At 40.9% G+C, this 67,587-nt stretch overlaps 2 protein-coding genes across 3 annotated transcripts; one reads left to right on the top strand and one right to left on the bottom strand.

Annotated features, from left to right (window-relative positions):
- Positions 1–264: 264 nt before the first annotated feature.
- Pin4 (peptidylprolyl cis/trans isomerase, NIMA-interacting 4) lies at positions 265–11,848 on the top strand. Of its 2 annotated transcripts, none has more exons than XM_047537163.1 (4): positions 265–387; positions 4,583–4,656; positions 10,839–10,958; positions 11,673–11,848. In XM_047537163.1, the coding sequence occupies exons 1-4, from the start codon at positions 351–353 to the stop codon at positions 11,829–11,831; spliced, it is 390 nt and encodes a 129-aa protein (XP_047393119.1). In that variant the 5' UTR covers positions 265–350; the 3' UTR covers positions 11,832–11,848. The 2 variants fall into 2 exon arrangements, with proteins under 2 accessions (XP_047393119.1, XP_047393118.1); XM_047537162.1 differs by lacking the exon at positions 265–387 and adding an exon at positions 4,361–4,425.
- Positions 11,849–18,275: 6,427 nt separating this feature from the next.
- Positions 18,276–46,700, bottom strand: Ercc6l (ERCC excision repair 6 like, spindle assembly checkpoint helicase). Its single transcript, XM_047537161.1, has 2 exons — positions 46,528–46,700; positions 18,276–22,273 (listed from the first exon to the last, which is right to left on the bottom strand). Exons 1-2 carry the CDS (start codon positions 46,593–46,595, stop codon positions 18,628–18,630), a joined length of 3,714 nt encoding a protein of 1,237 aa, XP_047393117.1. The 5' UTR covers positions 46,596–46,700; the 3' UTR covers positions 18,276–18,627.
- Positions 46,701–67,587: the final 20,887 nt, after the last annotated feature.

The raw sequence follows: 67,587 nt of genomic DNA on the forward strand, positions 1-67,587 counted from the left end.
CACTGCGCACGCGCAGAGGAAGTGGGCGGGGATGCGGGGGAGTTGGTGCAAATAAGGACATGTTGAAGAAGTAACAAAAAACGCAGAGGCGGGCTTTCCCGCCCCAACCCCACCTTTGTCTCCGCCCCCTCAACCCGGCACCCAGCTTCTTATTGGTCAAAAATCTTTAGCCCTATTGGTCCAAGAGTTAAAGGACTGGGTCTGCCCCAAGCTATGCCTGCTTCCGGAACCGCGATACAAAGGCTCGGCTACGGTGCCGCTTTCAGGCATTGTTTAGGACATACCCATGGGGCCTGAAGGGGCTTTTACGGATACCACAGCAGTTGAGAGTTCAACGGCAAATTTCGAAGATGCCGCCCAAAGGAAAAAGTGGAAAAGGGGGGAAAGGTAGATCATTCAAAATAACCAGGGAGAATGGGGACGGGTGAGGAGAGGGGAATGAACGGACAGGCGATTCTCAGGGTCCTCGACGAAGGCAGCAAGTGGCCAGTGGCCCCACAGAGCTGCCATAGATTATCTCAGGAGCTCCTCCGGCGAGGCTTAGAAAGGATAAGTGGACGAAGGGCTATTGAACTTAGGTAAACACTTTGGAGTACATTTCAGGGTTGGTCCTAGTGGGTAGTAGAAGCTGGTAGGAATGGTTCCTCAGAAGCAATGACTTGGGGTTGCTATTTCAAGGTATTATTAGAGCTGTAAAGTGTAATCTCATCAGAAGACAGCAATTAAAGGAAACCTATATGGATGGTCCTTAAGGCTCCCTTTAATGCTTAGAGAATGACGTGCCCACCGTGAAGGAAGGACTCATTCTTCACTTGAACACATGTGTAAGGCACAGTGCGAGGATATAAAAATAAGGTACACATCGCTACTCTTACTCCAAAAGCAGTGGGGAAGATAGAAGTATAGTAACCATAATATACTGTAATAAATGTGGCATTTAGAGGTATGTATCAGATATTTTGGAAACTAACAGGGAACGGAAGACTCCCTGGAGTTGAGTTTGGCAGGCCAAGATGGGCAATAGATAGGTCAAAGCATTCTTGACAGCGAGTCCAGCAGGAATAGCAGAGGTGAGAAACAGCTTGGTTTGTGCAATGTAGTGTTCCTGGAGCAGAAAATCAAGACAGAATGGCAAGTGGTGAGAATGAAGACAGAAACAAAAACCAAATCATGGAGAGTGCTGTGTTAAGTTAAGAAGGTGGGTTAAGGGTCAGGAAGACGCGTAAGGAGACTGTTCTGGTAGTCCTGCTGAGAGATGGTGGTGGCCTGAGGGAAATCAGAGGGAAAGATAAATGGAATACGGTAAAATGATATCCCAGAGGCCCAAGAGACTAGAGTATGATCTGTCAAGCACACAGAGTCACCAGATGAGAAGAGGACTGAAAACAATACTATTTTAGACTTAAGGGTGACTTTAAGAAAGAGTGGTTTCATTGGAATGAGAAAGGCAGAAGCCAGATCATAGTGACTAGAAGACTGACAGGGAATTGATTAGTTGGAGACGATCAGTGTGGACTTCTCTCAAAAATTTTAATTGAAAAAGCATAGAAATGGGATGGGAGATAGAGGAGGATAAAAAATTAGGAGACAGTTTTATTTTGTTTGTTTCATCAGAAGAGGGATAATGTGAGTGAGGCTAAGGTGAAGGATCCAGTAGGGTGAAAGTTCAAAGTACAGAAAAGTGAAATTTCAGAGAAAATGGAGCCTAGGACTGAGGTGGAGCAGCTGATGTTTAAATAGAAGTGGCACTGCAGGCTTGAGCCCATATAGAAAGAGACAGTTTTGTTGTAAGAATTGGAGCCAGTAAGGGGAAAGGCGTGAAGTTAGATTATGCTTTCAATTTCTTAATAAAGTGGAAAGCTAGAGTGTTTTTTTTTTTTTTTAAGACTGATGGGGGGTGGGGTGCAGGGATTCGGTGTGGTTCTTGAAGAGAGTTGTAAAGGAATGTGGTATTGGGAGTGGAAATGAAACATAAGTAAAAGGATTGCCCTCAGGGCTGGGAGCCCGGCAGATTGAAAGTCATGAATTGGTAAAAGACAATCTACACATTCAAATTTTACCTAGTGCCTTCCAGCTGGCACAATGTAAGATCAAAAAGAACCAGGGGTAGCCTTGAGCCACAGTCCAAGTTTTGTTGGGCAATTTTAATAGTAGGATAGCAGCAGGGTGCAGTGGCATGTCCTGTAATCCTAGGTATTTGGGAGACTGAGACAGGAAGAACACGAGTTCAAGGCCAGCCTCAGCAACTTAGTGAGACCCTGTCTCAAATTTTAAAAATATAAAGGGTCAGGGATTGTAACTCAGTTGTAGAGCACACCTGGGTTCTATCCCCAATAAGAATAAATAAGAGGAGGATAGCAACACAAGGGGAATAAGGGTGCCACTGGGAATGCAGTTCAGATGATCAAGCATGGGGTCCAGCCTGGGAAGGGGAGGAGAAGTCTGATAGTCTAGGGTAATTTAGCAAGATAAGGGAACTCGGTGGGAGCAGCGGGGTGGTGGTATTCTACAAAGTCAAGCAGCTAGTGATAGAATCAGGTATGAGAAAGCTTGGACAATCAGGAGGTTGTAAACAGAGACTGAACCACTAGTTGTGAGTGGCACAATTTTGTTATGTGCCCCTGGGACAGGTGACCTGATTAGAGAGCATGTGCATTCAGGAGGAAGATAGGTTGTTGAATGAAATTCCTCAATTTAGATGGTGAAATCACCCAAGATGATGGCAGGAATGAGAATGGAGAGGAAGCCAGAGTTGAGGCCAGAGTCCTCAGTAAATGAAAGGGAGTGAGTTGGCAGTCAGAAGATATAGCTTCCAGGAGAGGAGACAATGGGATAACTGGAAGGTATCAGCATTCAGGAGTGAATACAGCTGGATATAGTAGCACATGCCTGTAATCCCAGTGACTCCAGAGGCTGAGGCAAGAGGATAGAAAGTTCAAAGCCAACCTTAGCAACCTAACAGGACCCTATCTCAAAAAATAAAAAGGGCAGGGGATGTAGCTCAGTGGTTAAGCACCCCGGGGTTCAATCCCTGGTACCAAAAGAAAAAAAGAGGTGAAGACATAGCAACTTAAGAGTTTGGCTTAATAAAACTCTTACTAATAACATTTTCTTAGACTTTTGGTGGTCAGTATTTTGGTTTTTAGTTAGTAATAATAATTATTATTGTTATTACTATTATTATTATTTTGTACTAGGGATTGAACTTAGGGGCACTTGACCACTGAGCCACATGCCTAGTCATATCTTATATTTTATATAGAGACAGGGTCTCCCTGAGTTGCTTAGGGCCTCGCTAAGTTGCTGAGGCTGTTGCTGGGGCTCTCTTTGAACTCGCCATCCTCCTGCCTCAGCCTCTCGAGCTGCTGGGGTTACAGGTGTGTGCCACCATGCCCAACTGGTTTTCAGTTTAATTAAACATTTACTAAACACCTATAGTGTGCCAGGCACTGTGCTGGGTATTGGAGATACAGGTTGTGTGTCCCTTGTCCAAAATGTTTGTGACCAGAAGTGTTTTTTATTTCGGAGTTTTGTGGATTTTGGAATGTTTACATAGACTTAATCTGAAAATATGAAACTTGAAGTGTCCCAAAATCTGAAATTTTGTGTTAGTGTTCACAAAGTTTCAGATTTCAGGGGATTCTGGATTTTTGGATTAGGGATGCCCAAAGATCCCCATGTCCTGATTTTAAGCCCCCTCTCCTAGGTGGCCCATCTGAGAGTGCTCCTACCTTAAATTGACCTCATCTGTACAATTTCCTACACATGCTGTTTCCCCCATCCTGGATGGTTCCTGTCTTCTTTCTTCAGCTCCTGCTCATCCAGGAAGCCTTCCCTGCCTGAATAAAATGTCCCTCTGTGCTTCCACAACCTTCTGGCCATAACTGCCTTTCTGCCTGCTGCATTCTCCTGAAATGATCTGTCTTCCTCCCTAGAATGTGAATTCCTATGGATTGTTCATCTATGTACCCCTCAGTACCTGGAAATTAGTAATTTCTTAGGAAATGTTTATTAACTGAACACTTAATCCAGCTATAGTTATTAGGAACATCAGCCTCTCACAGTAAAATATAAGGTGTTGCCAGTGGTTATTAATCTAAATATCAGTGACTTTTTGTAGGAAGGCATCAATAGGCAATGTAATAGACTATGGGAATTTAGATATGAATATATATTTAGTCAAATATATTTAAAATATATTATTGGAAATTTTTTCTTATTGGAATTGTGAGTGCTCAACATATAGTTGCAGTACTTATTAGAAGTCTTACAAGAGTTTAGGGATTTGCCCTTAGAAGGCAGGATTGGAAATTGGGTCCAGAAAATCGAGTTCTGAAACTTTTGTTCATCCATTAGCACATTCATTCATGTATCCATTCTGCATGTGGTGCCTATGTAGGGCACGAATTTTCTGTTTTAAGAAAGGTGAGTCACATATTTCATTTAGCTTGATGTAGTAAAGTTTCTGGCAGAGTTCCCTTTTTAGTTTCTTGCTATGATAGAAGTATCAACTTGTGTTGTATGTTGGAGCTTTCTGTGAATACCAAGGTGCAGTTTAAAAGAGTACCTGTCATCTCTAAAGGTGGAGCAGCCTCTGGGTGTGACACTGCTGACAAGAAGGCTCAGGGACCCAAAGGTGGTGGTAATGCAGTAAAGGTGAGTTAATTCACTAGTTCCTTTTCTCCATGTTAAATATAAGTCACACACATACACACACACATACACAATATGCTTAACTCATTCTTAGAGGCTAACCTAATGTTGACATAAAACCAAGGTGACACAATTAGAAAATAAAGACCAGTCTTGCTTATAAAAAAAAAAATTCCTTTTAAATATTTTCTCAAATGCTTTCTCAGACATCTAGAATTTCTTCATGCTTTTATTTTTTATTTATTCATTTTTTGTGATACTGTGATTTGAACCAAGGAGTGCTCCACCACTGAGCTACATCCCCTGCCCTTTTTAAAACTTTTATTTTGGAATAGGATCTTGCTAAGTTACCCAGGATGCTTTCAAACTTGTGATCCTCACATGTGAGCATTTGTGATCTTCCCGTGTCAGCCTCCTGTGTTACTGGGATTGCAGGTGTGCATCACTACTCAGACTTCTTCATACTTTAGTATGGTTCCTTAAAACATTGTTAGATCTTCTCAGTGAGAGAAGGCAAAAGGTACAGGTATTATTTCTCACAACTGCATGTCAATCTACAATTATCTTAAAAAGCCCAATTAAAAAAAAACTCAACCTAAATCTACTTTCCTACCAAATTATATGTCACTCCTTTCCATATACCTCATATATAGCCACACTGGACTTAATTTTTCTAGAGAGGACAGGATGCCTCTTTAAAGCCATCAGTGGAGAGTCTCTTGGGTTATGTGCTTATAAAAGTCAGCATTTGAGGTGAAAATTGCATATAGTCAAAATTACCCTAGAGCATTCCTTATTGAAGTTCATATAGTCTGTAACATTTTGGGATTGACTTTTTTCACTCAGCATAATTTTCTGGAAATTTCATTCAAGAAAAGAAATATTCTCTGAAACTGAGAGCTTAGATAAGAGCCAAAAGGCACCTCTGCTGAATAAACAAGCAATGGTGCAGGTGTCATTAGAAAGCTCCCCCACTGCAGAGCTATAAGCCAGGGCCTTCACCATAAAAATGGGTGGGAGACAATCAGCAAATATTACGTCAAGTACTTAACCTAGTCCCAGAAGAGTGTCTGCCATGAGAAAATTTAATCTGGAAAGAGAACTATACTACTGCAATGTAACAAGGCAATTCCCATGTTTAAGTTAGGGTTTGGGAGTCTTAATTTGATTCATTCATTCATTCAGCAAGGAGATAGACAATTGCTTTTTTGCTGTTGTCTTCCATTCTTGTATGGACATCCAGTCATGAAAAGTGGGATCCTGGTGTTCCAAAATAAGTTTTCATAAAACATGGACCCTAAATACAACCCAGGTACTTCATCTGATGTTCAGCGGAAGAAGTGGTCACTTTCTCGACCCAGGTGTTGGGCTAATGAGAGTTGATGTGTTAGTCTCTAGAATAACATCTTCATAAAGGATATTCTAGGGTAATTTTGGTGCTATGCAATTTTCATCTCAAATGGAACTTTTACGACCCCCTAACCAAAGAAGTATTGCTAGTGGATTTAAAGAAAAACCCTACCCTCTGTAGAGAAATTAATTCCAGTATGACTATACACAAGGTATATGGAAAGGAGTGGCATGTAATTTGGTAGTAAAGTAGATTCAGGCTAAGTTTTTTATTCTTCTTTTTAAGATAATTGTAGATTCACATGCACTTGTGAGAAATAATACCTTTACCCTCTTTTCCACAGTAGTAACATCTTACAAAACTAGAGTCCAATAGCACAGCCAGGACATTGACATTGATACATTCAAAACAAAGAACATTATCATCACCCAAGAACCTCAAAGTGTGAACATTGATAACTAATCCATTTCCTTCCTGCCCTTTCCTCTACCCACTTCTTAACTCCTGGCAACAACTAATCTGTTTTCCACTTGTGTGACTTTATAATTTTCAAGAGTGTTAAATGTAACTTTTTGGGCTCTAGAGATTTCATTCAAGCTGTTGTGTGTATCAATAGTGTGTTCCTTTGTGTTGCTGATGATGTTGAAGTGTTGCTGCTGCTGATGGTATGTTTAACCACTAATCTGTTAAAGGGCAGCTGAATTGTTTCCAGCATTTTCAAAGGCCTCAGCAGGGAAGATATCCTGGGACCCTCTAGATTTTAGTCTCTGCTCCTTCCACATCCTCTGATTGCTTCACCCCTGTGTCCACACCCTACCCTGTGTCAGTACAAGCTCTACAGATTCTAAGACCTACCTGCTGACCACAGATTCCTTCTTTCCCTTTCCTTTTTTGTTCTTCTCCCAAATTCCAGGCCCTCAGACCCACTCTGCTCTCCACATGTTCTCTCAGATTTCATGTTTCTTCTGTCCTCTCTATTTCTTGTGAACTGGAAATTGAATCTAAGGGCTCAATCCATGGACTGAGGAGCACTAACTCTTTTCCTTTTGGTCATCTCACTGCATCCACCTCCAAATTACCCAGCTCAGGATTAATCCAGTGATCTACTTTCTTGGTACTTAAACCCAGAACTGCTGGGTCCTCCTGGAGGGTCCCATAGGGGATTGAGGATTGGGACCACTAGTACCTGGCATCTAACCTTAGTTAGGCCCCCAGTGCTGCTCAGTCTTTTACCACTCACTCCAAGCTGTCCACCATCCTGCTCCAGCCAGTCAGCAGATAACTTTTATCCAGTGCTTCCCAACCCTCGGTGTGCATCAAATTCACCTGAAGAGCCTAGGGGCTTACCCCAGACTGACTACATCCTAATCTCTGGAGTGGAGCCTGGACCTGAATATCTTTCTTAGATGCACTCAAGGTGATTTGAATATGCTACCAGAGTTGAGAAATGCTGCTATACTCTCATGGGGTTGGTGTGAGGATTTAATGAGATAATTTAAGTAAAGCACTTAGCACAGTGTGTGGCAAATATTAAGTACCTGATAACTTTTAAGTAGTTTTATTAGTTTCACAATAACATTTTAATAATTATTATTGGGTAATTAATTGAATTTGTTTTAATTATTAAATTGAATAATTTATCAGTTATTTAATGATATTTTAATGTTTTCATAAGGAATCAAGAACTCCTTGGCTTTTAGCCCCCATCAACAAAGTTATCTTCACCCAAACCTCACCCTTTTTCCTTTAAAACTAATTTTTCTTTCTTTCTTTTTTTTTTCTTTTTTTTGAACCACGGGCACTTCACCAATGAGCCAAATTCCCAGTCCTTTTTATTTCATTTTATTTTTTTGATACAGGGTCTTGCTGAGTTGCTCAGGCTGGCTTTGAACTTGCAATCCTCCTGCTTCAGCCTCCTGAGCTACTGGGGTTACAGGCGTGTGCCATTGTGCCTGGCTAAAGCTAATTTTTCACATGGTGTTTTGAAGACCAAGTCTTGCTCCTTCATTTATCTCTACCTTCCTGTCTATGTTCTGTCTCCACCCTTTCACTCTTTACTGGATCCTTCCCTTCATTCTGAAAATATGCTCAGGAATCTTTAAAATATTTACATATTCAACCTTTTTCCTCTAACTAGAGCCCTTTCTTCTTTGTGAGCTAAATTAGTTATGAGTGCCCAACATGATAATTACCTTCCCACTTCATATTGCCACCTCAGTCAATCTGTGGTGGCCTGTCTTTTGCACTTCTGAAACTTCTTTTGCTAAGGACATTGATCAGTCATTCCTCTGTGTGTGTGTGTCTGTGCGTGTTGCTAGAATTCAAACCCAGGGCCCCATGCATGTAGACAAGCACTCTACCACTGAGCTCCATCACCTGTTCCATCCATTGCTAAATTTATCGTACTTCTTACCTAATCCTTCTGCAGCACTTAACACTGTTGATCATTTCCTCCTTGAAACTTCTTCCTGTGTTGTATTTTGTTGTTTTTGTTTTGCAGTGCTAGGGATAGAACCCATGGGCTTGGGTATGCTGGGCAAGTACTACCATTGAGCTACACCCTCATCTCTTTTTTTTCCCTTACTTGGTTTCTAACATACTTTTCTCTCCTACCTACTTGGCCTTTCCTTTTTGGGGGGGATGCTGGGGATCGAACTCAGGGGCATTCAACCACTGAACCACATCCCCAGCCCTATTTTGTATTTTATTTAGACACAGGGTCTCACTGAGTTGCTTAGCTCCTCACTGTTGCTGAGGCTAGCTTTGAACTCAAGATCCTCCTGCCTCAGCTCCCCAAGGTGCTGGGATTACAAGCATGTGCCACTATGCCTGGTTGCCCTTTCCTTTTCATTATGCTTTTTGTGCTTTCTTTGCTTGTTGCATAGATATTGATATTCTCCAAGGTTGTCTTCAGCTTTATTCTCTTCTCTTCTCATCCTGTATAACCTCCTTAGGTAATCTCACAAGCACACACAACTTCAGCCACCTTATCCATGCTCATTGCTCCTGAACTCTGTGGTTTGGCTCTCTTCCAAGATGCAGTTATAGAATTGCAGTCGGTCATCACACTTACAAACCCTGTGGGTCTTAAAAACTCACTATGTCACACTGTCCAAACCAGAGTATTTGTTCCCTTATAAAATGGTGGGCAGTGTCCCCTGTCTGTGATCATGAGTGCTATGTGCACTACTACAACTAGTTAAATCAGAAGGTTGCTTCATTTAAATGTGGAAGCAAAAAGAGAGGTGCTATTATGTAGGTGCTGTTGTAGCCAGGTCAATTTGAGGTCTGTTGAACCATTTTTGTCCCCCAACAGGCTGTCTCTTCAGATTGTTTACCCTGTCTCCCTTGGGTAATGCTGAACACGTTCTATAGAAGTTTGCCTTTCCAAGCCCTGCTTTTCAACACATTTGTTCCTTTGCTGTGTTCAGCTCCACTAGTCAGAAACTTATTCCAGTGGGACAGGATACTCTTCATCACCCCAATATCTGTAGTTAACCCTAAAGACACTCTTAGCTTGCTTGTCTGTAAATTAAGAGGGAGAGTTCTTTCACCTGTACCCCAGTTTATCACCTCCAGTGTGAAACAAATGATTATGGGTTTTTTTTGTGGGGGGTTTTTTGTTTGCTTTTAGTTTTTTTTTGTTTGGTTTGGTTTGGTTTTTTCGTGGTACTGGAGATTGAACCCAGAGGTGTTGTGCAACTGAGCTACATCCCCATCCCTTTTTAAAAAATTTTTTGAGATGGGTCTCACCAAATTGTGGAGGCTGGCCTCAAAGTTACAATGCTCCTGCCTCAGTCTCCTGAGTCACTGAAATTATAGGCATTGAACCACCATACCCAGTAAAACAAAAAACTGATTTTTTGAAAAATGGGAAATTCTCCAAAATAGATACAATGACAAAATATTTTAGGAATATAGAGTTTTTTTTTAAACCATTGCTTTATGCAAACACAGGTCACATTGAATGTTTCTATACTGTTGAGGTTTGTTTTTTACAGTACTATGGATTGAACCCAGGGCCTCATGCATTCTAGACAAGCACTATATCACTGAGCTACATCTCCCACTCTGTGTTGAGTATTCTTTGTGGTGGGGGCAGAGTATTGGGGTTTGAATCCAGGGATTCCCTACCACTGATTTATATCCAGAGCCCTATTTATTTTGAGACAGGGTCTTGGTAAATTGCCCAGGCTTGCCTTGAACTTGTGATCCTCCTGCTTCAACCTGAGTAGCTGGGAGTACAGTCATGCACCACCATGCCCCACATGAATATTCTTAATATTCAACACATGACACTTTGAATTCAGAGTGTTGAATTGTGGGGTGGCTGTTACACATTAGGCCCCTTTGGGTAGGAACTATTTCCTGGTGAGCTTTTTTATAGCCTCCCCACTCTGATGAAATAATAGCATTTATTGAATGCTAGCTACATTATTGCAATCTACACAACCCAAGGAGAACACATAAGTCTTGTTATTATCTCAGCTCACAAATGGGGGGAAACATTTGGAGATTTAAAGACATGCCCAAGGTCATACAACAGAGTTGGGATTGGATGCCAGGACCAAAGCTGCCAACCATTATGTTTCTTCTTTTTGTTACCACTGAGATACATGGTGAAAGAAGGGAGATGCCCATTTTCCATCCAAAATCAGAGTTCTGAGGTAGTGTTGTAATGTATTTGTGGCAGTCAGCCATCTGGGCAGACTTGCAGGATTTTCATTTTCCACAAACTGTTTTTAACTGATGAGATGAATCCAAATGTAACTGTTATACTAAGAGGAATCCTTTGAGTCTCCAAGTATTACAAAGACATGCTTTTTCTTTGTAGGTTAGACACATTCTATGTGAAAAACATGGCAAAATCATGGAAGCAATGGAAAAGTTAAAGTCTGGAATGAGATTCAATGAAGTGGCCACACAATATAGTGAAGATAAAGCCAGGCAAGGGGTATGTTGCTCTTATTTAAAATTTTCTGACCTCCACAGAGTAAACACAAAAGTAAGGATTATTTCTTAATTTCTTCTATTACTTTTATTCAGATCTTGGTTTAAAGATCTTAAACACAAAAAAGACCAATATGAGGACCTGTGGTTGTAGCTTAGCTATAGAGCATGGGCTTAGCATGTACAGAAAACCTGGGTTTGATGCCCAGCACTACCAAATAAAAGAAGATGTTCAGATGTCCAACATGTGAACAGTTGAATAATAGTCACCTATGTCTAAACCTGGCATGACCAAACAGCTAACTTTAAAGCCCAGCAATACTATGCGTGCTTACGTGTTCAGTCTAGATTTAGACTTCTACCTATTTGTCCTCATTGAACTCACTCCTACATAACCTAGATGACTAAACCTAGTAGGGGGGATGGGAATGGGAAAGGCAGTAGAATGAATGGGACATAACTTTCCTGTGTTCATATATGAATACACAAGTGTAACTGTGCATCATGTACAACCACAAAAATGGGAAGTTATATTCCATGTATGTATGATATGTCAAAATACATTCTACTGTCATGTATAACTAAAAAGAACAAGTTAAAAGGTAAAAAAATAAACCTAGTAATCATACTGTTCATGTTGGAAAGCTCTTTCAAGCTACTGTAGAACTGTTTCCTTCTCATGACCATTTGATATCATGTGTCTTTTGGGTTTTTTTAGGGTGACTTGGGCTGGATGACCAGAGGGTCCATGGTTGGACCATTTCAAGAAGCAGCATTTGCATTGCCTGTAAGTGGGATGGATAAACCTGTGTTTACTGATCCACCAGTTAAGACAAAATTTGGATATCATATTATTATGGTTGAAGGGAGAAAATAAAATCATATGAAAAAGTCTTATAAATTTTATTTCTTTAAAAGGTAATGAATAATCCTTGTATTTTATGAACTGTCAGTGTGAGTTTGTACAGACAAAATAGGGTTGATATAGATTAGTATATACTACAGTCAGTATTCATTCAATAATTCTCAGAAGATAAGTCAAGTGGAATCCTTTTAATCTGTATTTATATTCCTCCCAGAATGACTTTACCTCTCAGTGTATCCTGTAAATTTATTCACAAATCATCATTAGGAGAGCCAAATCTCAGGTCACACTATTCATGCAACTGAAAACATTGGGCATCAAATGGATGAATTCATATATGAGGATCATACAGGAAGTTCCTGGGCAACACTCCTTTACTAGTGAACTCTGATCCACCAGGACAGGTATTATCAGCTCCATTGTCTTAACAGAGAACAGGGCATATTATAGCCATTCAACATTAACACTTTAATTTTTTTCTATTTTATTTATTAACAACATACACATTGCTAGTATGACTTTGAACGTTGTCCACTGTCTCTTAGCCTTCATCCAGTCAATGGAACATAATTTCTCCAAACCTTTCTTTTTAAATAAATATCTATTTGCATGGAAAAGGCACTTATTTCTTCCATGGGTTATTTTCACTAGACTAAGCCATTCACTGAGTGCTAGCTAATGGGACAAATATCAGCATGAAAACAGCATTCCCTCAACCTCAGAGTGTGGGTTACATTCTGACTCTCCTTTCTAGGACCAATATTCTATGTATCCATATTTTTAAAATTAAAAATGCTACATTTGAGCTGGGCATGGTGGTGCACGCCTGTAATCCCAGTGGCTTGGGAGGTTGAGACTAGAGGATCGTAAATTCAAGGACAGCCTTAGCAACTTAGGGATGCTCTAACCAACTTAGTGCGACCCTGTCTCAAAAAAAAAGGGCTGGAGATGTAGCTCATTGGGAAAGTGCCTCCGGGTTGAATCTCCAGAACCACCCCCATAAATAAATAAATAAAATGCCATATTTGTGTCATACAAAAAAGCATAAAAATAACATAAAGTACTTCAAAAATAAAACCTCACACAACCATGTGCTTCTTTTTTGTTTTGTCTTTTCAGTACTGGGGATTGAACTCAGTTGCTTTGAGATAGGGTCTAAGTTGCTGGAGCTGGCCTAGACCTTGCCATCCTCCTGCCTTAACCTCTCCAGTAGCTGGAATTATAAGCATGGAACACCATGCCTAGCTACACTGTGATTTTTTTTTTCTTTATTTTTTATTTTTTTCTTCAAATTATTTTTTTCTTTTTTTACCACTATGATTTTTTGGGGTAGGGATGGTGCTGGTGATTGAACCCAGGGCCTTGTGCATGCAAGGCAAGCACTCTACCAACTAAGCTATATCCCCAGTCCTACAACTATGTGATGCTTAACAGTGATTCTTTTTTCTTTCTTTTTTTGCAGTACTGGGTATTGCACATGCTCAGTGCGTGCTTGGTAAGCACTTTGCCACTGAGCTACATCTCCCACACCAAGAATATAATTCTTTTTTTTTTTTGCACTACTGGGACTGTTTGAACCTAGCACTGAACCTCTGAACTGCACTGCAAGCCCATTTTATTTTTTATTTTATTTTCAGACTGTGTCACTAAGTTCCTGAGGCTAGCCTTGAACTTGTGATCCTCCTGCTTCAATTTCCCAAGTTGCTGGGATTACAGGCATTTACTACCATGCCCAGCATCAACAGCATTTAACACTGCATTCTCTCCCTCACTTATACCTGATGTTATCCCTACATTGCACCAACTTATATAGAATGGCAATTTAATCTAGAGACTGAAGTTTCCCATTTTAAAAGTTTCTGAGCATCCCAGCAGCTTTATGCATACATGAAATTTTCCCCAGTGAATACCAGTATGATAGAGATGTTCAAATAGTAGGCAAAGAAATTACTTGAATATATAGCTTCAAATAAGAGAAACTATCTTAAAAACAACATAAAGCAAAGTTTGGTGGTGCATGCCTGTAATCCCAGCTACTTGAGAGGTTGAGGCAGGAGTCACAAGTTGGAGGCCAGCCCTAGCAACTTATTACAACCCTGCCTCAAAATAAAAAATAAAAAGAACTGGGGGTGTAGCTCCATGATAGAGCACCCCTGGGTTTAATCCCTAGTACCAAAAAATAAAGGACTGGGAATGTGGCTTCATGGTAAAGCACCCCTGGGTTCAATTCCTAGTATGCAGAAAAAAAATGGGAATGTAGCTCAGTGGTAGAATGCTTGTCTAGCATGCTGATCGCCAGCACTGCCAAAAATAAATCTGAGCATGGTAGGTCACACCTGTAATTCCAGCTGCTCAGGAGGCTGAGGCAGGAGGAACACAGATTCAAGGCCAGCCAGGGCAAATTAGCAAGAACCTGTCCTAAAATTTGAAAAGGCTGAGGATGTAGTTCATTTGTAGAGTTTGCCTATCATGTGCAAGGCGGCTCTGGGTTTCATTCCCAGCACTAAAATAAGTTTAAAATATTAGAGATATATATATGTATATATATAGTTATAAATGTATATATGTACACCATAATACACACACACACACACTGCTTTTGCTTGTACATAGACTGTCTCTGGGAATGGCAGTCCTGAACTGGGAGTTGAGAGGGTAAGAGGGTTTTGCCCTTATAGCCTTAGATCATAGGTTTTAAACATTTTTCTGCCATATAGCCATTTGGCAGTTTGCCCATGCCTATGGATCCTTTCTCAGAATGTTGATCAAATGCATAAAGTAAAACACATAGACTGGGAATGGTGGTGCACACCTGAAAGCCCAGCTAATTGGGAGGCTGAGGCAGAAGGATCCCAAGTTCTCGGCCAGCCTGGGCAACTTAAGGAGACCCTGTTTCAAAATAAAAGAGCTGGGAATGTGACTCAGTGGTAGAACACCTGTAGGTTTGATCCCCAGTACTGTAAAATAAATAGATAAAAAGGGCTGGGATGTAGCTCTGTGGTAGAACAACCCTGTGCCACAAACAACAATCCCCAGCGCCACAAAATAAATAAATACATAGGATTAAGAAAGATGCCAACTACAATGAAATAAAGTAATTGAAAAATTTAAAATCATAATATGTACCTGGGTGTGCTAGCAGACACCTGTAATCCCAACAACTCAGGAGGCTGAGACAGGAGGATTGACAAGTTCTAGGTCAGCTTCAGCAACTTAGCAATACCTTGTCACAAAGTAAAAAAATAAGGATTGGGGAATGTAGCCCAGCGATAAAGCAACCCTGGGTTCAATTCCCAGTACCAATAATAATAATGATGATAATAATAATTGTAATAGGTGTATTTATGCCTCTTTTTTGGATAATATCTAATGGTGGGTCTAAAAACTGCGTTTTATTTTGTTTTGGTGACAGAGATCAAATTCAGAGCCTCTGCACTTGCTAAACACGCACTTCACACTCTTGACTGAGCAACATCCCCAGTTCCAACCAGTGAATTTAGTGATGGTTATCAATGTTTATTTGAAATATCTGCAGTAATTATGAAATCAATGTGATTTCTATTAGTGACAAGGCCACAGGTATCACATTCATAAAGGAAATGTTAAATTCCAGATACATAGTAGTGGGGAAAGATATAACTTTTTTCCCCAAATCCAGATACCTGAATTCTATCCATGAACTCCAGGGGTAAAAATCCCTGCCGCGGATATTTTTAATATTTTACCATGTGTATTTTTCCCAAACAAAAATTGTCACAGTACACAAATAGAGCATTTTGATGGGCTGGAGGTGTGTGTCAGTGGTAGAGTGTTGCCTAGCCATGCATAAGACCCTGGGTTCATCTCCAACACCACCAAAAATTTTCTTTTGCATTTTCAGTGAGAAATACACCTGAATTTTAAGGCTTACTGTTCAGATCAAATGGATATAGGATCCTACAATTACTTCACTGCAGGTGAAAACTCCTGAGTGGGCTTTTGTTTTGTATATCAGGAAAGAGGAATTTATTAGCTGAATTTCCACATTTGTATGCTTGAGGAAAGGATTGAAAAAGATGTAAGGTGCAGCTCTTCACCTGCATCATGGTGGGAAAATACACAGGGAAATAGTGAGCTAGACTTAGATGCAGACTGAATCGCTGACTCACAAATGTTGTTAATGTTTTCAAAATTAGCTGGGAACAGTGGCACACAGCTGTAATCCCAGTGACTCAAGAGGCTGAGGCAAGAGTATCACAAGTTTGAGGCCAGCCTCAGCAATTTAATTTAGCAAGACTCTAAGCAACTTAGTGAGACCCTATCTCAAAAATTAAAAACTGCTGGGGATATAGTTCAGTAGTAAAGCAACCCTGGGTTCAATCCCCAATAAAAAAATATATTTTTGTGTAGTCAATCACATTACTAATATATTAGTAGTAATTGCTTTTAATAAAAATTTCATATCAATAAATAACATTTAAATTTAAAATTTGAGTTGTACCTTGTGGTGCACACCTATAATTCCAGTGACTAGGGGAGCTGAGGCAGGAAGATCACAAGTTCAAGGTCAGCCTAGGCAACTTAGTAAGACCCTGTCTCAAAATGAAAAGCTCAGTGGTTGAGTACCCACCCCCGGATTCAGTCCCCAGTAATGCAAAAAAAAAATTTAAATTCATTTTATCTTTCAAACTTGTATCTGTAATATTTTCTAATATAACTTGTGTATGTACATAATTTACAAGTAATTTTGTGATATAATATTTTAGCTAGGCATGGTGGTATGCCACTGTAGTCTCAGCTACTTGGGAGGCTGAGGGAGGAGGATCATTTGTGCCTAGGATTTTAAGGCCAGTGTGGGCAACATAGTAAGAATCATCTCAATAAGAAAAAAAGTTGATTTTTGTCCTTGATTCTTGGCCTGTAGCTCCTAAACCCTGTAGAATCTCCATAGTGATGTCTTGTGTATGCTACTATACAGAGATGACTAGGTGGATGGAGGCCCCTAGATAGCTTCCGAAATGGGGGATAGCAGCCAGAAGACCAAGGCTTGATTAGAGAGTGGGGCTTTCCACCTAACCCCAACCACTAGGGAGGGGAGAGGCTAAAATTAAGTCAGTTATCAGTGGCTAGTTATGTAATCAATCATGCTACGTAGGAAACTTCCAGAGCTGGGGTGGTGGCAGACATCTCTAATCACAGTGACTGGGCAGGCTGAGGCAGGAGGAACACAAGTTCAAGACCAGCCTCAGCAACACAGGGCCTTCTGTCTCAAAAAGGGCTGGGGATGTAGCTCCATAGAGCACTTGTCTAGCATTTACTAGGCCCTGGGTTCAATCCCCAGTATTGAAAAAAATAAAACCCCTAAATGATGGAGTTTAAAGCTTCTGGTTAATGCATCTAAGCGTTGGGAGGGTAGTGTGTCCAGAGGGCATGGAAACTCTGTGCACTCTCCCCTATACCTTACTACAAAAGCATCTCTTTATTTGGCTGTTAACGGAGTTATATTCTCTATAGTAAACTGGTGATAGTAAATAGATTGTTTTCCTGAGTTCTGTGAGCTGTTCTAGCAACTTATTGAACTTGGAGAGGGTCAGAAACTCCTGATTTGTAGCCACATTTGATAAAGTGTGGGTAAACGTGAAGACTGAATACTTGGCAACTGCCTTGTGAAGCTAAGGCAGTCTTGTAGAACTGAACCCTACAAACCGCAGAGTCTGGTGCAAACTCTGGGGAGTCAGAATTGAATTGTTGGACCCTGGTTGGTGTCTGCAGAGAACTAGAAAAATGGCTTGGTGTGGAGACCCCGCACATTTAGTGTCAGAAGCATCAGGAGTTAAAAACTGTTCAGTGTATTATAGTGGCTTTTCATTTGGTAATACAAGTTAAAAATACATTTTATGCCTTACTACTGTATCACCATGGACAGGTCACAGCCTCACTGAGCCTTAGAAAAGTTTCAACTGCAAAATGTTAAGTGCCACCCTACCTGTACCCCAGAGGATTATAGTAAGGACTAAATGAGAAAGAAACCTGTGTAGTGTCTAGTACACAGTAGGTACTTGATAAATGATAGTTCCACCTTCTCTGGTGACAGTGTAGAGTGCTATGCTGTGTTGTACTTTTTGTTTCTCAGGGGGAACTGAACTTCTTTCCAGTCTAAAACCCAAAGAGAGACTGATGGCACACATCAAAACACACACATGCAGGTGTTTGGTTTAGAGAAAAGGAGAACATAGTTGATGGTGAGTGAAGAACCACTAAATGGACAGCAATGTGACTCCAGGACAGGCAACTAGTGAGGAAGAATTCCAGCACAGGTACCTTATGCTGTGTTAAGTTGAAAACATAAACAACATAATAGGGATGGCTCAGATTTGGAATGCCAATGACAAGCTCCTGCTAAACTAACGAGTCTCCATATGCATTTGCCAGTATCATCGCAGTGAAAGAAGTGAGTGGAAAAGAAAACACTTGAGAAAAAAACCATTTTAATTTTCTTATCTGAACTAATATACAAAGGTGATCCCTTTCAGAATAAAGTAGCTAGAATAGTTTTGCAAAACTTCTCTAGAAAGTTTCAATTAATAAAACAAAAAACAACACAAACAGTAAAATTTGTAGATGCCTAAAATAAAAATAAAACAATACTCAAGTGAGGAAATATTAAATTCATGCTCAGAAACCAGAATATAAGAGCAAACCAGGGAGTAGAAGCAAAAGTTGCTTGAGATTTTTCTTAAGCATAAACGCTTCATGCTCCCAAAGAACCCAATGATGGAACAACAAAATTTTCTTATATTCACTTTCATTTTGACAGGTTATGACATTCTCAAGTGTTATTAAGTTGCTTGTACAAACCCAAAGTCATCAGCATGACTTCAGGATCTGCACTCTTTATATCAAGTGCTTTAACAAAGCAGTTTAGGGCCTCCTGTATTTTTCCACATTCTTTTAGTTCTTTTCCACGAGCTATAAGAGTCTCATAGTCATCTGCAGCCTCCACTGACTTGTCCTGGGGCAAATCAACCAGCACTTCATCTGACAAAGGCTTGGGGACACCAGTAGAGGTCTGTGAGCTAGTGTCTAGTGGTTTGGACACAGTTAGCCCAATGAACATATTTTCTGAAGACAGCATTTCTCTAGGACCCTCTTCTCTATGCTCTGAGGATTCGTCACTTTCTTCTTCCAGATCATCTTCAGCACCGTCTGTTTCACTGCTGCTGTCAAATCTTTCCTCCATATCTTCCACATGGTCTACAACCACATTAATCAGAGACCTCCTAGAGGCCAGGGATCTCCTTGAGTTTATAGACTTATTTACACTATCAGGTATTTTAGGTGAAAAAAATCTTCCAGATAGACTGGTGTCATTTTTGGGAGTTGAAGCATCAAATTGTTTCACAGATGAAAATTGAAAGGGAGATGTGCTGAATGGACTCATGTTTGAAGTACCTTCAAAACAATCATCCTCATCCTCATCCTCTGAAACAATCCTTCTAGCTTTGCTTCTGGATTTAACATTAACTACTACTTCTTCTGCTTCATCATCTTTCTTATTAGAATGATCCAAACTGCTATCCACAGACCCTGCTCTGGAATTAACTACAGAGCCACACGAGCTATTTTCTTTCCCAACGTGCTCCAAAGACTGACTATTCTGTCTATTGTCTCCAGAGTCTTCCAGAAAAAGATTGAAATCACATGCATATTGTGATGTAGATGATAAAGGTTCCTCTTCTGACTTGGCCTCATTTCCTTGAGTATTCTGCAGTGCACTACTGGATGCCACCGAGTCATCAGATATTTCAATAACAGATGCATTTGATTCTGCATTTTTATTTTCATTTGTTATGGGCCAGGGATTACAGTCATGTAAAATCTCATCATCCTGTAGAACTAGATTTGGCTCAAGATCAGCTATGATGGGTTGGCTAAGTAAATAATTAAAACTTCCCAGGGGGCTCTCTTGCAGTGCCTCTTGCTTAGGCCCCTCTTGTGATGCATCCTTTTGCAGAGCCTCATTTTCTGTTGCAATGTTTTTTGCTGTTCCCAGTGAGTCAGTACAAGTTCCTTCAACACTTCCCAACTCTTCGGGTAATGTAACTGCAGAGTCAGCATCAAATGTACTTTCATGTGGGTTCATATTATCTTGCAGCATGGTAACATTCATCTTTACACTGGAAAGATCTTGTGGCTCACTCTCTTTGGACTGATCATTAATGCTTATATTCTCCATTTGAAAACTGATATCTTCTTCCTGGGTAGAATGAATAGTTAGAAGAGAAGCCCTAAGCTGTGGTTTGTTCAATTCAGGGCATTTCTTCTTTGTTTGAGAAGGAAACACAGGTGCTCTTACCCAAGTCTCCTCATTTCCAGTTTTTTGTTGTTCCATCATATTTTGAGACTCAAATTCAACAAGGAATTGAGCTTTCTGAACTCTTTGTTGAATATACTGAGATTCTTCTATCACATCGAACACCTCTTTATCAGACAGGTCACATGTGTACATCAAATCATGGTCTGAGATTCCAGCTATCCCCAGAGTGTGCAGGTAGGCAATATGTTCATCTAGTTTCTTATCAGATCTCCTCTGAGCAGCATGCAGAAACTGAAGCTGCAGCTGGGTTGCAGAGTTCTGAAAATCCTCAATCTTAAAGAGCTCTCTTAATTCTTGTTTACTGAAATAGCGGAATGGGTTCTTCTTATCACCAGTTGTTTGTCTAATCAATGAGTCCTTGAAAACCTGTCGTCTGTATATTTTTTCCTCTACAGTCCCACAAGTGATTAACCTATAAACCACAATATTTTCTTTTTGTCCAATTCGGTAAACTCTATCCACAGCTTGAGCATCAGTTGCAGGGTTCCAGCTTGGATCAAAAATGACCACTCTAGTAGCTGCAGTTAATGTTAAGCCAACACCACCTACTTGAGTGGTAAGTAGAAAAACAGAGTAATCTTTATTTTGCTGGAAGAGGTTAATTCTTTTTTCTCGTTCCAAAAGATGAGTAACTGTACCATCAATACGCAATGTCTTAAAGTGCACATTCTTTAAGAGGCGTTCAATGATGTTTAAAATTTGTCTTGACTGGGAAAATACCAGAGTTTGATGCCCTTCATCTCGCAGTCTCTTCAGAAGGTCCATTAAGAATATCATTTTTCCGGATTCTTGCATCAATGTATCATCAGTTAAATGATGAATGTGTTCCACATCTGAGGAATCTTCTTCCTCATTGCCATCTTGAACAGAAAATTTGACATTCCCTAGATTGAGCAAACGACTAGCCCGTGCAGACAGAAGCCTAGGATGATCACACAGCTTCTTTAGGATACCTAGCTCAGCCAAAGGTGAGCGTGTCTCTGTTAACAACTCCTTGATGTGATCTAAAGACACAAATTTCCTGTATATTTCTTCTTGTAAAGGTACAAGACGTATCCAAATGATTAAATCATTTTTCCTGGAAAGGGAAGGCATTTCACAGATGGCATCAACACTTGGATTCTTCTCACCAAGTCTGACCTCTGGGTTGCTTGGCCTTTTTTTCTGTACTTCTTCTTTAGTCCTCCTGAGAAAATAGGGTTTTATAATTGCCATTAAGTTTTCAGATATTTTAAATCCCAAGGCTTTTTCTCCCGGGGTAGCATCCTTTTCTCTTGCTCTAATAATAGGATTTTCATACTCCATTTTAAATGTTTTTAATGTTCCTAGTAGGGACCCTTGGCATGCAAAATCAAATAGAGACCACAGTTCTTGTAAATTGTTTTGGATTGGAGTTCCTGTAAGGAGAAGGCGATTATGTGCAGGGACAGCACGAGCACATATTGCTGACTTAGTAGATGAACTTTTTATTTTATGTGCTTCATCAAGGATGACATAGTCCCACACAAACTTTTGGCCATTAAAGCTTGAAAGCTGCTGCCAATTATTGATTAACATTTGGTATGTAGTGATTATGACACCATTCCTTTCCTGAATCCTATTGAGGCTTCTGGTGCGTACATCCTTGCTAGGGCCATGAAAAGTTTTGACTCTCATTCCTGGAGTCCACTTGGCAAATTCTTTTACCCATGTGTTAATGAGATTGGTTGGCATGATCAATAGCACATGATTCACAAGTGAAGCATCAAACATAGCAGAAAGGAAAGCAATAATTTGAACAGTCTTCCCCAGTCCCATATCATCTGCCAAGATACCCCCTTTCCTTTCATCCCTGTATAGGCTATAGAGGAAAGCTACACCTTCCTTTTGGTGCTCAAAGAGTTGGTTGTACAACTCTCGATAAAGCATCAGACCAGAGTTGCACACATCTGTAAATTCATCATCTTCATGTTCTGCCAACTCCTCCAAGGCTTCCTGTAGTTTTTGGATTCTGCTCATCACCTTTTTATTGGGAAAAATGTCCTTTGCCAAATTGAAAAGCTTAAATGCTTCTTCCAGATCTCCATTTTTAGTTGCTTCTTTGGCCTCTTTCACGTATCTACAAAAAAAGGTTTAAAAATTATACACACAGGATTAGAAAGAAGAGACTGAATATTCACTCTAAGAAAGCTTTAGAGTCCACTTAAGAACCAAACTTTAGTTGGACTTTTAGTATCCAAGATTCAGGAGGGAAAGATTAGCATAGGAGATGCCAATGAAAGCTGTTATCAGGCTGGGAATGTCACTCACTGGTAGAGCACTTGCCTAGCATGTGCAAGACCCAGAGTTCCATCCTCAGTGCTGCAAAAAAAGAAAAAGAAAAAAAGAAAGAAAGCTGCCATCACTGAAGACAAATAAAAATCCACCTGTTGATAACAGCAACACCTACCTTCATGTCCTAGTTGTGGAAAATGAAATGTACAAAGGTTATTTCTTGTACAGAATTTAAAAAATTGCCAACATTAGAAGTATGAAATAACAAACCTCAGGGAGAGGGGGGACAAGAAAACCTTACAGTTTTCTTCCTCCATCACTGGTGTCAAGATTTGGATATGAGGTGTCCTGCAAAATCTGTGTGAGTAGGAAGCAAAAACATTAATTATGAGAATTGGAACCTAACCAGTGGATGAATCTATTTGACAGATTAATAATTTGAAAGGACTAAAACTAGGTGGTAACTATAGACAGGTAGAGCTTGACTTAGAGGAGATGGGGCGTTACAGTTACTCCCTGGAAGGGTTCATTTTTCCTGTGGCCTTTTCCCCACTTTCCCTGTTTCTGACCACCATAAGTAGAGTAGTGCTCCTTTGCCACTCCCTTCCACCATGATGTTCTGCCCCATCTTGGGCCCAGAGCAATGGAGTTGACAAATGATGGACTGCACCACTGAAACTGTGATGCAAAATAAACTTTCTTCTTTTTGCTTTTTTTTTTCTCGGTACTGGGGATTGAACCCAGGGGTGCTTAGCCACTGAGCCACACATCCCAGCCCTTTTTAGAAATATACATATATATATATATATATTATATTTTATATATAATTTATATATATACATATATATAATTTATTTAGAGAAAGATTCTTGCTGAGTTGCTTAGTGCCTCTCTATGTTGCTGAGGCTGGCTTTGAACTCATGATCCTCCTGCCTCAGCCTTCCCAGCTGCTGGGATTACAGGCATGTGCCACCATGCCTGGCTTCTAAGTTGTTCTTGTCAGGTATTTTGGTTATAGCAATGAAAAGATCACTGTTTCTTCTCTGTGTTGTTTTGAGCTCCTATTCTTCCTCCCAGAGGATTCAGTCCTGGGACTTCTCCTCCCTTTTATTTCCCTCCCTGTAATGGTTAATTTGAATTGTCTTGATTGGCTTAAGAGATGCCTATGATTAAAAGGCTTCTGGAAAAAAAAAAAAAAGGCTTCTGAGTGTGTGAATGAGGGTGTGTCTAGGAATGATTGGAATGTGGGATAGTGAACTGAAGTGGATACCCTCCCTAAGCATGGGCAGCAGCACCCAATATCATGGTGGCTTGGATGGAATAAAAGTTGGAAGAACAAAGAAGCAGATGCAGATGCAAGCTCGATTCTTCTTGAATGGGTTCTTGATTGCTGCTTTGATCATATGAGGATATCAAACTCTCGCTTCTTCATTCTTCCAAAGGGGATTCTGCCAGTGATTCTCCAGGTAGTTTCCAGAGGCCTTGGTCTTGGACTAGGGTAGTACTGTTGATCCTTCTTGTTCTGGGGCTTCCGCCTCTTGGATTGCACAGCTACGGTTTCTTCCAGCTCTCCAGCCTGCAGATGGTCATTGTGGACTATCCAGCTTCTGGTTGTGTAAGCCAATCTAACAAATCCCCTTTTTATAATCATACTTCTTTGTTGATTTGCTCCTCTAGAGGACCCTAATACACTCCTTTATATTTCCCAGAGTTTCCACTCCCACATATGTGCTCATGATATCCACATCACTCTCCATCCTAAAGCTTAGCCACAAGCTCTAGTCTAGAACCATATTCCCAACTGTGTGTAGAACATCTCTACTTGAATGTCTCATAGGCCTCTCAAATTTACTTCATCCCAAATTAAACTCATTATTTCCCCTCTAAATACATGCTTCTACAATTTCTATGGTAATAAATACTACCATTCACTTAGCTACTCACACTTGAAATCTGAAGACCATCCTGGACCCAACCCAAATATGAGTTATCTTTGACCTCTCCTCTTTTCGGCCCATCCCTAGGCCAGGCAGTTCCATTGTTCTACTAATTTTATTTCCCAAGTATAACCTCTTGCTCTCCATCTTATCACCACTGCCTAGAACTGCAACTTCCTGCTCACTGGTCTCCCTACATCCACTCTTGTCCTCTTTAATACATTGTCTACATGGGAGTCAGCAAGTGTCATGGAACTGTTCATTCTTTAGAAGCAGTCATTCTCATTTTTTTACAGAATTTTCTGGAGGGTCTTGTAAAACAGATTGGTGGGCCCCAACATCATATTTTCTGATTCTCTAACAGGGTCCAAGGATTTCTAGTTCTATAAAGTTCCCAAGTGACGCTAATGCTTCTGGTCTAGAGACCACACTTTAAGAGCTACTTTAATATATAGCTCCAGCCTCACCTGAGGTTCCTCTATGATATCTTCCACCCCTACCCCATGACCCGCCTCAATATTCCCCATCATGTATCTCCACTAGTGCATTTAACATACAGAATTAAAATCATAAAATAATTAAACTATTTAAAACATGAAAATAAATACACCTCACTGAAGGGAGTGAGGAAGTAGGGTCCTTGTATATGTCATCAAATTAAGATGAGGTCATACTGGATTTGGGGGAGGGGACATTAATCCAACATGGCTAATGATAAAATTGGGACAGAAACAGGCGAGTGCCATATAAAGATGGTACCAGAGAATGGAGTGATGCATTTACAAGCAGAAAAGCTTCAAGAATTGCTGGTATTTCAGAAACTAACCTGGCTGACACCTGATTTGAGACTTCTAGTGTCCACAACTGTGAGAGAATAAATTTCTGGAATTTAAAAAACTATGGTAAAGACAGGTGCAATGGTGCCTGCCTGTAATCCCAGAGACTGGGGAGGCTGAGGCAGGAAGATTGCCAAGTTGGCAATTTAGGGAGACCCTCTCTCAAAATAGAAAAAAAGATCTAGGGATGTAGCTCAGTGGTGGTAAAGCACCCCTGCTTTCAATCTCTGGTCCCCAAAATAAAAATGAATATTGTGGTAAAATATGTAACATAAAATTTACCATCCTATTTTTTGTACATAAGTATACAATGGCATTATATTAATACTATACAACCACTACCACTAGGTTTCTCATCACTCCAAACTGTATACATTAAGTAACAACTTCCCACTTTTCCCTCCCTCCAGTCCCTGGTAACTTCTCATTTACATTTGGTCTCAATGTATCTGCCTAGTCTGGATCTTTCATATAGGAAGAATCATAAATATTTGTCCCTTTATTGTGCCAGTTGTGAAACAGGTAACTGTGGGCTGCAAGTAACTAAAGGTCTACACCTACTATAAACTAACTCTATTGTTTCTGGAGAATTTTTCATTTTAGCTAGACTTTAGCCCAAAGGGTATTAACCACCAAGTGTTCCCCCAAATAATGAAAGATTATTTTTTTCCTGCTGAGACATTGGCTAGTATGATACATCTAGATGCCAAAGCACATCATCTGCTATGCCAGAAAAAAAGAGATAATTTTGGTTTTGACATAAATAAATAATTATCTGTTTTTTCCAGAATAATTAGCCTTTCTGAGGGCATGTTGTTAGAATGTAGGAAGATGCTATCTTCCTGTTTATTCTGGCAAAAAAGGTATTTTCCAGTTCAACAAAAAGGAGCACTAAAATTTTCAGGTCTAAACTACAAAAGAGGGGTTCTAGACCCCTGTCTGCTTTTACCCACTTTGAAACAGGCCTTGCTCCTCCCTCCTTCATGTATTCTCTTTTTGGCAGGATATAAAGGACATGAAGTGGCAGTAAGAACCTTGGATCTCTTCCATACCATATACTTTGATCCACATAGTTCTTGTCTGTGGAATCCAAAGCCATTGACAGGTGGTAATACTACAAAAAGTCTTGCATGGTTTTAAGTGATTGCACTCATAGGTGAAATAGAGTAGGTAGCTAGTGTTAAGCCCCAAACCAAATGTTGTACAAGAGCCTATCCTAAGAGCCCCTGGACCACCTTAAACTGAATATCCATGATTTATAAATTTTCCTTTATACACCTTATAATTCACAACAGAATGTTACTTGCCCAACCTAAATGACTAGGGGATAAAATCCATCACAAGGCCAAGCACAAGCATGATGATGCACACACCTGTAATCCCAGCAACTGGGGGAGCTGAGCAGGAAGACAGTTAAGTTTGAGGCTGGCAGCAGCAATGTAGCAATACCCTGCCTCAAAATAAAAAATAAAAAGGGCTGGGAATGTAGCTCAGTGGTTTAACGCTCCTGGGTTCAATCCCCAGTATTAAAAAAAACATCACCAGAATAAAGTGGCTGTGACAGCTTGCTTAGGAAGGGGAAAAACACCCAAGAAACAAAACACAACAGCAACCACATTCCCCAACACTAGCAAATACCTGAAATAAGGGTGCTTCATATTGTTATAGAAGTCTCAATTCTCAATTCTATTCCATTGACCTATATCTATATTTACACAAGTACCACACTTTTTTAAATTTTTAAGTGTTAGAAATTTTATTGAACATTCCATGAGGTTATACTCAAAACAAATCAAATTTCAAAAAATCCCAAGCATACAAACTACTGTGTTGTCTTTTCCAAAGGTCAAAAATGCAGTGGTTTTAATGATACAAAAGTCTTTTAAGAAAATCATATCCGTGTCCATTTGTGTTGGGTAAGAAACCTATATCTTCTTTCATTCATTTCATGGAATGCATGTTAAAAGAACCCTGGTTGTATGTTATCAGAGCACTCCTGTATTAATCTATTTTCCTCATTTCCCCATAGTGGACTGCCATCTTAATTTCTCAGTAGTAGGGTCCACTTGAGACTCTTCAAGCCCACTGGGTATAAATGTTTCCACCAGTGTCCACTCTGTTGTATGGGCCCTTTAGATTTTTCAGTCTGGGGTGTCATACTTTAGATAAAATACAGAATTTCCCAAAATTTTCTGAATCCTCAAGGATAAAAGTGCAATGTCAATCTTCAAGATGACATACCTGGGATAAAAGAACCGTATTTGTTCAGAACCAGCAGCAAATTAATTTTAAACTCGTAAGTCACAGGGTACAAGCACAGCCACTGGCACCTTCTGGTCTTCCATCTTTGAGTCCTGGGACTGACCACCTGCAGGAGCCTCCTGTCCATGCGGGGTCCAAGCGGCTGGGATCCCAGGCACCTGTGCAGTCACTACCCCAGTCCGACTTTTGACGTAGTGGGCCCTGCTGTCCTGGTGTGCATTGGCCATGAATTCCAGCACCCATGAGAGGCCTGCCTTGTCTCAGCCATGGACACTCAGCTCCTGCAGGCTTCCGGGCTCCCCAAATACAGCTCCCCGCCAGTCAATGGGCACCTTGGCTGCGGCAAAATGTATGAAAGCTCAGAGTGCTGCTGCCTCTCCAGCCATCTTGTGCCATGTGTGTGGTGTCTCTCCCATCTCCTCTCAGCTTTACTCCCTCCTTCTCCTTCCCTGGCTCACACACCACACAACTCCGCCTCTTCGCTACCTACCATACTGTCTTAACTACTGCAGCTTTGTTCTAAATTCTGAATTCAGGAACTGGGAATCCTTTGTTTTTCAAGATTGTTTTGGTTATTCTGGGTCCCCTGAATTTCCACAGGGCTTTTATTATGGCCTGTCAATTTCTGTAAAAAAAGCCAGCTTGGATTCTGTTAGAAGTGGCATTGGAATTTCTGTAACACTTGGAAAGTATTGCTATTTTAACATTATTGTCTTCCAATTATGAACACCAGATATCTCTCCATTTATTTAGGACCTCTTCCATTTCTTTAAAGGATGTTTTGTACTTCTCAATGAGTACTTTCTTGGATAACTTTATTGCTACCATTTTATTCCTTTTGGTGCCACTGTAAATGGAACTCTTAATGTCATTCTCTGCTATGCACAGAAATACAAGTAAACTTTGAATAATGATCTTATGTCCCTCCAACTTTGCTGAACTCGTTTATTGGTTCTAATAGTTGAGTGTGTGTGTGTGTGTGTGTGTGTCTTCATTAGGCTTTTCCATATAAAAGATCACATCATAAAGATACAACAAAAAGGAGTTGGGGGCTGTAGGTCAGTGGTAAAGAAGCACTTGCCTATCTTGCTCAAGGCCCTGGGCTTGATCCCCAACACCACAGGAAAAAATGCTACAAGAAAGGAAAATGAATAGACCAATGTTTCTTATGAACAGAGATGCAAAAATCCTCAACAAATTATTAGCAAACAAAATTCAGTAGCATATTAAAATGACTACACACCATGACTAAGTGATTTAGTCCTGGAATCCAAGGATAGTTAATTTGATTGATCAAATTAACAGAAGGGAAAAGCCACATGATCATACTGCCTGATGTAGAAAAACTACTTGACAAAATTCAATATCCTTTCATGATGGGAAAAAAAAAATCCTCAATAAACTAGGAATAAAAGGAAACTACCTGAACATAATGAGAGCCATATATGAAGGACCCACAGTAAATATCATACTCAATGTTAAAAGACTGAAATCTTTTCCAGAAAGAAAGGATGCCAGTTCTCACCACTTCTATTCAATATATTGCTGGAAGTTCTAACCAGAACAATTAGGTGAGGAAAAAGAAATAAGAAGTCTCCAAATTGGAAAGAAGTAAAATTATCTAATTCCAGATGATGAAAACACGTACACACAAAAAAAACTATTAAGCTAATTAATGAATTCAGCAAAGTAGCAGGATACAAATTAGAGTCAAAAATCAGTCACATTTCTAAATACTAAAATGAAAAGGAAATTACAAAAAAATTACATTTATAATTTCATCAACAAATGAAAGAGCATATTATTGGGTACATTCTACTGTCATGTGTATCTAAAAACAAAAAATAAAATAAAAAAATTTAAAAATTAAAATAGGACAGAGATGAGGTTCACTTGTAGAGCACTTTCCTGGCAATCATGATACCCTGGTTAGGGTTAGTCTAAGAGTATAAAGTTTCAGTTAGAAAGAAACAGGTTTTGGTGATCTGCAGAGCATGGGGACTATAGTTAATAATAATGTATTGTAAATTTCAAAACAGCTAAAAGAATGGATTTTAAGTGTTCTCACCACAAAGAAAAAAATGATTTGAGGTGATACATATGTTAATTAACTAGGTTTAAACATTCACAATGCATGTACCTATCAAAATTTAACAGGGCTGTTCTTGTGAAGTTATCCATAGTAAAGTTACTCTTTACCCTTCTGCCCCACACTAAACCTCAGATCCCTTTCCCTTTGCCTGGCATTCTAAAAAGAAGTCCCTTCTAAATGGTTTAAGATGTTATTTGTAACACCTCTCCTTCTTTAGTTCTGTATCAACTAACACAAAGAACTACAGGAGGGCTGGGGTTGTGGCTCAGTGGTAGAGCACTTGCCTATCATGTGTGAGGCACTGGGTTCTCAGTACTGCATATAAATAAATGAATAAAATAAGGATCCATCAACAACTGAAAAAAAAGAACTACTGGAGCTAGCTAGCACTAGGAGGTTGAAGTCCATTGCCAGAGAATAAATGATTGAGCTGGGGATCCAAATTATAAGAGTACTTGTCTGGCATGCCTGAGGCCCTGGGTTTAATCCCAGCATCATAAAATAAAATTAAAAGGAATAAAAAAGACAAGCCCTGGGTGACTAAGGCCCTGCACTGCTCCTCCCTATTGAACTCTTTTGCACCCCTAAAAACCCATGATAGAGTCTTGAGGACCTAGCCCCTCCACCTTCTTCAAGAATAAACCAGATTCTTTTTTTTACCAACCTTCCCCTCCTGAGAAATTGGCCTTCTAGAGTCAGGAAGGAGAGACTTAAGGTTGGGAACAAAAACATCACATTTTACCCCACAAATATGCACAATTATTTGTCAGTTAAAAATAAAAAGGGGGCCAGGTATGGTGACACATGCCTGTACCCGCAGTGGCTCTGGAGGCTGAGGCAGAAGGATGGCAAGTTCAAGGCCAGTCTCAGCAACTTAGCAAAGTCTTAAAGCATCTTAGTGAGACCCTGTCTCAAAATAAAAAGGGCTAAAGCTGTGGCTCAGTGGTTAAGCACCCCTGGGTTCAGTCCTCATTACCAATAAAAATAAAAATAAAATAAAATAGGAGGTAGGGGATATAGCTCAGTAGTATAGCATTTGCCTAGCATGCACAAGTCCCTATGTTCAATCCCAGCACTGCAAAAAATTAAATAAAAACAAAACAGTGGCCTGGGTCTAGTTCTCCTGAGGTAGGAGAATTGCATGAGCCCAGGAGTTTAAGGCCAGCCTGAGCAATATAGTGAAACCCCATCTCAATAAAAATTTAAAAATTATTCCTAAAAAACATTTACTTTTAAAAAAGCATGTGAAAGTTCTCAGCACATAGCTGGAATGTAAAGCCAATAAAGAGAATAAAATCACCCAGGGAAGGAATATTTTAAAACAGATGGCACTCCAATATTAAGAACATATACAGAAAATTTTCACCTAATGAACATGAAATAGTAAAATTAGAAAACCATTTTAATCCCTAATTAAATAACAGATTTAGTCCATCATTACCAATGGCTGAAAGGTTAATGGGGAACTGATATTCACAGAATGCTAAGGAATTCCCAACATATTACTTCTTCACCATGGGTGGGAAAAGGCAACTTTGCTAGGAGTGATCAGACCGTGACCACTGTACCCTTTGATCAATCTTAACATTACTGAGGCCAGGCATGGTGGCACACATCTGCAATCCAAGTGGCTTGGGAGGTTAAGGCAGGAGGATCCTGAGTTCATAAGCCAGCCTCAGCAACAGTGAGGTACTAAGCATCTCAGTGAGACCCTGTCTCTAAATAAAATACAAAATAAGACTGGAGATGTGGCTTAGTGGTTGATTGCCCCTGAGATCAATCCCTGGTACCCCTCCAAAAAAGGCCTGGGGATGTGGCTCAGTGGTTAAGAGTTCCTGGGTTCAATCCCCAGTTAAAATAATAATAATAATAATAATAATTCCTGAAAGTAGGAATATCAGACATGCTTCCTGATATGATACAAAAAGAAATACTCAGCTGGGCACATACATGTAAGCCCAGCAACTTGAGAGACTGAGGCAGGAGGATTGCAAGTTTGAGACCTGTCTCAGCAACTTAACAAGAACCTGTCCCAAAATAAATATAAAATGGACTGGGGATGTAACTCAGTGGAAAAGAACCCCTGGATTCAAACCCCAGTATCTCAAAAAAAGAAAGAAAATTACATAGCCTCATCTATGAAATATTCTTAATAGAAATATTGAACCCTAATCTTATCAAGCCTTTAGATCTAAATTTCAAGAGAGGAGAACCAGCTAAAGGCACTGCAAGGAAGTCATCAAGCTAACCCAAATCATTGGCATAGAAATAAAGGGAGGCGGCGGATGTTCTTCATTAAGAGACTTAAGGACTGGGTGTGTAGCTCAGTGGTAGAGTGCTTGCCTAGCATGTACAAGAACTTGGGTTTCTTTTGCTTCCTCCCACCCCTGCCTTCAGTACTGGGGATTGGTACTCTACCAAGGAGCCACAACCCTAACCCTTTGTATTTACTTTTTAAAATATTGAGTCAGTGTCTCACTCAATTGCTGAGGCTGACCTCAAACTTCTGATCCTCCTGCCTCTGCCTCCCAAATGTGGGATTACAAGTGTGCACTACAGTGCCTGGCTAAAGCCCTGAGTTTCATCCCTAGAACTGTGAAGAAAAACATTAAAAATTAAGGTTGCGGGGCTGGGGTTGTAGCTCAGTGGTTGAGTGCTTGCCTAGCATGTGTGAGGCACTGGGTTATATCCCCAGCACCACATAAAAAATAAATAAACGAAAAAAATAAAGGTATTATGTTCATCTACAACTAAAAATATTTTTAAAATTAAGGTTGCTTTAGTGCTGGAGTTGTATCTCAGTGGTAGAGCTCCTGCTTAGCATGTAGAAGGACCTGGGTTCAATTTCTGGCCCCAACCACCAAAAAAGGTGGGAAGGGCTTAATAAATATAACTAAATTCAGTGTGAACCATCTTTGAATCCTGATTCCATAAAAACAATGATAAAAATACCATTTGAAAAAAAATGAATATGGACCATATAGTAGATAATCAATGAGTTTGTCAGGTATGGTATGGTATACTATTGTTTTAAGAATATGTTCTACAAACTAGGCTAGAATTATTAATTTTTATTTTTCTCAGGTATTCTTAAACTTTAGTGTCACCAAGTAACAGGCTAGACTTCTGGAATAACAACTCTTTCCCAGGCTGTAACCCTATTTAAGAGATAGAATTTATCAAATAACATGGTTCCAGGATGTTTTTACCCCTGAATTCTAAACCAGTCATAGAATAATTTCTTCTCAGGTCTTCATTAGAACCAAACAATCTAGACATATGTAACGTAATCATTTCTTTCTTTTCCTTGTTGAGTGCAACTGCCTTTTTCTAGTCTATTACTAAGAGATGTTTAGAGTATTGTCCTTCCCAAGAAACCAGTCTATCAGTTCTGACTCTTGGTTCAGAATAAGGAATTACTTATTCAAGGAATAATTTAATAAATATTAACTAACTGTTCTCAGTCATCACAAATTAAATCTGCTTTACTCTAAAAAACGAATCTGTTCTTTAGATATTTAGAGATATTTCTTAGTATTTAAGGGTGATATGCCATGATATTTGTTCCTTTTTATTTCCAAAATCACACACCATATACATACAAAATAATAAAAATTTATTCACTAAACCCAGATTTTTTCTAAATCAACTGGCTCCACCTCACACTCAAAAACTCCAGTCTTTGGAAAGCTCATATACAGACTTAATTTCTATGTCCTGGCCCAGCAATCCATCAGGTCATCAGTCAGATGCAAGACTTGCCCTCTTTTTCCTTCCTACTTCATGGCTCTTTAGACCTGAGGCTCTCAAGGTTTCAGACTTCTGACCCACAGTCCTATTACCAATAGGGATTTGGGGAGAATTCAAAATCATTTGAGACGAGAGCCAGGCATGCCTGTAATTCCAGCTACTCAGGAAGCTGAGGCAGGCAGGATCCTAAATAGAAGATCTGTCTGGGTGACACAGTAAGACCCCATAAGAAAAAAAAATTGAGCTGGGCATGGTAGCCCATGTCAACAGATTGGGAGGCTGAGGCAGGAGGATTGTGAGTTCAAAGGAGGCCTCAGCAACTTAGTGAGGCCCTATGCAACTTAGCAAGACCCTATCTCTAAATAAAATATTAAAAAGGGCTGGGGGTGTGGCTCAGTGGTTAAGTGGTCCTGGGTTTAATCCCAGATACCAAAAAGAAATTTAAGATGAATGAAATAACAGGGTTTAGATTACTGATGAGCATTCTCCCTTTCCAAATAAACTATTTCTTAATGAGTTTCTAGATTCTGCTTGACCTTAGATGCCATGATCATACTAGGTAATTATTTGTAATCTTAGACTTTATGACTTTGCCAGATGCCTTAGAATGAACAACATTTTGGAAATTCTTCTGGACAAGTTGGGAAATCAAATGGCAGCTGAGAATCTATGGAATACAGACCAATGAGATCACAAAAACCATGACAATAATGAATGCTCAACAGAAACTGAGTTTTAAAACCTGCACAGAGTCACCATCAATGGTAACTTAGGATCTGTATGTTTTAAAGCCTGAAGTAAAGACTAATTATCCTTCTGTGCATGGGGACACAAGGAGATGGGGATGGGGGTTGTGGGGCAGGTAGCTGGTCATCAATGAATTGTGTTTTTGCCAGATGTCACAGGGTGCCCTTCAGGTACTCAAAGAATCTTAGATGATTTAAGGAATCAGAATCTAAGCAGAAATAGTCAGTGAGGTAGGAAGAAAATCAGGAATGAATTATTAGTTTCATGTCAGAGTAATCAACTCATCAAATATTTTTGGTCAAGGAAGATGAGGATTGAGAATTGATATTATATTTGGTTATAAGACAGTCATTGGTGACCTTGAAAAAAGCAGTTTGACTAGACTGTCAGAGTACAAACCAAGTTTAGACAATGATATCTATATCTCCAATTTTGATGTAAAGTGAAGAAAAGACATGGAACAATAACTGGAGTGGGAAGTAGGGTTGAGGCAGGGTTTTTTTTTAAAGAGAGAAAAGAATCGCTGGATCAAAGTCCTTATACCAGAGTGTGATAAGGGACGAGATCTTTTCCATAAAGGGAGGGGTTTGCGGAGGGCTTGTGCCTTGGCTAAGAAGCATGGAGGGTTCATTCACAGGAACAGGAGAAAAGGCAATAATGGGAATAATGCTGGGAGGTGGGTTGATATGGAAGAATGTTGAGGACATTCTGTTGATTGTTTCTATCTCCCAATGAAATTGGAAGCAGGTTCACAGACTCAGAGAGATGAGGAAGGTATTCAGGATATGAAAAGCAAGAAGGTAAAAGCAATCTACCAGAATGGATAAGTGAATGAATACATTAGAGAAATGCGATTGCCAGGTATTATTAAGGGCCTGCTTGACATTGATAATTATGGATTTCACATGAAGTCCATCACCATGACTGTTTCTTCAATCATGTTCATCTGCATAGGTTGTAGCTGGATTTAGTGAAATGGTTTTTGTTTTTATGGTATTGAGAATTGAACCAAGAGGCTCTGTACCACCAAGTCACAGCTCCAATCCTTTTTATTTTTTATTTTGAGACACAGTCTCACTAAGTTGCCCAGGCTAACTTCCAACTTGCGATCCTCCTGCCTCAGCCTCCAGAGTAGCTGAGATTACAGGCATGTGCCATGGCACAGGTTTAGTGAAGAATTTTATTAGTTTCCTATTGCTGCTGTTAGAAATGATCACAAATTTTGTGGCTGAAAATAACACAGATGTTTAAACAGTCCTCTGTATCTATGGATTCTGCATCCTCAGATTCAAACAACCATATGTTGAAAATATTTCAACTGTAATCCCAGCTACTCAGGAGGCTGAGGCAGGAGGACTATAAATTCAAAGTCAGCCTCAGCAATTTAGCAAGACCCTGTCTCAAGATAAAAAATAGAAAAGGACTGGGGCTGTAGCTTTGTGGTAAAGCACCCCTGGGTTAAGCCCCAGTGCCAAAGAATATATATCTGGAAAAAAATTGTGTGTGTACTCAATATGTACAGACTTTGTATTCAGTATCATAATCATAAGTAATCCAGAGATTTAAAGAATAGGGGAGGATAATGTAGGTTATATGCAAATACTATGGAATTTTATATGAGGGACTTGAGCATCTGTGGATTTTTTTTTAATCCATGGGGGGTCCTAGAACCAACCCCTGCTATACTAATAGACAACTGTATTATCTTTTATCCTATGGTTGTCTAGAAACCTAAAACAGGTCTTGCTGTGCTAAGAAAAAAAAAAAGGTATCAGAACTTCATTCCTTTCTGAAGAATGTTTCTTGTCCATTAAGCATGATCTGAGATCATGGCTCCTTCCTCCATCTTACAAGCCATCCATAACAGGTTAAGTCCTCACATAGTATCACTCTGATCTCTTCTTCTGCCTCATTTTTAAACTTTTAAGGACCCCTGTGATGACATCTAGGTTCACTCAGGTATTCCAAGATAATCTCCATATTTAGGGTCAGTTGATTAGTGGCTTTTAATTCCATCTTGAACCTTAATTCCTCCTTGCTATATAAGGTAACACTGACATGTTTCAGCAACTAATATGTAGACATCTTTGGGAAGTCATTCTTCTGTCTACCACAGTAAAGTTTGGTCTTGCAAAGTAAGTAAAATGAAATGACAGGAGAAAAAAGCTAAAGTTGTAAGCAAGTAAGTCTCTATAATTACTGACTCCAAACTTCAAGTTATGTAAGGAGGAAAGTGAAGACCTGAGCAGCATGAGCAATAGTGAAAAGACTGAATCAATAAACTAATTCCAGTGATATGAGAGTTGGTGAAATTGGCAGACTGCAGGGATAAGGTAGAGGTTGAAGAGAGGAATGCTTGAAACTGAGAAAATGGAAGCAGAATTAAAAACTGATATCATTGCTGATGCTTGACTGTTGACAGCTTTTAAGTTCTACCTCTCCTTCTTTCCCTTCTGCCCCACATCTGGGCAAGCTAAAAAGAAATCCCAATTCTTTCTCTTGGCACCAGAGGGAAATTCAAACTATGTAAGTCTTATCCTTCACCCTGGCCCATAACCACCCTAAAGACACCAAGCCTATATCCTTTCCCTGACCTGCTTTCCTCCAGAAAGCCTCATTATGTGTCTAATAAACACCTTTATACTCTCCTGGTTGTATGTGGCATCAGCAATCTTCATATCTGTACCAAAATTTTGAGTGAAGGTTCATCTTGGTCTGTTTTCTGTTACCACAACAAAACACCTTAGGCTGGGTAATTTATAAAGGTAAGAGGTTTATTTTGGCTCACTTTTCTGGAAGTCCAAGAGCATGGCACCAGCATCTGTCCAGCTTCTGATGAGAGCCACATGCTGCTCTATCATGGTGAAAAAATGGAAAAAGTACACAAAAGAGAGGGAAGGGACTAAAGGAGCTGACTTGCTCTTGTGAAAATTAATTCCTTCATGAGGGCAGAGCCCCAATGAATCCAGCCACTTCTTAAAGGTCCCACCACCTCTCAATACTGTCAGACTGGTGATGACATCTTAACAGAGGTCTGGGGATGTATGTCAGTGGTAGAGAACTTGCCCTATCATGTCAAAGGCCCTGGGTTTGATCCCCAGTACTACACACACAAAAAAAAATTATGTAGATTGGTTCCTTCTGAAAAGTTGCTCTAACTAGCAAAACTATGATAAATCATATATACATAGGTTTAAACAAACAAACCTTTGCCCAGTCATGCAAGTGTATTTTTACAAGAAAATACTAGGATTTCTAGTTTCAAAAAGTAAACTATACCAGGGTGGGTGGCACATGCCTATAATCACAGTGACTCAGGAGGCTGAGGCAGGAGGAGCCCAAGTATAAGTCCAGCTTCAGCAATTTAGCAAGACCCTATCTCAAAATAAAAAATTAAAAGGGTTATAGCTCAGTGGTAAAGTGTCCCTGGGTTCTATTCTCAGTACCACCCCTGCAAAAGTTAAACTATATATCCTAACTTTTTTGTGGTACTAGGGATCAAACCCATGGTTGCTCTACCACTGAGCTACATCTGCAGCCTTTAAAATTTTTTTTTTTATTTTGAGGCAGGATCTTGATATGTTGCCCAGGCTGGTCTACAACTTGCAATCCTACTTCAGCCTCTTGAGAAACCAGGATTATAGGTATGCACCAACACACCCAGCTATATATCCTAACTTTTGAATTAACTCAGTTCTTTAAATAACAGTCTGAGAAAACATGGGTAACTGGTTACTCATGCACTGTTGATTGAATTAAAAACTGTATGGTTTCTTGGATGGCAATTTATTAATATGTTTATTTATTTTGGAGATAGCACTTTGCTATGATGCTCAGGCTGACCTCAAACTCCTGGGATTACTGGATACAGTGATGCACACCTGTAATCCCAGCAACTCAGGAGGCTGAGGCAGAGGGATTACAAATTAGAGGCTAGCCTCAGAAACTTAGTGAGAACCTGTCACAAAAATATTGAAAAAGCTGGAGATGTACCTCGGTAGTAGAGTGTCTTTGGGTTCAATCCCTAGGGAGGTGGGGGACAAAGAATATTATTTGGCAATAAAAAGAAATGAAGTAATGATACATGCTACAATGAGGGTCAACTATGAAGTCAATATGTTAAGGAAAAGAAGTTGGTTACAAATAATCATACTTGATTCCATTTATATGAAATGTCCAAACAGACAAATCAGAGAGAAAGGAAGTAGATTAGTGATTGCCTAGAGCTGGCAGCAGGAAGAAAATGGGAATGGTAGCTAAAGTATATGGGGTTTCTTTTAAGGGTAATAAAAATGTTCTAAAATTGATTGTGATGATGGGCATAAAACTCAGTGAATAAATAAACTAAAAGTCAATGAACTGTACACTTTCAACAGGTGAGTTGTATAATATGTCAAAAAAATTATTGAGAGAAAGGAAGAAAGCTACATAGAGGGCCAGTGCATAAAAAGTCCTAGCGCATTAGCAAGAGAACAAGCAAGCAAGAAAATTCAGAGGACAGAGAGCACTAGAAAACATGTTATAAAACTGGGCATGTGGGGCTGGGGTTGTAGCTCAGTACTAGAGTGCTTGCCTAGCATGTGTGAAGCACTGGAGCACTGGATTCAATCCTCAGCACCACATAAAAATAAATAAATAAGATAAAGGCATTAAAACAAAAAGGTGGTATTAATAGCCATATTTTAAAAGTTGGGCATGAGCCAGGCATGGTGGCACATGCCTATAATTCCCATGACTTGGGAGGCTGAGACAGAAGGATCACAAGTTTGAGGCCAGCCTCAGCAACTCAGTGAGGTCCTGAGCAAAAAATAAAAAGGACTGGGGATGTGGCTCAGTGGTTAAGTGTCCCTGGGTTCAATACTCATTTAAAAAAAAAAAACTGGGCATGTTGGCCCATACCTCTTAGTTCCACCTACTCAGGATGCTGAGGCAGAAGGCTCACTTGAGCCAAGTTCCATGAATTCGAGACCAGCCTGAGCAACATAATGAAACCCTGTCTCAAAAAAGAAAACAAACAACAAAAAAACCCATGTTATAGAATTTGAAAAAAAGAAAGCTGACAAGATTGAGATGGTGTATAATAGAGACATTGAAGAGACAGTGTTAGGTATTACAAAGTCAGAAACAAAATTGTTATGAAGACTATGTTTCAAAAAGTATCTTGACAGAAAGTGTTGAGAGATGTAAGAGGAATTATATGTAACGAAGAGACTGTGTGTGTATGTGTGCTTGTATGACAGTGTGTGGGCAACAGGGTATGTGTGCTGACACAGGAAGTGAAGGGTTATGGAAAATAATATTCGTACAAGACTGCCCCCAGGGAAAAGTGGAGGGATAGTGTGACTTGGGAGGAGGGAAGGAAATCAGCCAAATGTTAAACCCCTCTCAGTACATCCTTTCCCAGTAACAATGGGCCCTGAAGGAAAAGACACACTTTCATCTGTTCCTGGGTTCATCCCCAGTTTCTCCACCAAAAGCAAACATTCACCCCTTCCCAACCACAATGGGTCCTGAAGGGAGGAAGCAAATATTGAAACACTGGGCCCTGAACTTTTACCCTTTCTCACTGCAGATGAGTCCTGGAAGGAGAAAAGTGAATAGTGAGGCTCTAGGTAATAGGTCCCAGAAGAAGGAGATAAGCTGTGAAGCCCAAATTCGGAGCTTTTCCCAGTGACAATGAGTTTCAAACCTTTTACAACTGCCTTCCTTAGTTAAAATTTTAACCAGGACAGCTATGTTCCTGACTATCCAAATGGCACATCCACAGTCTCCACTTTTCCCATTCCCAGTCTCCAGATTAATTCACCTTCACTGTAAACTATAAAACTCAGCCTCCTTCTATAACCTGCGGGCCATTTCCATAACCAGAAAATGAGCCCTCCCGTGCCTGACTGACTGACTTCGCTGCAGGATAATGGAAAGCTTACTGATCTGGTTGAGGTCTGCTTCTGTCCTCATTATTTTTATTTTCACTATGGTGCTGAAGCCATGTTGGTTATTTTTGCTTACAGGGAGAATAAGCCAGTAAAAACAAAAGAAGGAAAGTAAAAAACACATGACAGAGGATGGGCAAGAGTGGGCAACTGACATAGCTAGCAAGTGTGTAAGAAAGAGATTGGTGACATAGAGAAAGCAATCAAAAAAGGGGGTACAGGGTGGGCAAAGGAGAGATAAAGGGTGGATGGTGGTGGAAGCGGGGGACAGACAAAGGGAGTAAGAGACATAAAGAAAGCAACAAAGAGAAAGCATGGAAAATAAGGCAACAGAACACAGGAGAGGGTGCCAGAGTAAGTGGGCAACACAGAGTGGATGTATGACAGAGAGTAAGCAGGTGATGGGGACAGACGTTAAGTGACAAAGAGAAAAAAGGAAAGCAAAGAAAGAGTGGGCAGTAGAGATAACTGAGTGACAAGGAAAGGGTAAGCAACAGAATGAACACATTGGGCAGAAGAGAGTAAGAGAGAGCACAACCGAAAAGCAACAAGAACTGGGCATGGTAGCACATTTCTGTAATCCCAGTTGCTCCAGAGGCTGAGGCCAGAAGATCCCAAGGTAAACGCCAGCCTCAGTGACTTAGCAAGGCTCCAAGAAACTTACTGCAACCCTGTCTCAAAATAAAAACCATAAAACAGGCTCAGGATGTGGCTCAGTAGTTAAACATCCTGGGTTCAATCCCCAGTACCAAAATTAAAATTAAAAATAAAATAAAAAATGAATAAAAAAAAGACTGGGGATATAGCTCAGTGGTAGCGTGACCCTGGGTTCAATTCCCAATACTTTCTTTTTTATTTGTTCTAATTAGTTATACATGACAGTACAATGCATTCTGACACATACATAAATGGAATATAACTTCTCATTCTTCTAGTTGTACATGATGTAGGATCACACTGGTCGTACAGCCACATATGCACACAGAGTATTAATGTCCAATTCCCAATACTTCCAACTATCAGAATGAATGCATGAGACTGGGGATGTAGCTCAGTGGTAGAGTACCCCTAGGTACCATCCCCAGTATCACAAAACAAAAGACACAACAAAGGTGACAGACACAGTGAGCAAGAAGAAGATATAGAAAAGGTAAGTGACAATGAGAAGGTGGGCCATTCAGTGCAAGCAGGTAAAGTGACAGAGCCATAGTAAGTGGGAAAGAGAGAAGATGGACAACAGAGAGAGGCTGGGTGATTCCAGTCATTATTTATTGCCTCTCAATTCCAAATTCACCCCTCAATGCCTGCTCTGTGCTAATGAACAGAATAAGCTAGCATCCCTCATTTAATCAGAACAATGACAAACTTCTCAGTAGAGGGCACTAGAGGGACACTGCAAGAAGAAGGGGTTCTCCAGAAGTTTCCAGCTGCTACAAATGAAAAAAACATCCTGTACAGCTTAGCTACAGCCATATACCCAAAGCACCCAAATCCTCAATGACCCTGAAGCCTCCAACTAGGCTGGAGATAACTCTCTTAAGCCTCCTCTACATGGAAACCAGCTCCTGAAGTCCTCTTGCCCTGGGGCCCTCTGCAGGACCCTGAAGCTCACCTGGGAATAGGCCCTACCCTTTGTGCATGCCCAGGCCACTAGTTGCCAATGGCCTACTCTCCCTGCCTGTACTCCAGAATTACTGCCTGCCTGTGTGTACTGGGACACACACCAGATCCAGTCTGGACAAGCAGGCACACTCCTCTGTTATTCAAGGGGCTGCCTCTTGCCTCTTTTGAGAAGGTCTGAACCTGTACCTGGTGGAAGAGGCTTTCTTCAAAGTTTGTTCCTCCCTAATTACTCTCCTTTAGTCCTAGGGTACCACTCAGAGTGTCCTTATACCTTACCTCATTCATCAGTTGGCTATCTCATTTATCAGTTTAATAATTCCTTATATTAAAATTTGTTTTAATACACTGTGGTTTCTATCTGCTGACTGGACCCAGAATGAAAGTGACAGAGAAAAAGTGGGCAATCAGAGGGTGGGTGACAGGGAAAGCATGCGCAATGGAAAGAGAATAGGTGGTAGAGAGACAAAAGTAGAGAATGGGTAATAGAAATGAAGGATGATGAGAAAGAGGGAAGGGGTGACAAGAGACTAGAATGGGGAAGATGAGAGAGAGACAGAAAGAGGGTGGGATGGCAGAATGAGCAAGTGAATGGCAGAGAAAATGAACAGTAAGCAGGTGAGAGTGTGAACAGGTGGGTGTCAGGGAGGTGGATATCAGAGAGATGGGTACCGGTACAGAGAAGTGGGGAGGGGTGCAGGGAAAGAGACAGAGAGAAATAGAGACAAAATATGAATGTCAGAGAGGGAGCATGAGTGGGAGAGTGACAAGGTGGACAAGAGAGAAGCTGACAAGCAGGCATCACCAAGAGAAACCATGAGTGACACAGAGTATGCCCCAGAGCTGCTGTGACAGAAGAGAGTATGTGACAGCAAGTTGCAGGGTTCTCTTTCAGTGCTTACACAAGAAACAAAGTGACATGCAAGGAGAGAGAGTGTGAGAGAGAACTGTACCAGAAGAGCAGAAGTATGAGCAACAGAGAAGGAGATACTTTGTATGAGTGGATTTGTAAGGACAGCAGAGACTAAGAACTATTAAGATAAATAGAAGAGCAATTGTGACAGCTGAGGGGTCATGAGAGATGGAGAGGTTGTCAGACAGGGGAACCAGGAGACAGAGAAAGGTAGGGATTGTGAGAGATGATAAGAATTGTGAGAGGAGAGGGTGATTATTGCAGGGAGGGGAAGAAAAGAATTGTTTGAGAAAGTTCAGGAAAGAATCCTGGGAACAAGAGAAAAGTGTTAGTGTGGGGCACTGTGGTGGGGAAATCACTTGCTTGATCAGGGAAAGGGGTGGTGAGGAGGGCTAAAGGTCCTAAGCCTCCTTACTACCATTTTCTAGATGAAAAAAACTGAGGTTCAGTATACACAAGATACTTGCTTGAGTTAGTAAGAAGGGGATAGAACATAGGGCCTCATGCATAATAGGCAAGTGCTCTATCACTGAGATACACCCCCAGCCCAGAGCCAGTAATTTCAATCTAAAACAACCCAGCTTGGGCCAGGGATGTGGCTCAGTGGGACAGTGTTTGCTCAAAAATAGGGAAGGGCCTGAGCTCAATCCCCAGCACTGCAAAAAAATAAAATGACCCAACTCTAAAGCCAGCACTCTATTAAAACACACAACTTCCCTGTTTTCCTCAAGCCCTCCTTAAGGAAGTCATGTAACTATTCCACAGATGTGTTTTTTACTCCTCTGTAAGACCTTCTGACTTTTTAGTATCCTAAAAAACATTTTATTTTGATAAGGAAAATAGAATTATTCTACTGTTCCAATTTTTTTCCTTCCCCTTCCCTTTTCCTTCCTTCTGTTTTTTGGTACTGGGGATTGAACTTAGGGGTACCCTACCACCAAGCTATATTCCAATTCCTTTTTAAATTTTTTATTTTGAGACAGTTGCTAAGTTGCTGAAGTTACTGAACTTATGATCCTCCTGTTTCAGCTGACTGAGTGGCTGGACTTACAGGCCTGTGCCACTATATCATGTCCAATTTATTTCTTTGCACTACATTGAAATTTAAAAACTTCTAAGCCAGGCAAGATGGCCCATGCTTGTGATCCCAGTGATTCAGGAGGCTGAAGCAGGAGGATTGCCAAGTTCAAAGCCAACCTCAGCAATTTAGTGAGATCCTAAGTAACTTTGTGAGTCCCTGTCTCAAAATAAAAACAATTAAAAACAGGCTGTGGATGTGGCTCAGTGGTTAAGCTCTCCTGGATTTAATCCCTGGTACGAAAAATTTTTTAAAATATTTTTTTAGTTGTTGATGGGCCTTTATTTATTTACTTATTTGTTTATATATGGTGCTGAGAATTGAACCCAGTGCTTCACACATGCTTGGCAAGTGCTCTACCATTGAGCTACAACCCTAGCCCCCTTTTTTAAAAACTTCTATACATCAGTTTAATTCCACTCTCATTTAAAATTCCCTTGTGTCTTTCCAACTACAAAACAATGCAGTTTGCCTGAAGAATTCACTTTGAAAATGAACTGGCAATGTTTATGGTGCTGTGTAAAGGCCCCTGTTTTCACCCACAAGTGCTGGCAAAAAGCTCAAATGGTGAGGGAGCTCAAATGGGACAGACCCAGGCAGCTGCACTGCACCCACAGTCTCCCACCCAACAGTGTTGATTTTGGAAAAATGAAAGTTTTATTCATTTATCCATTGAGATCTAGAAAGCCCTGTAGGTTGATATTTCTGATCCTGGCTACTCCTTTAAAGAAGTCCTTTTTTCCAGCCTTGCTTATGGGCCAGAAATAAAGGGCATTTATGCATGGTCACCTGCCCATAAAGGTAGGTATCTGGGGGACCCCTGTGACCTGGATCCCTCCAGCCAGATGGTGAACAAACTACCTGCACTGTATTAGGAAACCAGGCTGTTTTATGAGTAAAATGAATGCATGTTTGTGTCAAAAAAAAAAAAAAAAAACAAAGGACATAATGAAACACAGGGAAAAGGCAACTTAGACAATAATTTTTTTCAAAACATGAGATAAAAAGGGCAACCTACATAATTAGAGAAAATACAATTCACATATACATAAGTTAACATCCAGATATAAAGAACGACGACTCAACAATAAAACATCCTAACTAAAAAAAAAAGTGAGCTAGGAATGGTGGCACATGCCTGTAATCCCAGCAACTTAGTTGAAGCCAGCCTGAGCAACTCAGCAAGACCCTGTCTCAAAAGAAAAAACAAAAATGGCTGAGAATGTAACTCAATGACAGAGCACCTCTGGGTTCAATGCCCAGTAATGCAAATTTATATATATGTGTATATATATGTATAAGTTACTGTGTATACATACATACATGCCAAACACTTAAATAGAATTTCTCCAAAAACAAAGACCAATATGCACATGAAAAGATGATCAAAATCAGGGCTGGGGAGATAGCTCAGTCGGTAGAGTGTTTGCCTTGTAAGCACGAGGCCCTGGGTTTGATCCCCAGCACCCCCCCCCAAAAAAAAAGATGATCAAAATCACTTATCAATAGGGAGATACAAATCCAAACCACAAGATACCATTTCATTCCTGTTAGGATTGCTACTCTCTATAAAACAAACATTGACAAGGATGTAGAGAAAACGGAGCCCTTATACACTATGGATGGGACTATGAATTGGTTTAGCCACTGTGAAAAACAGTATGGAGATTCTTCAAAAAATTAGAGGTAGATGCTTAGTATTTAGGAAACCCTGGGTTCAATATCCAGCGCCTGTACATGCACGCACACACACACACAAAGAGAAAAGCAATGATTTAAAAGCCAGGAGTGGTGGTGTGTGCCTGTAGTACCAGCTACTGGGGAGGCCAAGGCAGGAGGATCACTTGAACTGGGGAGTTTGGGGCCAGCGTGGACAACATAAAGAGACCCTGCCTCTTAAAAAAATTGAAATAGGAATGATTCAGCAACCCCACTTTTAGGTATATAGATAAAGGATTTGAAATCAGTATGTCAAAGAGGTATCTGCAGTCCTGTGTTCATTGCAGCATTATTCACAATAGTCAATATACAGAAACAACCTATGTGCCTATCAACAGATAAATGCAAGAACAAAACGTGGTATATACAATATAGCCTTAAAAAGGAAGGAAATCCTGTCACTTGACACAATATAGAAAACGTTTAGGACACTGTGCTAAGTGAAATAGGCTAGGCATAGAGAGATGAATACTGTATGACTACACTTATATACAGTGTCTAAAGTAGTCAAATTCACAGACATACAGAATAGTGTCTGCTAGGGAGGAGGGGCATGGGAGATGGGGAGTTTACTGAGTATAATTTTAGTTTGGCAAGATACGAAAATTCTGGGGATGGGTTACACAACTATGTGAGTGTACTTAACAATACTGAACTATACACTTAAAACGACGAAGGTGGTAAATTTTATGTTATGTATATTTTGTTACAATTTTTTTTAAAAGTTGAAATATTTATCCTCACTCCACCATGCCCCATACCATTAGCCATCTAGCGAAAGCTTATGCATTTTTCGACACAGCTGAAGTGTTTCCGCTTCTGGTAAGAGCGTCCCCCTGTACATTAAACAACACTTAAACAGCACTTGTAACATTTATAACATTATAGTTAAGTAATGGTTTTCAGGCCTGTTCCCACTACTATATTATACACAAATTGGGGGCAGTCCCGCTGGAGAGCTTGACCAGTTGGAAGTTCTGGCTCTTTAGGAGCTCATAAAGCAGGGTTATTTGGCGGCATGGGGGATTCCCCAAATCAGGATTGTGCTCAATGTCCACAGCTGATTCTTACGCCCTACTCACAGGAGAATACGGGAGCCAGACTCGCAAGGCTCGGCTTCCACCGTTTGGACCCCTGGGAGGGTACGAGGGCCACCCCACTCCCGCTCCGGCAAAGCCTGCGAACTACACCCGCCTAGAAGCCCAACCATACCTCAGATAACGGGTAGCCTGCTCTGGGCTCAAGGTCTCCGCTCCCGCCAAACCTCGGGAGGGCTCCATGACCCTCGGATAGACTCCAGGTATCTCCGCTGGAGCTTGAATTTCGCTCTCTCCCGCCCCGCGCAAGCTCGGTGCACGTAAGTGTGGCGGGCTGGCCAACCGTTGGCCTTTCGACTAAGCTCCGCTCTCGAAGGTCGTGCGCCTGCGCAAACACCCGCGGTAACTAGGACGCAAAGGCTGCTTGCGCAGCGCGCACAAATTACGTCATCCTGTGACCCCCCCCACTTCCTTTTTCAATCCAATCCACACCAGGCTATGGCGAATTAACGTATACGTGTGCTCTCTTGCGTACAGGCCTGTGGTAGGCTTGTGAGTAGAGGAGATGGCCTGATAAGCTCGCAGTTCTTATAGTGGCATCTAAAGACCTCCGCCGCGTCATTCCCTGTTCACCAATTTCTGGTCCAGCATGCATGCTTTGAATTCAAACACTCTGGAAGGTGGAGTACTCCTGACTCCACGTTGAAGTCACGTTGAAGAAGGGTGTTTAGGAACAAAGTTAAGCCTGCCTGTGATCCTAGCTGCTAGGGAGGCTGAGGCAGGAAGTTCATAAATTCCAGCCTAGCCCCAGCAACTTAGGGAGACCTGTCTCAAAGTAAAAAAAGGAGCGGTGTGCGTTAGTCTACTCCAGTAATCCCAGCCAGGTGAAGCTGGGGCAGGAGGATCACAAGTTCAAGACCAGCCCCAGTAATTTGGCAGGACCCTGAAGCCAAAATTATAGATGATCGATGGAATGGAGGAAACAGAGGCCTTCTGAGTCTGGGAAGTTAGAGACCTCCCCTGGGAGAATGGAATGTCAATGTCTCCAAAGCCCTTTGATCACCAAGTTTACCTGCCTCCTCCCAAAAGGCTGCAGGCAGGGAATTGCTATGGCCCCTGAGCCCCTACCTGCCTGAATCACTCCATTTGGCCCTTCCCTCTGCCCATCTGCTCCTCACCTTTTTGCCATCTCACGGGACACCTTCTGGGCCTAGTCAAGTAGATAGGAAGGAGAGAGCTAACTGGGGAGAGAGCAGCGACAGGGAGCTCTCACTTCTTGGGATACCAGAATACCAGCCATGACCCCCTTGTCCCTAGTGGGAGAAGTCTGTGTTACTACCTTTGAATAAAACCTACTCTATATATGCTTGCCTCTGGGTGCTTCTCTAATGTTTAAACAAACATTTGAGGAAGCAGACTCGTCACCGATAACTGGTGGTATCAACCCTGTCTAAAAATCCAAGAGGGTCAGGGTATGTAACATGTAGCTCAGTGGTAAAGTGCCTTTGGGTTCAATCCTCAGTGCCAAAAATAATGAATTAACTAATTTTAAAAAGCCAAAATCATCATTTTAGAAATAAGTGCTGTGGTCACCATTTGTTTGGGAGCGCCTGCTGAGATGCAGATTGTTGCTGAAAGCTCAGTCCTTGTTCCCCATGCTAATCCAATAAGGAGTACAGCTTTTGAGAAAAAGGATAAAAGTTTATTCCTTTGCTAGCAAAGGAGAAAAACAGGGGACTCTTGTCCCAAAGGCTGTGATTCTGCCCATCAGCAGGAACAGGGGACTTTTAAAGAGGTGACTCAAAGGCTACATTCCACTTGTTCTCTGTTGGATTTATAATTCACTTGTTAATTTGGGGGATAGTAATTTCTGAGATCTAGTCCTGAAGCTGGAATTAAGGACAGGTAGTTAGTGTGAAAATAGGGGATTGGGTCAAATTGAGGAAATGAAGCCATGAAGCCATCTGCCTCTGGAAGTTGGAGACTGCCCCTGGGAGAATGGAATATCAAGGATCTCCGGAGCCCATTGATTACCAAATTTACCTGCCTTTATCAAGGACTGCAAGCAAGGAGCTGCTAATTAATGCCCCCTGGACCCCTACCTGCCTGAATCACCTTGGCCCTCCCCCTGCCTATGGCTTTTCACTTTATGCAAACACGGCCTAGTCACTAGGCAGGAAGGAGAGATAAGGGGGGAGAGAACTGGAGAACAAAAGAGACCTTAACCTATAAAAGATGTAGGGTACACTCACTTCTTGGGACGTTAGAACATCAGTCATGGCCCCCTTCTCCTTCCTGGGAGAAGTCTGTATTATTACCTTTAAATAAAACCGCTTGGGCTGGGACTGTGGCTCAGTAGTAGAGCTCTTACCTGGCATGTGTGAGGCATTGGGTTCGATTCTCAGCACCGCATAGAAATAAAACCTGCTTAATATTCTTGCCTTGGTGTGCTTCTCTAGTGTTCAATCTTCAACATTAGAGGGAGCAGACCTCGTCACCGGTAAATGGTGGTATCAGTTCCATCCCCAAATTCTGGATTACTTCATTCCTGTGGTGGGTGTGTACTCAAGGAGAGAAATCTGTAAAGAAGGAAAGAAAGGTATTTCCTCAGGTTTCCCCTGAGATTAGGGATGGGGAGAGAATAGGGAGAAGAAGAGAAAGAAACATGTCCATTTTAAAAATCAGTTGTAGTGGCAGAGCAGCAAGGGCTGCGTTCAAAGCGTAAAGTGGATCACTGTTACAAGATTTTCAAAGGCAAATCTCAGGGTTTAGGGAAATAGGAGCAAGTTGAAGTGACTTGCTTGGGTGCTGCTAAATAGGAGATTGTGAGCTAATAAACTCTTGTTCATTTACTGGTGAGAGCCCGAACATTATGATTCCTCAGGGTGCTAAGCTTGAAAGCACCCAGAAACCGCTCCGGATGTGGGAACTCATGCAAGAGAGTTTATTAAGCAGACAGGCAGAGTGTCTCCCTATAGGGTGAGAGAGAAAGAGAGAGCACGTGCAAGAGAGAGAGAGTGAAAGCCAGGAGGAAAGAGAGAGAGAAAATGGCGGGGGAGCTATTAAGTAGTGGAATTTCGCAGGCTAATAACAACGGACCAATGGTTGGCGAGGAGGTTCGCGGGCTAACAATCTAGACCAATTACTGTCTACGAAGTTCGCGGGCTAACAATCTGGGTTGTAAAGTGTTGTGGGGGAGGCAGAATAATGGCGGCAGCAAAATTGCAGGTCTGATGCCAACATTTTTCCCTTTTTGTTTTTATAGATACTAGATGTGGGACAATGGTCTTTCTTCTGTAGCTTCTTCCTGCTAGTTAGGAGTGAAGAGTCTCATTCCTGAAAAAAAGAGGATTAGGGAGGGCTTTAGGTGGAGCAGAATTTTTGGAGCTGGAGGTGTCAATAGTGAATCACAGGTCTCGGCTTTGGGTGTCAGGGGCTGGTAGTCTTGAAGGAGAAGCAGTTGATTGGCTGATTGGTTGGTGAACTTGTGTGTGTCCTCCAGCTCCAGAACTTGTGTATCTGATCTTGTAGGAACTTCTGTAGGCAATTTAGCAGGCATGGTCCTGTTTAGGAAGATCTGTAGAAGTTGAAATGACCAAAAATTTCTGACTCTGGCAGTATCTCTTGATGGTTATCAGGCACTCCTGCCTAAGAAGCTCTTTAGTAGTCTCCAGTCTTACTTATCCTTGGGGCTAACATAAGTGTACATTTTAAGTTACATTTAACTACTGTTTCTTCTTCTAAATGCCCAGGCATGGCTATGTTTTGGTTTTAACTGTTTTGCTAGGCATTCAAGATCAAACTGGTCAAATTGACCTTGTTCTTATCTGTTGTTAAGGGTCAACTGAGTTCCCACAGGGGTCACTCATGGAGAACTTGAGAGCAGCTTCTTAGCTCCTTTAGTGCCATTTGCTAGGTAGAGTCTCCTTGATGAGATGGCTTCCCTTGGAAGCATCAGGGACGTCTCCCTTTTTCAATGACCCTCCTCTGCAGCAGGTGCACTGATTGGCTTTTCACCCTCCAGTGATCTCATTCATCTCCCTGATCAGGAGGTCATGTGGTCCAGAGTTCTAAGCTACTTAGAGAAGTTCTCTTGTTCCCTGGATTCAGGCTGACTCTGAGGGCAAGAGCCAAATACTGAAATACTTTTTTTTTTTTTTGCCCTTTGTTTTAACCTCAATCTCTAAGTTTGATCTTAAACATCCAGCAAGTCAGTCTCACCAGTCATAAAGTAAGAGTACTGGGCTTTAACTTCAATGTCTATAACTTTACAGTTATTTGCCCTTTTATTTAACTGGAGTCTGTATTAGTACTGGAAGTTACTATTATATACTATCTGTTCTGTAGGTGATGACTTATTATCACAAGTTACTATGTTGTGTGTTCTTGAAGCAGTACCTCTACAAAACCAATAGGTAACAGTTTTATAAAAATGAAATTAGCAAGAGTAAATATATTCAGCTTGTATAATAGCTATTTTGAATTTTGGCTGAGCTATACATTATATCCCCTTTTGAGATCACAGTAATTCTACAACAAAAACCAATCTTTTGACTATAAATAAGCTGAAGTCTGCCTTATTTTGGAGCCTCTCTAACATGCAATAAGGTGGGAGACAGAGCCTTATCTTACGTAAGGTGGGGCTCTTCACAAATCTTAAGTATTCTAATTGTGATGCTGATCTTTGACTTCCTTCAATATCATTTTAAGAAGTTTACATATATTGTTTCCTGAGTCCATATGAACATTAGTTAACACTATTTAACATTATATCTAAAACACAAATTAATGAAAGGTTGAGAGAGCTTTTAACTTTCCCTTTGTGTGGCAAAGTGGCAAAATGTTTTCATGTTTCATGATATTGACCTTTAAATAAATCAGCTCTCACTAACTTTTAGAAATATATTTATATTTATAATTTTTTATCTCAGTGTAAAAGGTAACAAATTTTATATATATCCTATTAATAACAGGTCCTATAACAGAACATTAAATGATATAAATAAGTCCCCAATAAAATTTGCTATTTTTATAAGTTTAAAATTACCATTACAGACAAGTTTAGTTTGGAGAATAGCAGCTTGATAAATTTTTTGCTTTAAAGTCTTGTATACCTGGAAAGTATGAACACATTTAATATACAAAGAATGATCATTCCACAATTACCTTGATACTTTTATATTAACCAAATTTAGTTGTTAAAGAAAAACTTAGACTCTGTAACATAGTACAATACTCTAACAGATGTTGTTTAACCATAATTGTATAAACCCCAATTTTTAAGACTAATGCTCTAAAGAATAAAACTTAACAGACACAATATAAACAGTAAATTAGTGTTTCTAAGAAGTTGTCATTTTAACATATAGATTAAAATTTGGTTTATATCAGTACATTAGTATTTGACCTTAGGAAAAAACTTAAATAGCTTTAACTGATTGTCTCACGTACAAATAACCAACTTAGTTATATGCAAGCTTGTTGAAATTTGCCCCTTACTTACAGACTTTCTTAGTACTTACTTAAACTCTCATGTATTTTATCACACAAAGATTTCTTACCTAGAAACATTTTTTCAATAAGTATATTTCCATATTTAGAAACTTTTATTTTCTCTTTCCTATCTGTTTTTTTTTTTTTTTTTTTTTTTTCGGTACTGGGGATCGAACCCAGGGCCTTATGCTTACAAGGCAAGCACTCTACCAACTGAGCTATCTCCCCAGCCCCTCTTTCCTATCTGTTGACCCCTTTTTATTCACATTTTGAAACAACTCTTACGAAATTTCTGAATTTAGATAAATTACTCCATTTTAATAAGATTAAATATTTTGTTATTCATAGTACTCTAATTAAAACACAGTTGAAACTTTTGGAACCCTTTGTATATAGAATTGTACCTTTTCGGACATAAATCTTAGTAACCTTGTTTTTAGTAATGACACAAAGCAATTTTAAACCCTTATTATTTACTAATCTATGAAAACACCAATAATGTTTAAGTATGTTACTCCATGGAATTTAAGGAGTTAATAGTACTCAATGTTATTTAACAATTAGCATTTTAACTTTGTAAATTAATCAGATGTCTCTACAAACACATTTGAGTAATCCCATACATGTCAAATCTACTGATTTTACTATAAAAACCAAGATATCAGACAAGTGTATTAAATAGTATCTGCCCTCTCTTTCCTGTGGAAGAAAAGTCCTAGAAACAATTGATGTTAGACATTTTATAGATATTAATTTGACCACCTAGAGACTTGTGAGGTAAGTAAACAGAAGTTAAAAGGATTTTTTTACTTTTATTTATTTTTTTCATTATCTTTTTTTGACAGTGATAAATATTTTTTAAATTTTTTTCATACATGTATATTGGGAAATAATGTCTGTCTCATTCTACCATCCATCCCATTAAAAGGATCTTAAGATGAACTATTTTCCTGGTCTGTACTACTATTCCCATTTTTTTGGACATGGGAACAGGCTCACAGAAATGAGTGACTTTACCTAAGTTTCCTGAAATGGAAAATGCAGAGCCTGAATTCAGTACCAAGTCAATGTGGACACAAATCTGTGCTCCCTCACTGTATCACACTGTCTATTGCTGGAAAGAAGAGGGGGGAGGTAGTGAGTGAGGTGGATGAGGTAGTTGGAGTCCAGGTTGTGAAGGAACCCTTGTCTACCCTGCCAAAATGATTTTGTTTCTTTTTTTTCCCACCAAAATGTTTGAATCACTTTTCCTGGGGGCAAGTTTGGATTGAGGTGTACTATGGTCTGAATGATCCCCCCACCAACTTTGTTGAAACAATCCCTGTGGTGGTACTAAGACATGGGACCTTTGGAGAAATGATTGTTATGAGGGCTCCACCCTCTTTTTTTTTCTGTATCAGGGATTAAGCGTTCAACCACTGAGCCACGTTCCCAGCCCATTTTTTTATTTTTAATTTTGAGAGAGACAGACTCTAGCTAAATTACTTGGGCCTCACTAAGTTGCTGAGGCTGTCTTTGAACTTGCAATCCTCCTGCCTCAGCCTCCAGAGCTGCTGGGATTACAGGTCTGTGCCACCATGCCCAGCTTCACCCTCTTGAATGGATTGCTGTTTATAAAAAATCTTGAGGTAATTAGGTAAGACTGTATTTACTCTTCTGCATATAAGGACGCAGCGTTCCTTTCCTTTGGGAGAATGCAGCAACACGTTACCATCTTGAAAGGAGATTGCAGCTCTCACCAGACATGAATCCTACCAGCCCTTTGATCTTGGACTTCCCATCTGCCAGAAATGTAAGAAATAATATTTTATTGTTTATTAATGAATAGTCTGTGGTATTTTGTTATAACAGCTCCGACTGACTAAGACAGGTAGGTCAGGTATTCCCAAAGGATGAGTGTGGGGAGAAGAGAATAGGGGAGAATTCTGTAGAAAAGAAAATAGGTAAGGGCACAAAAATCTTTATCTTGCATCTAGGAAAGGCCATCTCTAGTTGTGCTTTGGATCAGGTTCTGCTATAATCACCCATATCTCCAGAGAACTCAAGATGAAGCAAAACAGGCCCCTGGTGGTTGTAGGCAGTTGCCCATCTGTGAATTATAAAGAAAAGCTAAAGAGAATTCCTTCAGGGGCCCAACTACCCTAGCCCCCCTCTGCTTCCCACCAGACAGTGATCCCTAAAGACCCTGATCAATGAGAAGGAAGGACTAATGTTCTATTTGCCTGTCTTTATAGGTTACTGGGTTTTCTCCCATTATCCCATTATCGCAGTTCCAAGGATCCTCCTTCCTTAGGCTCCCCACATACTGGGCCCTGCAGTAGTTCCTCTTTGGTTTTTGTTAGTCTTTATGATGCTGGAATCAGATCCCAGGACCTTATGCATGCATGGCCAGTGCTTTTACCACTGAGCTATACTCTCAGCCCCACGGCTTCCTTTGAACGCTTCTCAGTGACTTTTAGAGTCCCACCCCTGACCCCAGACCTCAGTGACCCAAGAAATCCTTCAGCCTGGGCGGCACTTACTCCTTTATAAATGGTCATCCACACTCCCAGCCCAAATATAAGGAGAGGGGTGGTTAGAGTAGCTAAATGGAGAGAATGAAAGAGAATCAAAATAATACTACTACATCCCACTTAGTATGTGGCAGACCCTGTCTAAAGCACTTTACATATATTAATTATCTTGGCTATTTCTCATTATGCTGTGAATCGAGGGCTCCCCATCCCCCCAGCGTCTCTCAAGGGAATGGGGTTTAAAAAGCTCTCTTTAATTATTGTTAATTTTTAAGTGTGATAATGGTATTGTGGTTTATTTTTAAGTCCTCATTTGTTAGAGATATATATTGGAGTAGTTTCAGACAAAATGATATGACATCTAGGACTTAAATTAAAATACTCCAGTAGGGAGAAAAAAGAGGGTGTGTAGATGAACAAAGATTGGCCAAATGTTGATAATTGTTGAAGCTTGTTACACAGGTTCATTATCTTCTTTTCTCTGTTTCTGTGTATTTGAAAATTTCCATAATAAAATTTTTAAAAAACAAAACTTTTTGACCCAACCTGCAAATTACACTGAGTCACCCACCCTCACAGACCTGAAATAAGATAATGAGGTTTAGTGGGAGAGTTCAGAATGTGTAAGTGGAGAGAAAGAGGAGCAGAATAAGGACAGTAGCTATTACCTCTATGGTACTTAAGTGCTAGGCCTTGTTTCACACATTTTATATGTGCTAAGTCTTTTATTCCTCTTACCAACCTTATTAGGTAGTATATATTATTATCATTCTTCCTTTACAGATGAGGAAGTTGAGGCACAGAAATATTGAATAATTTAAACAAGTTTACACAGTTTGTGAGTAGGAAAGCTGATTTCCAAACCCAGGCAGTCTGGCTTTTGCTCTTTCTTTCTGCACCCCCACTTTTTTCATTTTTGGCACTGGGGATTGAATATAGGGCCTTGCACATGCTAGATAAGTGCTCTACCACTGAGCCCACACCCCCAGTAGGCTTTCTGCTCTTAAACACTATACTAATTAGATATAGAAAACAGGTGATAAGGGAAGAAAAGTATTCATTCATCTTTTCATATATTCATTCATTTAATGAATGCCTTTACATTGACAGGCAAGGATCTGGGAGCTTAGTAGAATGGCAAACAAGATAGGTGCTTACTATCAGAGGGTGTAAAGTTTGATGGGGAATTGGGCACAGTGGTGCACACCTGAATCCCAGCAACTCCAGGGGCTGAGGCTGGAGGATAGCACATTCAAGGCTGGCCTCAGGAATTTAGCAAGACCCTGTCTCAAAATAAATGAAAAATTTAAAAGAACTGGGGATGTAACACAGTGGTAAAGCACCCCTGGGTTAAATCCTTAGTATAAAAACTAAAAAGTTTGCAGGGTGCAGTGGCACATGCCTATAATCCCAGCAGCTCAGGAGGCTGAGGCAGGAGGATTGTAAGTTCAAAGACAATCTCAGAAACTTGGTGAAAGCAACTCAGCAAGACCCTATTTCTAAATAAAATATTAAAAAGGGCTAGGGTTGTGGCTCAGTGGTTAAGCACCCCTGAATCCAATCCTTGGTACCAAAAAGATAAAATAAAATAAATAAATAAAATGTTTGAGGGGGGAGATGGACTTGAAACAGTAATCATACAAATATGTGGAAACTTACAAACATGATGAAGGCTCAAACAAAACTACAGGCAATTATGAGAGCATAACATTAAGTACCTGATCCATTCCAGAGGAGCTGGGGAGGGTTTCACTCAGCAGTATTTGGGTTGAGAACTGAAGGGTTAGGAGCAGTTAACAAAACAAAAAGGGAGCCAGTACATTGGTGCACAACTGTTACCCCAGGTACTCTGGAGGCTAAGGCAGGAGGAACACAAATTTGAGGCCAGCCTAGGTAACTTAGCAAGACCCTGGCTCAAAAACTAAAAGGTCTTGGGCTATAGTTCAACAGTAGAATGCCCCTGGGTTTAAGCCCCATTACTGAAAAAAAAGTGAGGGGTAGAGCATTTCAAGAATAGGGAATAGCATAACCAAAGACCCTGAGGCAAGAGAGAACCTGATATGTAGGAAGAACTGAAAAAGCTAAGGTATTTGATGCAAAGCCTCAAATACCACAATTGGAGTGGTAGAGTTCAGTCCAATACCACAGGTGAGGGAACTGCCACTGGGAAAGAAGTGACTGGTCCCAGGTCACATCCTGAATCAATAGCAGAAACAGGATTCAAATACAGGTTCCTTGACTCCCAACCCAGTGCTGTTTCTCACATACACTGTGGATTCCCTGCTGTGAATAGGAAAGAGACAAATTAAGTGCCAGCAAAGTGCTGCTTTTAGGGACTGAGAAAGGAACAGAGTGCTTCTGGAAATAGGTGTAAATGACCAAATGAAGTCTTCCACTGCAAGTATATCAAGAGTGGGTTTGGGCTGGGCACCATGGTGCATGTCTGTAATCCTAGCAGCTCAGGAGGCTGAGGCAGGAGGATTGTAAGTTCAAAACCAGCCTTAGCAACTTAGTGAGGCCCTAAGCAACTTATTGAGACCCTGTCTCAAATTAAAAAATAAAAAAGGACTGGGGGTGTGGCTTAGTGGTTAAGCACCCCTGGGTTCAATCCCTGGTACCAAAAGAAAAAAAAAAAAGAAAATTTTAAAAAAGAGCAGTTTTGGGCCAGGGATTTGTGTTTCCAGACAACTAATTAGTCCTTCCCCCATTTCTAGCTGGCATTATTATAAAGTAGGAGATCTGGAGGGGGAACAAAGTGAACTGGAACTGAGTAGATTTTTAATGTGGCACTAGGAATTGAACCCAGGAGCGCTCTAACCACTGAGCAGCATTCCCAGGCTATTTATTTATTTATTTATTTATGCAATACTGGGGATCAAACCCAGGGGCACTTTATCACTGAGCTCCACATCCAGTCTATTTTGCTTTTAATTTTGAGACAGGGTCTCCCTAAGTTGTTGAGGCTGGCCTCAAACTTGCAATCCTCCTTCCTCAGCCTCCCAAGTAGCTGGGATTAGAGACATATATCACCACACCCGGTTTGGGACTGAGGCTTTAATTGTCTCTTGGGGGTGAGACTGAGGCTTTAATTGTCTCTTGGGTTGAGAGGGTTCGGTTCCAGGGAAAGGAGGAGGGAAGAGGAAAGTGCTAGGATGAAGAGTACCCCTGCTGAGAGTCATCTCTGACTCTGCCAGCAGAGGGAGCCCTAAACCGAATTTCCCTAAGAGTGGCAGCTGGCCTGGACCCTGGACTGGATAAATTATTTTATTGGAAGCTCAGCTCAGCCCAGGATACTGTGGGAAGGACAAAATAAGGAATAAATGAGGGAGCTAAGATTTAGGATTAGCTGCAGGGTCTTTGCCTTAAATTGTTAGGCCTTTGATAAGAATGTTCTAAACCTGCCTTCCATGGTTTGGAGTGAAACAAGCACTAAAAGATAGGGAATCCTTTGACAGGGCGGTGCCACTGCACAGAACACAGCATCCTCCACTCCCTTTGGGCAACCTCACCCACTCCATCCACTCTCAAGACCTCGCACTCTGTCTATAACCTCATCCTCTTTCCCAAGTATCAGACCTAGATGTTCATAGGACATGTCACCCTGGAACCTCAAACCCAACATGGCACTGAATTCATCTTCTACCCTCCCCTATGTGTACTCCCTCCATATTCCCTATCTCCATTAACAGTACTTACCAACACCTCAGTCATTCAAGAGAAACTGGGATGCAGGGCTGGGGGTGTGGCTCAGAGGAACAGAGAAGCATCTTTGAGGTTTCTCTCTCATTTGCCTCTCACTTTCAATCCTTCAACAAGCACACTCTGGTCTAAACGACCATCATCTCCTGCCTGAACCACTTCAATAACATCCTGAATTTTCCTCCTGTTTCTATATGTGTCTGCCCCCCACCAAACACTGTCTGACCTCCACCCAGAAACCAGACTGACCTTTCCAACAAACCAAACTATCTAAATTGCTCAAACCTGATTCATTGCCTTTAAGATCAACTCCTGCTTCCTCACCATAACTTACAAGGCCTTCCTGGCCTGGCCCCTGTACCTTTCCCACATCATGTCTCTTCTTCACAATCTGTACACACACTCTCTCTCTTCTCAAACACAATAATTTCCAGCTACTCGGATCTTGCCTCTAGACCTTCTCACATGCTGTTTCCTCTACCTGGACTCTCTTCCCTTCCTTTTTTCACCCACCATGTCCTATTCAGTCCTCTCGTCTCAGTTCAGGAATTGCTTCTTCCAGGAACCTTCCCTTGATCCTTCCCAACAGTCACCCCCTATGACCCTATAGCCTAGCTTTATCATTGGATTTATTCCATGGAATGTTTCACTTTAGATATGGTGTCCCCAAAATCTCACGTGTAAGACAATGCAAGAAGGTTCAGGGGGAAAATGATTGGGTTGTGAGGGTCTTAACCCAATCAGTTAATCAATTCCCTGATAGGGATTAACTGAGTGGTAGCGTGTGGCACTGGGGACTGGCTTGGGGATATATATTTGTATCTGACCAGTGGAGTCTTTTTCTCTGCTTTCTGATCACCATATGAGCTGCTTCCCTTTGCCACACACATCCACCATGATATTCTGCCTCATCTTGAGCCCCGAGGAATTCAGCCGGCCTTCTATGGACTAAGTCCTCTGAAATCATGAGCCCTCAAATAAACTTTTCCTCCTTTAAAATTGTTCGGGTCAGATCTTTTAGTCACAGCAGTGAAAAAGCCAACTAAATCACAGAATGTAGCTGCCTGGTAGACTGTCTGGCTCCCCCATGATTATGTGGGTTCTGTGAAGGACATATCTTTTTCACAGTTACAGGCTCAGAGCTTAGCACAGAACCTACGCATTGCGGCTAATCAGTAAATATTTCGTGGATGACTAGATAGGTAAGTGTGTGGATGATTTATCAATTTACTAATCCAAAGGGGAAGGAATAGGCACCTTGATAGAACCAGAATACGGCCTTGGGCAGGACTGATGCATCCAAAAGCATACTGGAAACCAGAAAGGGGGAGGACCAAGCATGCCCATCCCAACCACTCTTCTTGCCAATATTACCTGTCTCCCTTTTATACCTCCCTCAAGGTGGACCTGGAAGTAGCCCAGAGGAATCTGACTTACACCCAGGAACTGGATACCTCTCTTCTAGTCCCTTCCAAAATCTTGTTCTGGGACAAAGCCACCCATGCTTGGATATGAAATGGACAGACTCCTGCCAGTGCCTATTATTGTGGACTTTTCAGAAGCCCTGTAGTCCTTTCTTCCCCAGGTCAAAGACATTTCTGGGACTGGGGATGTAGCTCAGTGGGGTAAAGCACTTGCCTAGTATGCATGAGGCATGAGGCCCTGAGTTCGATCCCCAGAACTGCAAAAATAAAATTATATGTACACACACACACACATATATAGCAACCTTCATAAACTTTTCCTTAGCTTCCTCATTTTCATCCTGTGGCAGCAGAAAGTCTCCCTACAATGTAGCATGGTGCCTCTCCCAAAAGCTGAAATCAAGACTCCTCCCTGATGCTAGCTCAAGAAGGGACTCCATGTGGGCACCTAATCTTGATGTTTGTGGTCCTTTCTCCTTCTTCACTGGTACTAAAGGAGACAGACAGTAAAAAACCACAAGCTATTGGGGCAATTGCAGGACAGAGTGGGGATGAGGGTTAAGTTTTTCTACAGCCCTTCGAAGGCCTTGGCCCCCTGCCCAGATCTGAGTCAGGAACTGTATGTCCCAGAACTTGCTTGCCAGCCATCTGCTCTGAGCTTAAAGAGCCTGGGGGCCCTCTGGGATGTTTTGTTCAAATTCATCAAGAAGGGCAGGGTGAGGACAACACAGCTGGGGGACCTTAGCCAGTCTAGGCCTCTGAAGGTGTAGAGAGAAAGGGCTGATTTATGACACCAGAGCATGGTGAGGGCATGGTAAGTCCCAGAGCAGACAGCTTCTCTCACAGAACAGCCCCTCTGCTCCCAGAACCATGCTTTCCAGCAACCCTTTAGATGAAACTGATGCTTTGTGAATTTTATCCCAGGCACTTTCCCTACAACAAGCAATTAGTTTGTGTTTATTTGTTTGTTGTAGTATGGAGATTTAACCCAGGGGCACTCTACCACTGAGCTATATCCCACGCCCTTTTAAAATTATTTTTATTTTGAGACAGGATCTTACTAAGTTGCCCAGGCTGGTCTTGAACTTGTGATCCTCCTATGTCAGCATCCCAAGTTGTTGGGATTACAGGTGCATGCTACCACACAGATTCAAAGAGATCAGGACTAGTCCCCTGGTAATTGGTTGCCGAGATTGCCGGAAAATGATTCTCCTTTTCAGGAGAATAGCAGGTAGGCAGCCTGAGGACAAAGCTGGGAAGGGATACAAGCATACTTCTATGTATAGGACATAGCTTGCTCCATCCCAGACAAAATGTCATTGTCCCCTGAACACACACCATCTCCAGGTGTTAGGAATGGATCAAGCAGTAGATTCCAGTTTTTCAGGTGAAAAATTTTAAGGTGAATACAAGAAAAAACTTTCTTAAGGTCTCACAGAGTGCAAGAGAACAGTTCAGATGAATGAAGCTGAGAAACCAGACAGAATTACAGGAGGAAGACTGACAAGGCACCCCTTACTCCTAAAATCCCCTGCAGCAAAGGGCATTCACATAAATTGAAAAACCAACCTCAGGCATAGTTGCTAGGGGGAAGATTTGGGAATTCATAGAAGCAGAGAATCTCAACTGGTAGTGCCTGTCTATAATCACAGCTACTCTGGAGGCTGAGGCAGGAGGATTACAAGTTTGAAGTCAGCCTCAGCAATTTAGCAAGACCCTCAATAACTTAGTGAGACCTTTCTCAAAATTATAAAAAAAATAAAAGGATTGGTGATACAGTTCAGTGGTAAAGTGCCCTTGGATTCAATCCTCAATACAAAAAAAGAAAGAATTAAAAAAGAAGAAATTTTTAAAAAGGAAGGAAGGGAATTTATCCAAGAATATTTATAGCTGTTTTATCCCTAATAGCCCAAATCTCAAAACAACCCAAATGTCCCTAAATGTGTGAATGAATAAACTTTGGTATATCCATATAGGATGGTTCATCCCAACCAAAATTCATGTTGAGGTTTGGTTCCCAATCTAATGGCATTGAGAGGTGGTGGGGGCTTTAAGAAGCATTTGGATCATGAGGTTCTGCCCTCATGAAGGGATCAATGCTGAGGGAGTGAGTGAAGACTTGCTCTCTTGGGACTGGATTATTTACCACAAAATTGGTTTGACATAAAGCAAGGCTACCTCTCAGCTTTTGTCTCTTCCATATATGAACACTTGCCCTTCCACCTTGCACCATGAGATGAAGCAGCAACAAAACCCTCACCAGAAGTTGAGCAGATGTTGGCAGCCTGCTTTTGGACTTCCCAGACTCCAGAATCATGAACCAAAATAAACCTCTTTTCTTTATAATTTATGCAATCTCATATGTTCTGTTATAGCAATAGAAAATAGACTGAGATACCATACAAAGGAATGCCACTCAGCAAAAAAAAAAAAAAAAGAATTAATCAGTGCACCAATTTGGATGATTCTCAAAGGCATTACACTAAGTGAAAGAAGCCAGTCTCCAAATCTCCAAATATTACAAATGCTTGATTCCACTTATGTTAAGTTCAAGAATAATCAATATGAATCAGAATGGTGGTTGCCTTGGGCAAGGGTGGGAGGTAATTGACTGGAGCAATGGAAATATTCTGTTGTTATTGAGGCAGTAGTTACCCAGGTGCCCACCATGATCACAATTCACTGAAGCATGTCCTTAAGACCTATGTATTTTACACTGTTGTAGATCATTCCTCGATTTAAAAAAATTATACTCAGGCCACCAACTCTGACTAATTAAATCCAAATCCCTAGAAGTGGGGTCTGAGTAAGGGCATTTAAAATCTCCCCAAGTCTGGGGGTACAGTTCAGTGGTAGAGTGCTTACCTACCTTGTGCAAGACCTTAGGCTTCATCCCCAGCATGGCAATAAAATGTCTCCCCAATTGATGCTAATGTGCAGCCAGAGATGAGAACCACTGATTACCATTTCCAATATCTTTCCCTGGCAAGGAACCCTTTCAGCTTTCTGTGGTATGAAGACTTTTCAAAAGCTCATCAGAAAAATTGCCCTCCATAGCCACGTGAGGTGGCACATGCCTGTAATCCCAGCAGCTAGGGAGGCTGAGGCAGGAGGTCATGAGTTCAAAGTCGGTCTCAGCAATTTAGCAAGGCCCTAAGCAACTCAGTGAGACCCTGTCTCTAAATAAAATAAAGAAAAGGGCTGGGGAAGTAGGTCAGAGGTTAAGTGCCCCTGGGTTCAACCTCTGGTACAAAAAAAAAAAAAAAAAAAAAGAAAAAGAAAAAATCCTCTCCACCATCAAAAGTAGAGGTAGACAGGTGGGGTTAGAAGGTAAATGAGGGTACATGCTAACTATATATCCAAAAGGTTATTTTATATCAAAATACTGGATTTTATACTTTAAAATAGCAAGATGGTAAATTTTAGGTTATGTGAATTTATAAAATTTATGTTGATTTTTAAAATTAAAAGAAAAAAATCAAGAGTTCCCTTAAGGGAAATCTGCTAGAGTTCCCTCTTGCCCAATGAGAGCTCTTCTTCTTTTATTCTCACTTAAGTAAGTTCTACTTCTTTCATTCTCAAAAAGAAGATGCTCCATTAATTATAATGAGTGCACACGTCCCATTGTAAGGACGTACTTTAATTTATTTACTCAGTCCCCTATTAAAGTTTTTTATGTGTGTGGTATTGGGGATTGAACCCAGGGCCTTGTGCATGTGAGGCAAGCACTCTACCAACTGAGCTGTATCCCCAGCCCTATTAAAGTCTTTTGATTTTAGAAACATAGTGACAATAAATATCCTGGTACTTGCATTTTTGCAAATATGTATATCTTAGGATAATTTCCTAAAAGTAGAATTGTTGGCTTAAACCTCTCTCTCTCTCTCTCTCTCTCTCTCTTTCATTCTCTCCCTCCCTCCCCTCTCTTTTAGGTATAGGGATTGAATTTAGGGGCACTTAAGCACTGACACACATCCCCAGCCCTTTTTATTTTTTATTTAGGGGTAGGGTCTTGCTATGCTGCTTAGCATCTCGATAAACTGCTGAAGCTGGCTTATGAACTTACAATTCTCCTGCCTCAGTCTCCTGAGTCGCTGGGATTATAGGCATGCACCACTGCACCCAGCATCTTCTTTTGATAGAAACTGCCAAATTGCCCTCCATAAGGGATGAATAAATTTACATTCTTATCAGCAACATATGAGGATGCCCGTTTCCCCTTACCTTTGCTAACAATGTTTTCTGACCTTTTGATTTTTGTTCCTCAGATTATTAAAAAGTGGTGTGGTGGTACACACCTGTAACCCAGAGACTCTGGGGGTTGAGAAAGGAGGATTGCAAGTTTGAAGCCAGCCTTGGCAACTTAGTGAGACCCTCAGTAATTTAGTGAGTCCCTGTCTCAAAAAAAAAAAAAAGACTTGGAATGTGGCTGAGTGGTAAAGCACCCCTGAGGTCTATCAATGATACCAAATAAATAAATAAATAAATAAATAAATAAATAAATAAATAGTACCACTGGTCATGTGGCTCACTTGCTCAGAATGAGCCCGTGGGGGGATGGAACTGCTGGGTCAAACTGTCCTAAAAGTAGACATTTCTAATTTTGTTAGAAACTCTTCATTCCTTTGTTTCAATGTCACCTGTTTCTCCCCTAGCCTGTAAGCTCCATGTCTGTATCTCCAATGCCTACAGAAACTTTGGCACATAGTAGGTGCTGAAAATAATTCCTGTAATGAATGAATAGTTCAATGGTGCTTTCTTGTTTTCAAAACCTTCTCCTGGTAAGGATCTGAGATTTGGTAAGGGAGGAAGGGGCTGGAGAAGGAAGGATTATTTTTCAACTCCCTGAAGGGAACAAAACTGATTTTAAGGACTTGAGTCTATCCAAATAATTAGCAAAAAGTCTTACCTATTCACTAACTAATGGTCTCCTTGACTCAGGGAGCTGCCTTTGAATTATTGCCTTTGAATTATAGTGAGTCATTGCAAGCAATAAAACAGCCTTTCTTTGTCAATATTCTCTGCTTTAAATTTGTCACTAATTCCAGCTGGCCTCGGTCCAGCCAATCTGAATGACCGAAAGGCAGAATGAATATAATTTAATCAGTGGCTCAGCCCCCGCAGGATGAGCTTGCAGTGTCTCTGTGGGTCTCGTCCCTAAAAGGTGTCCCAGGGGCAGTGATTTTTGCATGGAATAAAAGAAGGACAGCAGGAACTCGGCTCCTGAGGCAGGGAATCTGGCAGGTTCTAGTTCAGGGCGGGGCGAGGTGGGCAGAGGCAGACAGGCGGGGAGAAGTGGGAGAGAAGGCAATATCAGGAAAAAGAATAGTTATTGAAATAACAGTCTATTTAATGCTAGCCAGTCCTCATTTTACAGTTTATAAACTGTTCAGGCTATTACCTCACTCTACCCTATGACAACTTGCATACAGGTTATTATTCCTGTGTCACCTATGGGGAAATCGAGGCTCAAAGAGGTGGGAGCCAAGGAGGCTTATGGCCTCCTTGCAACACATTGCCCTTGGCCCTGCCCGCCCCTGACTACCAGCTCCCTGCCCCGACCTCCTGCTATCACTAAGCCCGCCAGTGCTTCTGCTGTTGCTATGGCATTTCTGGAGTGTCACAAGTGCCCAGGAAGCATACAAATCGACCTGCGTGAGACATAGCCCTGTGCAAAACAACTTCCAATTTACTCGCAATAATTACCATCCCCAGATAATAGCCTATACACAGGCGGATGAGGAGGGGGCAGAGTGGGGAGAGAGAAAGGAATCAGGAAGGAAAGGAGGTGGCCTTTCCAGGACTGGGGGTTTCAGGGATGGGTGGGGGAAAGCAGAGATGTGGTCTTTCTGGATTAGGGACTGAGGAGAACTCCGTCCTGTTTAGTTCTGGAAACTGGAATTTTCTTCTGGAGGAATTCTATCAAGGCATTTCATTCAGTGTTTACTGGGCACCTTTGGTAGCGAACACTTTGTTCAGCACTGAGAATACGAAGTCAAAGAATCACAGTTCCGGCAGTGGAGTAGTTCACAGAGTCAGACACAGAGACGAGGTATAAACATAAGGGCTGTCATTCATTCAACCAGTATTTATGAAGCATCTAATATATGCCAAACATTCTGTAAAGAATACAGCAGTGAAAAAAAGCAAACAAGAATCCCTGCCCTCATGAAAAGTGGAGGAGCCAACAAATTTTTTAAAAAAGTGTTAGTTGATATGTGCATGTGGATTCTCCATAGAAACAGAACCAACAGGATGTACACACACACATACACACGCACACAAACACATACTGTAAGTAATTGACTCACAATCGAAGAGGCTGAGAACAAGATCTGTAGTTGGCAGGCTGGAGACCCAGGAGAACTGATGGTATAGTTTAGTTGTGAGTCCAGCTTCAAAGGCAAGAAAAGATGGCTGTCACAGCTTGAAGTCAGGCAGACAGAAAGAATTCTTTCTTACTTAGATTTTTATTGTATTCAGACCTTAAAGGAACGAAATGAGGCCCACCGTCATTGGTTAGGGTAATTTGCTTTACTTAGTCTACCAATTTAAATGTAAAGTTTTGGTTTGTTTGTTTGTTTGTTTTGGTGCTGGTGATGGAACCCAGGGCCTTGGACTTCCTAGGCAAGCGGATCTACCCCTGAGCCACATCACTGAGCCTTATCGATTCGAATGATAATATAACTCAGAACACTCACAGACACACCTAGAAATAATGTTTAACCAAATTTCCAGGTCAGGGATATAGCTCAGTGATAGAGTGCTTGCCTAGCATGCATGAACTCTGGGTTCAATCCCCAGTACTGGAGGAAGAAGAAGAAGGAGGAGGAGGAGGAGGAGGAGGAGGAGGAGGAGGAGGAGGAGGAGGAGGAGGAGGAGGAGGAGGAGGAGGAGAAAAAATAGGGTAGGAAGTGGGGTTGTAAATTTAAACTAATTGGGGCTGGGGTTGTGGCTCAGTGGTAGAGCACTTGCCTAGCATGTGTGAGGCACTGGGTTTGATTCTCAGCACCACATATAAATAAATGAATAAAAATTTTAAAAGTTTATCAACATCTAAAAAAAATTAAAAAAAAAATTTAAACTAGATGATGGGAGAAGTTTCACAAGGAAGGTATCATTTGAATGAAAACTTAAAAGAAATAAATGAGTAAACCAGACAGATTTCCAAGAAAGTTCCAGGCAAAAGAAACAGTAAATAAAAAGGCCCTAAGACAAAAGTCTCTGATGTGTTGGATGAACAGCAATAGTCCAGTGTAGCTGGAGCAGAGTAAGCAAGAGAGAAATAGGTGGTAGGAACAGATCATGTATATCATATGGGCCAACATAGGGATTTATACTACAAATGCAAGAAGAGACATTGCCAGATTTTAAGATGGAGAAATGACATGATTCGGTTTGTATGCCTTGCCAACCACCCTGTGCTGGGGATGGAAACTAAGGCCTCAAGCATGCTAGACGAGTGCTCTACCACTAAGCTACACCTCCAGCCCTATTTTATTTTGAGACAGTGTCTTGAGAAGTTGTTGAGTCTGTTCTGGAATTTGTGATCCTCCTGCCTCAGCCTCCCGAGTAGCTGAGATTACAGGCATGTATCACCATGCCTGGCTTCAGAAGGATACATTAAAACACAAGTCAATCCAGGCACAGTTGCACACACCAGTAGTCTCAGATACTCAGGAAGCTAAGATAGGAGAATCACAAGTTCAAGTCCAGCCTGGGAAAATTAGCAAGATCCTGTCTCAAAATATATAAAAAAGAAAAATCTTTAAAGTGCTAGGGACATAACTCAGTGGCAGAACACTTGCTTGACACGCATAACGTTCTGGGTTCCATCCCCAGTCAGTACAGGGGGATCCCTTTGGCTTCTGCATGGTGAATAGACTGTAGGGGTGGTTGTGAGGGACAGGGCAAGCAGTTAGGCACACTAGGGGCAATGGGGCAGTTAGGGCGCTATTGCACTAATCCAGGTGATGGGGGCTTAGACCAGGGCGGCAACTATGGAGATAGTGAAAAGTGATGGATTCTGGATATTTTTTGAAGGCAGAGCTAACAGTAATTGCTGATGGATTGGACATGGATGGGATGAGATGAAAGGGGAGGGTT

Source organism: Sciurus carolinensis, chromosome X (assembly GCF_902686445.1).
Source record: "Sciurus carolinensis chromosome X, mSciCar1.2, whole genome shotgun sequence".
Taxonomy (NCBI): domain Eukaryota; kingdom Metazoa; phylum Chordata; class Mammalia; order Rodentia; family Sciuridae; genus Sciurus; species Sciurus carolinensis.

Coding starts and splice junctions, on each gene's coding strand:
- Ercc6l (XM_047537161.1), bottom strand. CDS start 46,595: ATGGAGCCCTCCCGAGGTTTGGCGGGAGCGGAGACCTTGAGCCCAGAG. Junction 22,274..46,527: donor CAGGCTACCCGTTATCTGAG/GTATGGTTGGGC, acceptor CTTTTTTTGTAG/ATACGTGAAAGAGGCCAAAG.
- Pin4 (XM_047537162.1), top strand. CDS start 4,368: ATGTATCCATTCTGCATGTGGTGCCTATGTAGGGCACGAATTTTCTGT. Junction 4,657..10,838: donor GTGGTGGTAATGCAGTAAAG/GTGAGTTAATTC, acceptor TTTTCTTTGTAG/GTTAGACACATTCTATGTGA. Junction 10,959..11,672: donor AAGATAAAGCCAGGCAAGGG/GTATGTTGCTCT, acceptor GGGTTTTTTTAG/GGTGACTTGGGCTGGATGAC.